General features: G+C 51.1%; 2 protein-coding genes across 2 annotated transcripts in view; both read left to right on the top strand.

Moving 5' to 3' along the window:
• Window positions 1-642, top strand: part of LOC147090531 (zona pellucida sperm-binding protein 3-like) — a 1816-nt gene extending 1174 nt beyond the window's left edge. The window contains exons 3-5 of the mRNA XM_085977052.1: window positions 3-106; window positions 197-374; window positions 468-642. Coding sequence (XP_085833178.1) covers window positions 3-106; window positions 197-374; window positions 468-642 — 457 coding nt within the window. The remainder of the gene's footprint in view (window positions 1-2; window positions 107-196; window positions 375-467) is intronic.
• Window positions 643-13755: 13113 nt separating this feature from the next.
• Window positions 13756-39865, top strand: LOC147090532 (zona pellucida sperm-binding protein 3-like). Its single transcript, XM_085977053.1, has 10 exons — window positions 13756-14197; window positions 14744-14859; window positions 14947-15050; window positions 15141-15318; window positions 31727-31741; window positions 39009-39114; window positions 39191-39282; window positions 39329-39481; window positions 39549-39682; window positions 39759-39865. The coding sequence occupies exons 1-10, from the start codon at window positions 13763-13765 to the stop codon at window positions 39863-39865; spliced, it is 1440 nt and encodes a 479-aa protein (XP_085833179.1). The 5' UTR covers window positions 13756-13762.
• Window positions 39866-71167: the final 31302 nt, after the last annotated feature.

Consider the following 71167-nt stretch of genomic DNA (forward strand, 5'->3'; position numbering starts at 1 on the left):
AGGAAGGGCAATGTGAGCAGTAACCCGATCAAGCCCACCTGGATCCCGTTCAGCTCCACCAAGTCTGGAGAGGGGCTTCTGTCATTCTCTCTGCGCCTAATGAATGGTATGTGATGGGTGGATGTGGAATGATTTCCTGTAGTCACCCACTGGGAGTTGTACCCAGTCTCCAACCCTTGTCCCTCTTGTACTTCAGATGGCTGGCTCACAGAGCGCACCTCGACTGTCTACTACCTGGGTGACCTCATTCACATTGAGGCCTCTGTTTCAATGACCAACCACATGCCCCTGAAGCTCTACATTGATCGCTGTGTCGCTACGTTGAGCCCAGACGAGGACTCCGCCCCGAGATACAGCATCATTGACTACAATGGGTAAGGAGCACTCTGCTTTCTCCAGCTGATCCTGTCTCAATGGCTTCTCTTGATTCACTCCATGTCGTTTTTAAAAAAAAATTATTTCTTCAGTTGCCTCCTGGACAGCAAAGCTGAGGACTCCTTCTCAACCTTCGTGTTGCCAAGAGACGAGCGTGAGCTGGACAAGCTCCACTTTGACTTGGATGCCTTCCGCTTCTTTGGCGATGATCGTGCCTTGGTAAGAGGAAGCCGACCACTGCAAAGTATTTACAGCCAATCTGCATAACTGGGTTGTGCTCCACACGAGTGTCCTCCATCTCCTCTTCATCTAACTCTCCAACATATCCTTCTATTCCTTTCTCCCACCTGTGTTTATCTAGCTTCCCCTTAAATGAATCTACACTATTCGCCTCAACCACTCCCTGTGGTAGCGAGTTCCACATTCTCACCACTCTCTGGGTAAAGAAGTTTCCCCTGAAATCCCTCTGCTGTATATCCTGTGTCCTCCTATGAATCACTAACATTAACCACTTTTCTCTGTTTCTAGCCAGCTTGCTATCCATTCTGCTACTTGTCCCCTGAATCCACCTGTTCATTGAGTTCCCAAGTTGGGAGGGAGTCACTATATAATGACTTGTGTTGACTGTGTCCCTCAGATTTTCATCTCCTGTCACCTGAAGGTTGCTGCAGTGGATCGGAGAGATTCCATGAGCAAAGCTTGTACTTTCCAGAAGATGCAGAATGTGTAAGTGCCCCCTCTCTCCCTCAGGGATGTGTTGTGTGGGGAAGTGATGCCCAACCTGATTGTGAAACTGATTCTCTTGTTTAGCTGGGCTCCATTGGAAGTATCCAACAATGACGTTTGTGCCTGTTGTCACTTGGGCAACTGCAGTGCCACAAGGGAGTTTGGATTTGATTCCAGAGCAAGGAGGGATCTTGTACCTGACGCTGGTAGGACATTGATTCTCTAGATGTTGGAGGTTGCCCTTTACCCTCTCTAACTGGAATGTTTGATATTGCAGTGAGTGATGCTGAATTGAAGTGGGAGGGTGAGGCCTCCCTTGGACCCCTGGTCATTCTGGACACTGATGTGACAGACCTGGCAGCTGAGTCCCTTAATGAGGTTGAGCAACGGATGGAGGAGAGGTCTCCAGGTGGTGAGTTGGCCGACTGCTAGTTTCCATTTCCCCCTCAGTATTTCTTTCACTCACTGTTGGTTTCTCATTGCTGTTTAGGTGCGGAGTCTGAGGTGGTCCTGATGGTGGCCCTGACTGTGACTGCTGTCTCTCTGATCTCTGCTTCTTTGATCGCCTTGTTCCTGTACAGGAAACACAAGCAAACCCTGCGCAACAACTTGTGATTAATAAAGTGGTGAAATTAGCAAATCTGTCATGGTTATTGCTTGCATTTGGTCATTGATCACGGCTGGGGATTTGCATTCTGAATATGGGAAGTTTTCCATATTTATTTACTTCCATTAATGATTCTTGACCCAGTGGCATGCCTACTGAGTGTATTTAATCTTTTCACCAGATATCAGGCTACTGGGGTATGTGCCCCATTTCACTAGTTTATTAACAGCAACTTGGAAGTGTTTGCCTGGAGCGAGTTATCTTGGCCTGCTGTTTGTCCCTTGTTAAGGAGGTTTGTGGGGCTCTTGTGGAGTGAGGTTAGTGGGACTGATTATTGAGCCCCATGAAATTGCAACGTTCCTGGAAATTTTAATGCTGGGATTAGTTTATTACTAAAGTGGAGGTTGTTTAGTCCTCTATAACTGACTGGGATAATGAGTCTAAATGGGGTAGATGTCCATATTCTAAAAATGATAGCGGCACTAGTGAGGGTGCAAAACATTTACTAGGATGATTCCAGAACTGAGATTCGACTTATTAGGAAAGATTGACCTGTTTGGGTTGCCTTCTCTAGGAAAGAGAAGGCTGAGGGTGTTTAAAATTATGACTGGGTTCGATAGAGATGTTTCCACTTGGGGGCAAGACCAGAACTCGGGGCCTGTAACTACAAGGTAGTAACTAACTAATGACTCCAATGGTGAATTCAGGAGAAACTTCTTTACCCAGAGAGTGGTGAGAATGTGGATCTCGCTATCACGGAGTGGTTGAGGCGAATGGTGTAGCTGCATTTAAGGGGGAGCTCTAAGCATGAGGGAGGAATAGAAGGATATGCTGTTTGGGTGAGATGAAGGGTGGGAGGAGGCTCGTGTGGAGCATGGACTAGTTGGACTGAATAGCCTGTTTCTGTGCTGTCGATGGCTTGTTAACCTGCAGGATTAGTGACCTGAGGAATTGCATCTCTGAAGGCCCCTTAAATGGCTTTCAGTCTTGGCCGTGGCTCAGTGGACAGCGCTCTAGCCTGAGTCGGAATGTCGTAGGTTCAAATCCCACTATAGAAAGCTTGAGTACAAAAGCCAGGCTGACACTCCCAGTGCTGCACTGTCGGAGGTGCCATCTTTCGGATGAGAAGTTAAACCGAGGCCACTTCTGCCCCCTCGGGTGGATGTAAAAGATCCTGTGGCACTTTTTGGAAGAAGAGCAGGGGAGTTCTTCCCTCTGACCAATTGTTATCCATCAGCCAACATCATAAGATGATCTGGCCATTATCGCATTGCTGTTTGTAGGCTCTTGATGGGCTGCCATGTTTCTGACAACAGTGACTACATTTCAGAAGTAATTCATTGGTTATGAAGTGCATTTTTTAATTTGTTCATGGGATGTGGGTGTCACTGCCAAGACCTGCATTTATTGCCCATGCCTAGTTAGGCTTGAAGGTGGTGGTGAGTTGCTTTCTAGTCCAGCTGCAGTTTGTGCAGTTGGGCAGGGAGTTGTAGGATTTTGACCCAGCGACTATATGAAGGGACGGCGATATATTTCCAAGTCAGGATGGTGTGTGACTTGGAGGGGAACTTGGAGGTGCTGGTGTTCCCATGCTCCTGCTGCCCTTGTCCTTCTAGCTGGTAGAGGTCATGGATTTGGGAGATGCTGCCAAAGAAGCCTTGGTGAGTTGCTGCAGTGCATCTTGTAGATGGTACACACTGCAGCCACAGTGTGCCGGTGGTGGAGGGAGTGAATGTTTAAGGTGTTGGTGGGACATCCTGAACATGGTATGGTGCTGTATAAATAAAAGATTGTTCTTTCTAAACATCTCTCTGACGTGAGTGTGGGACCTACAATAAAAAATAATTATGTCTAACCAACATACTAGGTCCCCAAGTGGGATTGAGTTGCCGTACTGGATCTGTAACATCAGGTGGGGCTAGAATCCACACAAACTTAACGAGCACACTTTTGTATCTCTCGTGGCCGTCCCTGGTCAGTGAATGCTGGCTGAAATCTGCAGTAGGTCTGTTGTCAATACTTAACCACTTACATTTATGTCGCCCCTTCAACGTACTAAAATGTTCCAGAAGCGCTTTCAATTAAAATTTGACACCAAGCCACATAAGGAGATATTAGGGCAGATAACCAAAAGCTTGGTCAAAGAGGGAGGTATTAAGGAGCATGGAGCGCTGGAGAGGGAGGGAATTCCAGAGCTTGGGGCCCAGGCAGCTGAAGACAAGGCCGCCAACGGTGGAGCGATTGAAATCTGGGATCCTCCAGAGGGCAGAATTGGAGAAGTGCAGATATCTCGGAGACGGGAGTATTGTAGGGTTGGAGGCCTCAGGATGTCCCAAAGCGCTTTACAGCCAATGAAGTACTTTTGAAATGGAGTCACTGTCGTAATGTGGGAAACGCAGCAGCCAATTTGCAAGCTTCCAAAAACAGCAATGTGAAAATGACCAGATAATCTGTATTTAGTGATGTTGATTGAGGGATAAATATTGTCCCCAGGACACTGGGGAGAACTCCTCCTGCTCTTCTTCCAATAGCAGCCGTAGGATCTTTTACATTCACCTAAGAGGGCAGATGGGACCTCGGTTTAACGTTTCACCCAAAAGATGGCACCTCTGACCGTGCAGCACTCCCTCAGCATTGCACTGGGAGTGTCAGCCTGGATTATGGGCTCAAGTCTCTGGAGTGGGACTTGAACCCTCGACCTTCTGACTCCGAGGCAAGTGTGCTACCGGCTGACACCTTTAAGATGATCTACTGTTGGGGCAGGTTTCCGGTTTATTGATAACATCTGCAATTATATGGTTCCTTACCACGTTAAAATGCCTCACAACAATTCAGGCAGTGAATTACATTTGAAGATCAGAGACTCTTCTGCCTGCGATGGGGGTAGAAACTTTTGAGCACGTGCGGTGGGAGCGGTTTTCTGTCGGACCGCCAATCAGATGAGTTTGTTGGCTCAGGTGTCTCTGAACCCCCGAGGTTCGCGGCGCAGCGGGAGGCCGTTCAGCCCATCAAATCAGTGCCAGCTCTCTCTCTCCGATGCAGCAATCCAAACCTGCCTCTCCGAGACTTCCAGTGCAGGGGTCGTAGTCATGTCCTCGACTCAGCGGCTGAGCGTTCCGGCTCACGATGGTCAGGCAGTTCCCACTTCAGCCCTGTCTTTTTTGTTGGCATTTCATCACAAAGACTACGCAAAAAGTGTCAGGCAGATTGCTGGGAGGACTGTGCCAAGGCCCCATTGCCATGGGAACAAGCTGGCTTGGTTAGGCAGTGTAGGCCACACCTGTCCAAAATGGTAAATCAGCCGTCACTGTCCAAAACTAATCCCACTGATCTACTCTCTTCCCATAGCCCTGTATAAATGCCAAACTAACCCCACTGCCCCGCTCTCTCTCTCCATAGCCCTGTATCAATCCCAAACTAATCCCACTGGCCCGCTCTACCCGAATAGCCCTGTATCAATCTCCAAACTAATCCCACTGCCCCGCTCTCTCCCCATAGCCCTGTATCAATCCCCAACTAACCTGACTGCCCCACATGGTCCCCAGAGCCCTGTATCAATCCCAAACTAATCCCACTGCCCCGCTCTCTCTCCACAGCCCTGTATCAATCCCAAACTAATTCCACTGCCCCACTCTCTCCCCAAAGCCCTGTATCAATCCCAAACTAATCCCACTGCCCTGCTCTCTCCCCATAGCCCTGGATCAATCCCAAACTAATCCCACTGCCCCGCTCTCTCCCCATAGCCCTGTATCAATCCAAAACTAATCCCACTTCCCCGCTCTCTCCCCATAGCCCTGTATCAATCCCAAACTAATCCCACTGCCCCGCTCTCTCCCCATAGCCCTGTATCAATCCCAAACTAATCTCACTGTCCCTCTCTCTCCTCATAGCCCTGTATCAATCCCAAACTAATCCCACGACCCCGCTCTCTCCCCATAGCCCTGTATCAATCCCAAACTAATCCCACTGCCCTGCTCTCTCCATAACCCTGTATCGATCCCAAACTCACCCTTGCCTCTGACTTAGAGGGTTGTGGATTTAAGTCCCACTCCAGAGACTCGAGCATAATAATCTAGGCTGACACCCCAGGGCAGGACTGAGGGAGTGCTGCACTGTCGGAGGTGTTGTCTTTCGGCCGCAATGCTAAACTGAGGCCCCGTCTTCCCTCAGACGGGCGTAAAAGATCCCATGGCCACTATTTCGTAGAAGAGCAGGGGAGTTTTCCCCAGGTGTCCTGGCAAATATTTATCCCTCAATCAACATCACTAAAAACAGATGATCTGGTCATTATCACGTTGCTGTTTGTGGGAGCTTGCTGTGCGCAAATTGCTGCTTTCTTTCCGACATTACAATAGTGACTGCGCTCCAAAAAGTACCTCATTGGCTGTAAAGCGCTTTGGGATGTCCTGAGGCTGTGAAAGGCGCGATATAAATGCAAGTCTTTCTTTCTTTTACAGGCGACTTTGGGCCGATGGTTCCCAAAGCTCTCCACCCAATGGGGGCACTCTGGTTTGGTTTTTGGTTGATGACATCACCCAGTGTCTTCCTAGTGATGGTTTTGGAGAAGGTCAACCCAATCTCTGCCTCTTTCTTTATCATAGGCAACGGCCTATTAAAAGTCAACCATGTGCTCCCTTTTTAAAGGGTCACAAACGATAAGGTCTGTAAATTAACATAAATTTGAAAGGAACCTTAACAAATCAAATTAAAATTTGGTTGCCGGGGGTGATGATGCACTCCATTCTCCGCGGCGTCCAACGGTCGCGGAAGGCCTCAAGCGTGCCAGTGGATACCGCGTACTCCATATCCAGGGCCACGCGGGCGCGAACGTGGCCGCGGAAGAGAGGCAGGCAATCGGGCAGCTCTTTCCCACCCTCTTTCCAGTTGCCTGTTGACACAGCCGAGGCGAAAACTCCCTTTCGTCTTTTGTGTCGCCGCGAGATCACCGGGACAAGCTCCGGTTCAACTTGGATGCGTTCCGCTTCTTTGAGGATGCCAGGGACCTGGTAAGAGTTGGCCAGATGTTGGAAGGTAAGACGGTGAGCGTTGACGCTGAGTAACTCCTGGATGTGTCTCCTGCAGATCTTCATCAGTTGCCACCTGAGAGTAGCTGCAGCAGATCAAAGGACGGATTCGGTCAACAAAGCCTGTTCCTTCCAGAAGCCAGCCAACCGGTGAGAGGAATCTTCCCCCGAATGGTGGACCTCTTTCTTTTTGGCGTATGGATGCATTCTGACCGATGGCTTGCTTCCTTGTTTAGATGGTCCCTGGTGAACGAGTTGGACCTGTCCCTGCTGGAAGGATCCAATGAGGTTTGTGCCTGTTGTGATGGGGGCAACTGCAGGGGCGAGAGATTCCGATCTGGAGGAAGACCACACTCCAGGTGCAGGAGGGAGGTCCCATCTGAGCTTGGAATGTTGTGGTGGTGTTGGGTGTTGAGGGTGAAGAAGGATGTTTTGTAACTGGATGGAACTAATTGTTGCAGAGTCTGAGCCTGTGAGGGAGAGTGAGGCCTCACTTGGACCTCTGATTGTTCTGGATGTAGATCTGGACCTAGTTCATTCGGTGGATAGTGAAGCTGTTGGGACTCGTGAGGATGTTCCGAGTTCTTATCGTGGTGAGTTTTGATTGCATGAAAACCCAATTCCAGTCCTGTGACTCCTGACTCCATATTGGCTTCCCGTTCTCGGCAGGTGATGTGTGTTCTGAGCTGCTTCTGGTCGTGGCTGTGACGTTGGCAGCTGGGGTCCTGATCTCCACCTCTCTGGTGGCCTTCCTACTGTCCAGGAAACACAACTGAATCCTCTCCCTCAATTGAGCTGCTTTGTTTGTCAAAAAATGCTTCAATAAAATTGAAATGTGACTTGGTTGAATTACAGTCTTTGGTGTTGAACTGGTTTTTAAATACACTGTCATGGTGGTTTGAACTAAGTTGTCTAAATGACACTAGACCAGTTTTGGAGGCCTATATTTAACTGACAGTTTCACCACACACTGAGTTTTCGGTAGTTGAAAGTACGCATTTGCACCTGGAATAAGATTGTGGCCTTAATAGGATGGCAACTGGAATCATACAGCACAGAAAGAGGCCATTCGGCCCATCATGCTTGTGCTAGCTCTTTGAAAGAGCTCTCCAATTAGTCCCACTCCCCCCGGCTCTTCCCCATATCCCTGCCATTTTCACCTCTTTGTATTTATCCAATTCCCATTTTTGAAAGACACTATTGAATCTGCTTCCACCGCCCTTTCAGGCAGCGTGTTCCAGATCACAACTTCTTTATATTAGAAGTCTCCTCACCTCATCTCTGGCTCTCTTGTCAATGACGTTATTTACTAACCCTTCTGTCAGTGGAAACCGTTTCTCCTTATTTACTTTAATCAAAACCCTTACCATTTTGAACCCCACCCTTGACCTCCTCTGCTCTAAGGAGAACAATCCCAGCTTCTCTGCAGTAATATTGTGACCTTTGTAAAGGGATGAAAGCGATGGGGAGTTTCTGCCATCTTTCTAGAGCGAGTAGATGGGGTTACAGACACCCAGCTAGGAGTCCGCTGTGAGAAGGTTCCAGTCCCACATCGGGGTCAAGAGACTAGACCAAAGCAGCATCTCCTTAATTGGCCATCTTGCTCCTTGTCCGCTGGCGGTAGGTGTGTCTTGGCCTCGTACTGTCACTCTGCTGGCTCTGTTCCACATTTAACATCCCTTAAAGGTTAGTTACAATTGCCTTTTTGAATATAGTGATGTAACCTACCACCCACCATCACACATGGGTGGGTAGTGGAATCAAACAGTGCTGAGGGGATTGGTAAAGGATCAATTATCTTTTCATTGCACTCTGGCCTCTGGTGCATTTCCCCCACCCGCCCAAAATCCTTCGCCCACGCCACCTCCCATCACCCCCTGTTGGTGGCCGTGCCTTCAGACATCTGGCACCTCAGCTCAGACATTCTCTCCCTAAAACCCTCAACCTCTCCTCCTAATACATTGCTTAAAACCTACATCAGTGTCCAGGCATTTACCTGTCCTAATGTCTCCTCCTTTGACTCTGTCAGGTTTTTGTCTGATTTACGTGAGTTGAATGCTTTGCTTAGTTGAACAGTGGGCGGTGTAACAAGGCACCACTTCAACAAGATGGTGAGGACAAAGGGGCAGGAATATAAGATGGCCATTAGCAGATCAAATTAAGAATTTAGGAGGACATTCTTTACACAGAATGTGGAACATGGAGTGGTTGAAGTAGATACATTTGGAGTTGAGATACGGATTGGCCATGATCGAATTGAATGGCGGAACAGGCTCGTGGGCCTGAATGGACTCCTCCTGTTCATTTGTAAGGGAGGCTGGTAGCATAGATGAGGGAGAATGAAATAGAGGGCTCTGTGGGGTGGGGTGGGGGTTTAGATACAAAGTAAAGCACCCTCTACACTGTCCCATCAAACACTCCCAGTGCAGGATACAGCATGAGTTGGATACAGGTTGCAGCACGAGTTAGATACAGGTTACAGCACGAGTTAGATGCAGAGTAAAGCTCCCTCGACACTGTCCCATCAAACACTCCCAGGGCAGCTACAGCACGGGTCAGATACAGAGTAAAGCTCCCTCGACACTGTCCCATCAAACACTCCCAGGGCAGCTACAGCACAGGTTAGATACAGAGTGTAAGATTCGCAAAACTTCCACATTTCCCCAAGATTATTATTAATAAAAGGGACCCTGCGTGGACATTTTAAAAAGGGTACCCAAAGATGGTGAAGAGAGACTTTTGTATTTTGAAAAGCAGACAGGACTTTGAATTATGCTTTAAGCCAAATCGCAGGCAGACCAAAACCAGTTAGGCCTATACTTAAGGCCATCAAGTTGTTTGCATAAATAATCGGAAACAGCTTAGGGAAGCCATCGAGGCTGGTCAGGCCGATTAAGATGTATTAATAACAAAACAACTCAGAAATTGGGCCAGTAGGTGCGATTACCGGCCATCTAAAAACAGTTAGTTTAGATTGCGACAATTATTTAAACTAGCCCGCCAAGATTGGGACAAAGAACTAACCTGATTTGGCGCGCAGATAAGGGTTATCGTGATGAGTATAGCTGAAGGCCCCGGGTAGCAATCTCTCTCTTGCTCTCTTGCTCTTGCCCTTGACTCTGCTCTCGTGGCTCCGGCCTCTTGGGCTGCCACTTGTACTCGTGCCCTGGCCTCATGGCGGGTTCTCTCCCCGGAGCAGATTTTCAGTTGCCAGTAACACCATACCAACTGTTAGGAAGGGGAGCGAGGCCCAAGTCCACAGCCATCCAGGACGCCCAGGCCGCAGAAAGGGGCGAGACGAAGTTGAGCAGGTAGCCCAGGACTCGTATAGTAGTCCGACGAGACGAGACGAGTGGAGACGAAGAAGATGATAATAACTCGATAAGGGCAGAGCAGGGCAGCGAAAAACGTATCGATAAGTAAACCAAGCGCCTAGTTATAAGCTGACGCTTGGGGAAGAAAGTCCTTGAGGACGGTGAAGACAAACATCTTGTTGAACAATGCGATAACGCAGGTGTCTACGCCACAACGAATATACAGGCGTTGGTGCATGGCTAGTAAAATCTAAACGGTAACGACTGGTGACTGTCCGGTAAATATAACGTTACCGTCGACGACCGCCCGAGGGAGAAGAGGACAACCCATCGAGACGAGACGAGACGACGACGGTCGTGGAGGGGAGAAGGTGTGTCGCAGTAGCTGACCCAGCACCGCACCCCTGAAGACCACGTGGCGACGGGGTACCTAGAAGGACCAGAAACCAGACTTCAAAATTCACACTCGTCAACAGTTGGCTTTTATCTTTGGATTGGCGAGCATGAATTCTGGCCCCTCATAGCTTAATCTAGTTAGGTATAAGGGGTGGGATAAGGATAAGGGGATTGTTAAGATAGCTGTTTTCCCTCGATGTACCGTGTGTTCCCCATTCCCTGTATAAGTATAGTTATTTCGTATTTGCCTGTAATTTTATACTAGTAACTTCTCGTAAGATTGTGTTAATTTCTGTTTCAATAAAAATCTTGGTTTTCTCACATCCAAACCACCTGTGTACTCGAGTCTTTTCTGTATCGCCGCCTGTACCTAAGTCCGGTGTCTAGAACCCAGGGGCGTGGGAGCGATTCAAACCACTCACAAACAGTCAGAGGCATAACTGACTGGGCGTACGCGCCACCCCACACCACCACCCCCTACAAGAGTAAAGCTCCCTCTACACAGTCCCATCAAACACTCCCAGGGCAGGTACAGCATGGGTTAGATACAGAGTAGAGCTCCCTTTACAATGTCCCATCAAACACTCCCAGGGCAGGTACAGCATAGGTTAGATACAGAGTAGAGCTCCCTTTACAATGTCCCATCAAACACTCCCAGGGCAGGTACAGCATAGGTTAGATACAGAGTAAAGCTCCCTCTACACTGTCCCATCAAACACTCCCAGGGCAGGTACAGCATGGGTTAGATACAGAGTAAAGCTACCTTTAAACTGTCGCATCAAACACTTCCTTGGCAGGTACAGCACGGGTTAGAAAAAGATTAAAGCTCCCTCTACACTGTCTTATCCAACACTCCCAGGGCAGATACAGCATAAGTTAGATACAGGTTACAGCCGGGTTAGATACAGAGTAAAGCTCCCTCTACACTGTCCCATCAAACACTCCCAGGGCAGATACAGCACGGGGTTAGATACAGAGTAAAGCTCCCTCTACACTGTCCCATCAAACACTCACAGGGCAGGTACAGCGCGTGTTAGATACAGAGTAAAGCTCCCTCTTCACTGTCCCATCAAACACTCACAGGGCAGGTACAGCGCGTGTTAGATACAGAGTAAAGCTCCCTCTTCACTGTCCCATCAAACACTCACAGGGCAGGTACAGCGCGTGTTAGATACAGAGTAAAGCTCCCTCTTCACTGTCCCATCAAACACTCACAGGGCAGGTACAGCGCGTGTTAGATACAGAGTAAAGCTCCCTCTGCTCTGCGCAAACAAGGTCCCAAATCCCAACCTCAGAGGATCACACCCTATTAACCACCTCCCTCAGATCTCATGTTCCCACAGCTCTGGCCATTTCTGGATCCTCCCCTTCCTTCACTCCACCATTGGCACCTTGGGATGTTCTTCTGCATTAAAGGTGCGATATGATGACAAGTTAGTGTTGTTCCAGTGTGACAGTCTCCATTTCCCATCACATCCTTGATCAGTCTGTATGAAACTAGACAATTGTACTTAGAGTGACTTTGCCTCTATTTTGGGGTTTTAATTGGATAGACTGTTTCTCCCTCGTGATGTCCTTTCTGTTATCAGCAGGGACGGGGGAGCTTGTCCTGTTTTACAGACTACGAGTTAGGGGCAATGGGTGAAGCTCAGTCCCATACTGATCATCTATAAGAGGTCCTCCCCACAAGAGACAGGACACCACTAACAAGAACAAAGTGTCTGTCCAAACTAATGTCCCACAGTACATATCAACTGATTAAGGTCCAACTTTTCGATCCGGTACAATGAGGCAATGATCCCGTCCGCATCCAGCCATTTGTAGAAGCTTCTGGAAAACCCATTGGACTCCGAGTGTGTGCGTGCCAGGCTCCCTGGAGAGGGAGCGGGCAATGCCCACTGGTACACTCGAGACCGCCCGTGACCAGTGGGCACCGCAGGGAATGGAGAGTCTTATTGACACGAGTCATAATATTATGGTTTACTTTTATGAGTTTCCTGTTGTTTTGTCGAAAGAACATTCTGTGTTTGAGTTCCTTTGTCAGTTGTGCCACCATAAAGAGGGAGGCCAGGTGTAAATTCGTTCCTCTGTTGATGACACCGGGACAACCCATGTCATTTTATGGCTCAATTTTTAAAAATCCACATTAGACATAGGAACATCGGAACAGGAGGAGGCCATTCAGCTCCTCGAGCCTGTCGCTCCATTCAATGAGATCATGGCTGATCTGGGACCTAACTCCTTATACCCGCCTTTGGCCCATATCCCTTAATACCTTTGGTTATCAAAAATCTATCAATCTCAGATTTAAAATTAACAATTGACCCAGCAACAACTGCCGTTAACGGAAGAGAGTTCCAAACCTCTCCCACCCTTTGTGTGTAGAAGTGTTTCCTAATTTCACTTCTGAAAGATCTGGCTCTAATTTTTAGGCCATGTCCCCTTGTCCTGAACTCCCAACCAGCGGAAATAGTTTGTCTCTGTGTACCCTATCGGTTCCCCTTAATATCTTGAAAACGTCAATCAAATCACACCTTAACATTGTAAATTCCGAGCTTTTCACCATTGGGAAAGTACGCTGATCTATCCTTTTTAGATCCAAAGTGGATGACTACTGTATTAATGGTGCCCATCAAAATGTGCCCTTGTGTGACTCTTTCAGGTGGGGGTGATTGACCAAATTTTAATCGGCCATCCTGGCAATAAATCCATCAGTTCTGTCTTTTTTTTCCTTTTTTTATTATTCTTTTTTTTCTTTTTTTTCAAGTTTTATTTAAAGTTTTATTACTTTACAGTTGATTAGTTTAATCAAAAGAGCACCCCTATTGGTCGAATGTTTTCTTAAGTTACAGTCAATTGCTTTAATCAAAAAGAGCAACCAAATTTTAAATTAATTTGTTCCTCTTTTGGTAGCACCAATCAAAAAAATAAACAAATAAGCTGTAACTAATAGAACTTTAAATAAATGTTAACAAATCAAATCAGAATTTGGTTACAGATGATTTGTTCCTCTTTTTAAAGAACCAAATAATTTTGACAAATAAAACTGTAAATAAACCGTTAAAACTTCAACCGAACCCTAAGAAATCAAATTAAAATTTGGTTTTCCAGCCCAATTATGCACTCCAGTCCCCGCGGCGCCCACCGGTCACGGAAGTGACAGTTGATTTGTTTAACCACCCAATCAAAAGAGAGTCACTCCGATTGGTTGAATTAAAATAGGCCCTCCTGGCAATAAATACATGAGTTCTGTCATTGGGTAGAAATTGTGGAGCTTGGGGTTAATTGACTCAGGTTGTGTGCATAAAAGGTGCTTGTTGATGGGTGCAGGGATAGTTGAGTTGTTTAGTATCATGGGGGATTTTGTAGTGAGGGGTTTGCTCCCAGTGCTGGTGTTAGTTGGAGCTGTTTGTTCCTCTGATATTTGGCAACAGTTTGGGGGCCAGAGGTTTCCATGGAGAAGAGTAAAAGCCACCCCTGGGCCTCAGAGAGTCCCTTCTCCTGGGTCTCCCTTTGGCTCCGGTTTCAGTGTGTCTGAGGGGCGCAGTGTGTCTCCACTGCAGACTGTGAGGGTGCAGTGTGGAGAGCACAACCTGCTGGTCAGGGTACAGATGGATTTATTTGGAACCAGGCACCTGATTAAAGCTGCTGACCTGACCCTGGGGACGGCAGGTTGTCGGCCAACTGGGATCTACTCTCAGAACCACACCGTCCTCTTTGATTATGGGCTCCATGAGTGTGGCAGCAGAGTGAGGGTAATGTGATTCCTCAACTCTTGCTCTAAGCTTGGAGTATGGATTAGACCCAATTCTTCATTCCTACTCTTGGTGAAATGTCATTGATGTTGAGATTCCTGTCTCTTGCTTTTAAATCCTCAGACTTGTGTTGAATTATGCATTGTCCTTTTGCTTTAACTGGTTTTCCTTAGTCTCTCCAACAATGTCATGTCAGCACTATTGGCCTTGATCCTTGACTTGGTTCTTCCAAACTTTTCCTTCCTTACATCCTGTCTTGTGGATTTTCTGGTCACTGGGAATTCAGTTTAATGGTTCAGTTATCTACAATATTCAGCTTTTTATCTCCCACTCCGTGTAGAATACAGGGGAGCCTCGATTAAATGAGGATTTAATCTTGTTCTTTTCATTGCTCCAAATTATCAACCTCTGGCTCCTTTATTGAATCTTTATTCTGTTTAATTGTCTTGTGCTTGCAATCCCCCTCCTTGCTTTAGCTGCTGAGGCTGCACAACTTCCAACCACCTGAGTAGAATGTTGTCCATTTCTGAACCTGATGTCTTTCAGATGTCTGGAGATTTCCTGGTCTATGCCACCCACCTGAACCACACCCCCAAGGCCCATGGATCTGTCATTGTGAGAACTAATGGAGCTGTCGTTCCCATTGAGTGCCACTATTTTAGGTAAGATTCTTTACACTGTCGTGAATAACGTCTACAGCTGGTGTAGTTCTCTGACCTTGTCCTAAAATGGCTCCATTGTCTTTCCAGGAAGGGCAATGTGAGCAGTGACCCGATCAAGCCCACCTGGATCCCGTTCAGCTCCACCAAGTCTGGAGAGGGGCTTCTGTCATTCTCTCTGCACCTAATGAACGGTATGTGATGGGTGGATGGGGAATGACTTCCTGTAGTCACCCACTGGCAGTTGTACCCAGTCTCCAACCCTTGTCCCTCTTGTACTTCAGATGACTGGCTCACAGAGCGCACCTCGACTGTCTACTACCTGGGTGACCTCATTCACATTGAGGCCTCTGTTTCAATGACCAACCACATGCCCCTGAAGCTCTACATTGATCGCTGTGTCGCTACGTTAAGCCCAGACACGGACTCCACCCCGAGATACAGCATCATTGACTACAATGGGTAAGGAGCACTCTGCTTTCTCCAGCTAGTCCTGTCTCAATGGCTTCTCTTGATTCACTCAATGTCCCTTTTTTAAAAAATTATTTCTTCAGTTGCCTCCTGGACAGCAAAGCTGAGGACTCCTTCTCAACCTTCGTGTTGCCAAGAGACGGGCGTGAGCTGGACAAGCTCCACTTTGACCTGGATGCGTTCCGCTTCTTTGGAGATGACCGTTCCTTGGTAAGAGGAAGCCGACCATTGCAAAGTATTTACAGCCAATCTGCATAACTGGCTTGTGCTCCACACGAGTGTCCTCCCACCCCTCTTCATCTAACTCTCCAACATATCCTTCTATTCCTTTCTCCCTCATGTGTTTATCTAGCTTCCCCTTAAATGCATCTACACTATTTGCCTCAACCACTCCCTGTGGTAGTGAGTTCCACATTCTCACCACTCTCTGGTAAAGAAGTTTCCCCTGAAATCCCTCTGCTGTATATCCTGTGATCCTATGAATCACTAACATTAACCACTTTTCTCTGTTTCTAGCCAGCTTGCTATCCATTCTGCTACTTGTCCCCTGAATCCACCTGTTCATTGAGTTCCCAAGTTGGGAGGGAGTCACTATATAATGACTTGTGTTGACTGTGTCCCTCAGATTTTCATCTCCTGTCACCTGAAGGTTGCTGCAGTGGATCGGAGAGATTCCATGAGCAAAGCTTGTACTTTCCAGAAGATGCAGAATGTGTAAGTGCCCCCTCTCTCCCTCAGGGATGTGTTGTGTGGGGAAGTGATGCCCAACCTGATTGTGAAACTGATTCTCTTGTTTAGCTGGGCCCCATTGGAAGTATCCAACAATGACATTTGTGCCTGTTGTCACTTGGGCAACTGCAGTGCCACAAGGGAGTTTGGATTTGATTCCAGAGGAAGGAGGGATCTTGTACCTGAAGCTGGTAGGACATTGATTCTCTAGATGTTGGAGGTTGCCCTTTACCCTCTCTAACTGGAATGTTTGATATTGCAGCGAGTGATGCTGAATTGAAGTGGGAGGGTGAGGCCTCCCTTGGACCCCTGGTCATTCTGGACACTGATGTGACCGACCTGGCAACCGAGTCCCTTAATGAGGTTGAGCAGCGGATGCAGGAGAGGTCTCCAGGTGGTGAGTTGGCCGACTGCTAGTTTCCATTTCCCCCTCAGTATTTCCTTCACTCACTGTTGGTTTCTCATTGCTGTTTAGGTGCGGAGTCTGAGGTGGTCCTGATGGTGGCCCTGACTGTGACTGCTGTCTCTCTGATCTCTGCTTCTTTGATCGCCTTGTTCCTGTACAGGAAACGCAAGCAAATCCTGCGCAACAACTTGTGATTAATAAAGTGGTGAAATTAGCAAATCTGTAATGGTTATTGCTTACATTTGGTCATTGATCAAGGCTGGGGATTTGCATTCTGAATATGGGAAGTTTTCCATATTTATTTACTTCCATTAATGATTCTTGACCCAGTGGCATGCCTGCTGAGTGTATTTAAGCTTTTCACCAGATATCAGGCTACTGGGGTATCTGCCCCATTTCACTAGTTTATTAACAGCAACTTGGAAGTGTTTGCCTGGAGCGAGTTATCTTGGCCTGCTGTTTGTCCCTTGTTAAGGAGGTTTGTGGGGCTCTTGTGGAGTGAGGTTAGTGGGACTGATTATTGAGCCCCATGAAATTGCCATGTTCCTGGAAATTTTAATGCTGGGATTAGTTTATTACTAGAAGTGGAGGTTGTTTAGTCCTCTATAACTGACTGGGATAATGAGTCTAAATGGGGTAGATGTCCATATTATAAAAATGATAGCCGCACTAGTGAGGGTGCAAAACATTTACTAGGATGATGCCAGAACTGAGATTATTATTAGGAAAGATTGACCTGTTTGGGTTGCCTTCTTTTGGAAAGAGAAGGCTGAGGGTGTTTAAAATTACGACTGGGTTCGATGGGTTAGATATCGAGATGTTTCCACTTGGGGGCAAGACCAGAACTAGGGGCCTGTAACTACAAGGTAGTAACTAACTAATGACTCCAATGGTGAATTCAGGAGAAACTTCTTTACCCAGAGAGTGGTGAGAATGTGGATCTCGCTAGCGCGGAGTGGTTGAGGCGAATGGTGTAGCTGCATTTAAGGGGGAGCTCGAAGCATGAGGGAGGAATAGAAGGATATGTTTGGGTGAGATGAAGGGTGGGAGGAGGCTCGTGTGGAGCATAGACTAGTTGGGATGAATAGCCTGTTTGTGTTGTCGATGGCTTGTTAACCTGCAGGTTAACATCACCTGAGGAATTGCATCTCTGAAGGCCCCTTAAATGGCTTTCGGTGTTGGCCGTGGCTCAGTGGGCAGCACTCTAGCCTGAGTCGGAAGGTCGTAGGTTCAAATCCCACTATAGAAACCTTGAGTACAAAAGCCAGGCTGACGCCCCCAGTGCTGCACTGTCGGAGGTGCCATCTTTCGGATGAGAAGTTAAACCGAGGCCACTTCTGGCCCCTCGGGTGGATGTAAAAGATCCTATGACAGTTTTGGAAGAAGAGCAGGGGAGTTTTTCCCTCTGACCAATTGTAGGGGGTTTCTCTTGCTCGGTCTGGTCTCCTGCCAGGCTTTGTGCAATAATTACCCTTGAGTGGTTCGACCCACTCCCCCTACGGTTCTAGACCTTGGACTTAGATGCAGAGAACTGTAGTGCAGAGAAAGGACTCAATAGACCAGGTTGAATAGCACGAAATGGATGCTTTTATTTTTAAACAGTTTGAAGCATTACAAAATACATGTCATAGGCACAGATTAAAGTAACTACAATCATGCACAAATTTATGAACTTGACTCTATGGAAATGGGGAGCACACGGCACATCGTAAAAGGGAAAACACATTACGATTTACCTTAACTCCCTCCCCTATACCTAAACTAAGTTTCGACCTGAGGAACTTGGGATCATGCTCACCACTCAAAATCGCGAAAAAGGGGGTTCGCAGCCTTTTGGCACCGCTTTCCGTCGTCACATGGATTTGGAAACTTCTGGCGCAGTCGATATTCTCTCTCTCTCTCTCTCTCTCTCTCTCTCTCTCTCTCTCTCTCTCTCTCTCTCTCTCTCGCGCGCTCGAGGCGGCGGGGTAGACACAGCCTCGATGAGCGCTCGTCAAGGTTGAAGATCAGCTACAAGCTGTTGAAGAACTGCATGCAAATGGGAGAATTCTGAAGGTCTCTGGCCGGATGGTATGCCGAGGACCTTTCTCGCTCCCGCCTGGCTCGGTGGCTTTCCAGAGGGTTTCTTCTCCTTCGGCCTGGGTCGTCGATGATCTCCCGACCCCAGTACCCGGGCCACCCTTGTCATCTTCCCGTCGTCACCGAGCCTTGTCTGGCTGAACACCGACCACGTTGTCTTTTCACCGAAATTGTCCGTCCGAAGCGTCTTTAAAAAGACGAAGCGTCTTCATCGATTCCGAAGCTACCGAGGTAGAAGAGGCGCCGATCTTGGATCGGTGTAACCGTCACCGTCCGTCCTTCGTTCGTCCGTTCGTTCCGTCGATGACTCCGATCGTTCCCCGATTCACTCCGTAACTTTTGATGGACTTTCAATCCATAGTTATACTCTTTTGGGACAGTCTTATCTCCCGCCAAATCATAGTCCTGTCTTTGTATTAATTTTGGCGGGCAGAAATCTCTGCAGGGGCGCTTTGTCTTGTAACGGGAGCCGGTGATAACTTAACTGGCCTTCCTGGCCGATAATGTCTTTTAATGTTTTTTACATTGTCATCGCGACTCGGTTCGCATATTGACCGGTCCGGAGATTTTCCTTGATGGCTGTTAAACGGTTTCTCCTTTGTACAATAAATGGGTATGAGTGTTTTTGCATTGTCCGCCCATATCTTGATGGGCCCCATCCTGTACTTAGAATCCATTGAATATGTATGCTGTTTCCCTGAGTTTCGGTTCCCAGATACTGGCTTTCGCGGGCTTACTGTCTTCAATCCACAAGCCTGTCTGGCTTGCAGTAACAGAAATCAAACGGTCCAGAAAACTGATCACGAGGCCCGGCGGCCATTTTGTATGCCCTTTAATCAAAGGTTTTTCTGTGCAAGCTTACTTTGGTCAATAAACTGTCTTATTTTATCCTGTTTTCTTGCGTGATTATTGCTGAAAATTTCGAATCTTACAGGCCCCCCTGTGATACTGATAGCTTGCTAGAGGTATCAATAATCCTTGGTGAGCAAATTTTCCCCGATTCCCCACGTCCAAACATTCCTGGCACTTAACTATCTATGACCCTCACGACACATGCAGTTTCCATTTCCGAAAAAAACGAAAATTACCTTTTGCCCACTTGGACAATCATAGGCAGCATATCTTAAACTATAACACATTCATCTGTCAGATGTGCAGGGGTTGATACCTCCTTGCACCACCTGCATACACCTTTTATTAATCAAAAAACTTAAGAATGACTATTAACATAACAATATTCATATCCTTAAAACCAAAAACAAAACACGCAAATGACCAAAATCTAAAAATGGAGGGACGCTTAACCTTCAATACTAGCAGCTTAGAGTGGGGTGTCTTCTTCCCCCATTCGCACATCGCGTTCTCTCCATTCTCCTGTGTTCTCGTGCCTCTGGAGGCGTTTGCCTCTTTTGCAATGCATGAAAAGCAAAAATATCACAATTAAAACCTGACACACTACTAGGATGTGGGACGCTATTCTAATCCAGGCTGGGACCTCTATGTTAGTGAACAAGTCCCACCATGGTGGGATGGTTATGTCTAATATGTCTTTTCCTATCTCTAAAGTCTTCTGCTCCAGTGTGTAAAAATGTTTCTGTGAAACTATAACAGCTTTTAAAATCTTGGTGAGGTGTTCGGGAAGAGGGGGAATGACATAACCAAAATGCGCGACGAATCGTTGCAAGTCTGTGAAATTCTCTTTGACAGTGAGGTGAACGGTGGAGGGTGCAGGAATGGGGACAATTCGTTGTTGTGCCACTTGAACCTCGGCCCTTGGTTTGAAACAGAAACTGCTATCACTGATCGAACACCACTCGTGTTGTCCGTAGCGGTAGTGAGGCGCTGCAGTGGTGACGCAGTATGTCCCACCCCCGATATATGCTACCTGCGGGGGCACATGGTCCTCTGCCATTGCCTCCATGGTGCAATTTATCGGCTTCGCGCTAGCGGTTCTGAACCTGCACTGTGGTTTCAAAAAGGCATTCAAGTGCTGGGGACACAAGATGATGTGTGCTCCCCGGCTCCGACATCTCGAGAGGTCGGTGCCTGTCATCGTACGCTCCCATCTGATGACGTAAGGCGGGACCACTGCGTAACGAATGTGTTCACCCCCCTGAATGACTCCAATGTTCTCCACCCTGTATACCGGGGCGGGCTTTGCTGCGGGACCCAACACCGGCATTCTTACCACTATTCCCATGATAGTATGATTCGAACGTCCGCAGTCCACTGGGACTGGGTACACTTCTGCAGCTAGTCTGAGCTGGCACGGGCTTAATGCATTCTCAAAAGGGTGGAGCGCTTGCAAGTGCTTGTTGCTGATCCAGGACGGGACCAAACCCTGTTTTAAATCCTCAAGATTACTGTGACCCTCGCCCAGTAACCACGCCCCGTATAGCACACAGGCCTCGTTTTGCGCAGCTTGATCGGACGCATTCCGATCCTCCTTAATGAGCGCATTTACTGTTCTCGCGTGTCTCTCCAGCTCAGCTATTATTTCCTTAAAGTGTAGTGTCATGGCCTGATCCTCATGTAACTCAGAACCCACTACCTTATTTTCATCTGTCAGTATGTTCCTTAACTGGGCTTTTAAACCGTTGATCTGTGTCTGCAGCTCCACGTTATCTAGAGCGTTGACGACAGATGTCCCGGTATTAAAAGCAGTGAATATGTCATTTACTGTACCCCTTCTTTGCCTCCCGACTCGATCCAAAACTTCTGGTGGTGTGGTGTATAATTTGTCTTTGTCGATGTCGGCAAAATCAAACTCGTAAAACTGTCTAAACATTCGGGTTAACAGGACCTGATATAATTGTTCCGTTTCTTTGGGACACCACTCCGGCAATCGTACCTCAGTGAGGTTTAAAATCACTGAGGCCACCGCGTAGTGTACCCCTTGGTACAGCACCTGACCGGTGGGTACCAATACTAAACCGTTCCCGGGTCCCTTGGTGGTGGTTGGGCACCCTTCTTTCTGGGCTAGTGCTCCGGAAGCGTGGGCAGGGGCTTGCGTGGGCGGGTGATGAGTTCAGTGGCGTTTACCGGAATAGGGGAGTATGGGGCTCCGCACGCTCGAGTGCTCACATCCCATCTCATCCCCTTTCCTTCATCCTGCCACTGCCTCTGGAAGAAGATGGATACGCCCTTGGGGCAAACGTGTCTTGAACCCCACATACAGACATATATTCCTTCATCTGGTTCCCACCATTTGTCCCAACACACACGTAATTGTCCGTGAGTCCCCGTAATAGTCCGATGGGTATTATTACCCAGTCGCTCCCACTCGACTGTAGAGTTCCTCATGTCTTTTCCCAGCTTTCGCAGCCACCACCATCGCCTTAGTGGTACGTTCCCATTACACACCAGACAGATCCTCTTTCCCACGGTAACGCTGACTCTGGGTGCAAGGATCCTCACCCGAGGGCTCGTTAACGAAGTCTCTTGGTAGGCAAAACCGAAATTGCTGGAGTATTCCGTAGAATTCGTTCCCAGCCAACCTGGCCATCTCCCCTGGTGGAAGTAGGTGGCGGTTTCCTCAGCCTCTCGCTCCCCTGTCCCATCCGTTGCGATGGGGGCCGTGTCCCCGGAACACCCGAAGATGATGACGTCCTTGGTGCGGCCTCGGTAGGCCCACCCGCACCCGATCGCCACGAACATGATGAGAATCTTTTTCATCATATCCCAGGTTTCTGTAACCAATAAAATGATGTAGCCGGGCTCCCAATAGGTGCTGGCCTAATTAAATGGACGCGCGGGTTCCTGGACCCCGCTCCTAAACAAGCACACGTACCGGGCAGACTACAAAATCGTACTCTTAACATATCTTAACACCGTATACTTTATATTCCTTAAACTATCACCATAATTACCTAACTTAACTTATGTACAGCGCCGCCCTCCGTGGGGCGGCCAACTGAATCCCTGTGAGGGCTGTCGCGCGCCACACCCTGCGGTGGGGCTGCACTGGCCTTCAGCTTTGATCCCCCGCAGCCTGTCGCTGTTGAACGGGAACCATGCCTTCCTGGGGCTGCTCTAAACTGAGGTTGGGAAAAATGGGGAGAATCTGGCCAAAACTTTCTGGGCTGGGGCGCTCGAGCCGACCTACGAGGGGCTGCTTTGTGTGGGGCTCCCGGGGCTGATGGACCGGGGGTCGGGACTGTCACCGTCACAGCCTGTGGTTCCTCCACAGCTGCCGGCTCCAGCTCCCCTCCCTCAGGCTCCGCCCCCTGGGGTCGGGATTTGTGGCTTCCGACTCCACCTCACCTGTCCCTACAGGTAGTGAGTCTCCGCCCCCATTCCCTACCTCCCCCAAGCTTGAGTCGAGGGCGGGATCGTCGTCCTCTGACTCTTCCCCCTCCGTGATTGGGTCTAAGGGGAGGTCGAGCTGTTCGGGCTCTTCCTCGTCCGAATCCCAATCCAGAGGGGAGACCTCCCACTCCGATGGGGTGGCCCCTCCCTTCAAGCAGGCTACTGTTCCAGCCTGTGTGGTCTGTGACTCTGTTACAGGCTGAGGATCTTTGTTCTCAGACCTGGTCCCTTTTGTTGGCCCTTGTGCACCCGGTTTAAACAGTTTACACTGGTTAATGTGAAACCATTTGGTACGTCGGGGCACCTTCACTGCATAAACCATGGGGCTGGCCTTGTCTACAATGCTGTAAGGTCCCATGTACAATGGTTCAAAACTCCCTACCCTGGCGTAGTTTTGGACCATGACCTGGTCTCCGACTACCCACTCTTGTTGCTTACGAGGTTCCAGTAACAGTCGGTTTCCCCGATGCTGTCTTCCCATGTTCCCAGCCGCCTGCCCATAAATCTGTTTCAGGCGCTCCAAAAGGGTTTGGACGAATTTGTCTCGTTTCACCTCTCGGAGCTGGCCCTCAGTGAGCACCGGGGCTAGTACATGGGTGGGTGTTCGCATGATCCTTCCAGTCATTAATTCGTGCGGGGAATACCCCGTACTTTTGGACTGGCTGGCTCGGATCCCCATGAGGACTAAAGGCAGGACCTCCGCCCATTTCTGGGGCGAGCCCATTGTCTCTTTCCTCAGCTTTTCCTTGAGGGTCCGATTCATGCGTTCAACAATCCCGGATGACTGGGGATTGTATGCTACGTGCCACTTCCCCTCAATGCCCAAGAGCATGAGGGCGTTCTGCATTACTTGACCGGTGAACTGACTCCCTTGGTCGGACTCTACAAAACGGGGGAGTCCCCACCGTGAGAACACTTCCCGAATCAAGATCTTAGCAGTGCCCAGTGCCGTAGCTGTTCTGCACGGGAAGGCTTCTACCCATTTGGTGAACACATCTACCAGGACAAGGCAGTACTTATATCCTCCCTGGGCGGCGGGCAGGGGCCCTATGTAGTCGACCTGAATCGACTGCCATGCTCCCTCTACCCTCCTGATGTGCCCCATGGGCATCTTCCTTTTGTGGGGGTCTGGGTTGTTTGCAGCGCACACAAGACAGCTTGTGCAGAAATCGCGGACATCGTCCCGAAGTCCCGGCCACCATCCCGCCTGCTCTACCCGCTGCCAGGTAACCTCAGGCCCGGGGTGTCCCGCCCCTGGACCCTCATGGGCCAGTTGCAGGAATTCCCTCCGGTGCTGCTGCGGCACAACCCACTGCTCCTCTCGGAACAGCATGCCTTCTTTGACTGAGAGGGCTGCCGTACTGTACGGACCCTCTACCTGCTTGCCTTCTGTGATGGCTTTTAGGACTGTTTTTAGGGCGGGATCCAGGGTTTGGATGGTCTTTAGGTCTGGGGGCGGTGTCACCCCTGTGTTCCCTGGAATTCCCTCCCTGCCTTGGATCGCCGCCACGGGTCCGGGTTCATAGGGGTCCCAGAGAATGCCATTGCGGGCACCCTCCCTGGCTAGCGCATCCGCCTGCTGGTTGCCCTGACTGCGGGGTTCTGTGGTGGAATGAGCCTTCACCTTATGGATGAACACCTCCCCTTCCTCTCCCACAGCTGCCAGGATCTTTTCTAGCAAGGGCTTAACTGTTAAAGGCCGCCCGTCCGCGGAGGTATATCCGCGTCGGGACCAGATGGCGAGGTACTCTGTACACGAATTGCATGTGAACATGCTGTCTGAGCAAATCGTGTATGGGGTTGGGAAAATCTCGGGGTGGGTAACCACGTACGCCACCGCGGACAGTTCAGCCTGCTGTGCGCTCATAGTGCTGGGGAGCTTAATTGCCAGGGCAATGTTTGCCGCAGGGTCATAAACTCCACACCCTGTGAGTCGTTCGCCAGCAGATACTGTGCTAGAACCGTCTACGTAGATTTCGCGGCCTGTGGGGTGTATCCCGGCCCGTAAACCTATGTTGACCTCCCATACCCCTTCTACGGAACACCGATGGGCTGTCCCGGGATATGCCATGTTGGCTGCGAGCCTTGGCGCGCAGAGGCCTTTAACTTTGAGATCCATCTGGGAAAGGAGGAGGGTCCAGCGCGCAATCTGAGTGCTGCTTACGGTCCCATCCTTAATCCTTCCATCCAGAAGCATCTTTGTGGGGGTGTGATGGGTGAGGAGCGTGATGGGAGAGGTTCCTGTGAAGATCACTGATCTGTTCACAGCCCAATGCGTGGCCAGGAGATGCCGTTCGCAATTGGAGAAACTCCTCTCTACATCCGTGAGCACCCTGGAGGAATAAACTACCGGTCTCAGCTTGCCGTGCCGCTCCTGGAGCAACACGGCGCTCAGGCTGTCCCCACTGGCGGCTACCTCAGAACTCCTCTCCCCCATCTATGGCCCCTAGGGCTGGCGCGGTCTGCAGATCTCTTTTCAACTTCTCGAATGCTGCCTGGCACCCCTCATCCCAAGACCACTCGACTCCCTTGTGTAAGAGTCGAAGTAGCGGGGCTGCTGTGGCAGCATAGTCCTCGATGAAATCTCTGCAGCACCCGGTCAAACCCAAAAAGGACCTTACACCCGTTACTGTGTTGGGAATCGGCAGATCTTGTATTGATTCCCTTCTGGCCTTATCTATGGCTCTTTCCCCAGCGCGGAGGGCCAGACCCAGGAATTTGACTTCCTGCTGGCCGATCTGGGCTTTCTTCGGGTTTACTTTGAAACCCTTCCTTTCTAACAGTTCCAACAGTTCGGCTAATAGTGGGCCGTGCTCCTCCCTTGTGTCCGTGAACAGGAGTAGGTCGTCCACATACTGTACTATCTGGTTGGGCTGGCTAAACTCTTTTAAACTCCCCGCCATGCATTGATGGAAAATGCTGGGGCTGTTGTGAAAACCCTGTGGCAAGCAGTTCCAAGTGTACTGTTGCCCTTTGAAAGTAAAGGCAAACTTGTACTGATCCTCCCGCCGCAGCGGAATGGACCAGAAACCGTTCGAGATGTCCAGCACCGTGAACGTGGTCGCCGATGCTGGAATACTCCCTATTAGGTCTGCAACTGCTGCTACCGTGGGCGCGCAGGCTGGGATGTTACTATTGAGGACTCTGTAGTCCACCGTGGCTCTCCACGAATTGTCCGGCTTCTTTACCGGCCATAATGGGGAGTTCACGTGAGTGGCTATTGTTCTCAATACGCCCTGCTGCACCAATGAAGATATTGCGGTCTCCATGTCGGGTTCTGCCTCCTTGGGGAAGTTATACTGCTTTTGGGGTCGGATCATGGGGTCCCCGTCTACGCTGACTTCAAACCCAGTGACTCTCCCACAGTCGTGCTTGTGGGTGGCAAACGCGGTCAGATTTTCCGACACACACGCCTGCAAGTCCGTTGGGACGTTCGCTACCATGAGCTCGAGATCGTAACCTCCTGACAGCTTCATGGTGCACAGGGCCCCCTTTTCTTCCTTCCCTGGGATTACGACTACCTTACCTAAACCGCTCTCGGCTCCCCAGAGACAGTGATTTCTCAGGTCCACGAGGATCCCGTGTTCCACCAAGAAATCAGCCCCGAGGATGCCTTTTCCACCCCCCTCACTCCACTTCAATAGGATACACGTCCATGTGGTGTGGAGTGCTCCCAGATGAATGGAGAGCGGGATGGAGTACGCGCCAGCCTGTTCTCTGCCTGTGAAACCCACTACTAAGTATGGAGCCTGGGCGGACAGAGGTGAGGCAAAAGGTTTATCTGTGTGGATCACGGTACACGAAGCTCCCGTATCCAACAGGTAACTACCCTTTTGTCTTTCCACCTCCATCTCCACCACAGGTCTTCTCCAGGCGTCATAGCGGAGCGGACACAGGTAGACGGGCTGCGCAGGCGTCAGTCATTTAGGTGTTTCGGTTGGGGTCTCGGGAGCGATAGGGCTGTTGGCGACCGCTACCTTCCCCTGCCAGGTCATCAGAGACCGCATAGTCTCCAAGACTGACTCGATCGTAGCGGGATCCACAACCGCACCACCCCCTGTTGTTGGGGCAGTGGCTACGGTTGGGTTCTGGACTGGTGCTGGGGCAGCGGTCTGGGCTTGGGCTTGGACTGGTGTTGGGACAACGATCTGGCCGTGGGCTAGGACTTGGGCTTGGGCTCGGGCTTGGGCTGCGGCGAACGCTCTCTCTCTCTTATCCTTCCATGGATTTCTACAGTCCTTGCGCCAATGACCCTCCTTCCCACACCCGTAACAACTGCTGTTGGCTTGGGGAGGGCGATTTCCCTCCTGATGCCATTCCTTTTTAGCAGAAGCTGCGGGCCTCACCTCATGCACCTTTCCTTTTACAACAGGCGTTTTCCTACCCTTGTTGTTCCTGTAACTGATCGTGAGCTGATCAAGTACTAGTTCCTCCGTGGAGCGGGCGTTAGTGGGGTCAAACCATGCTTTGGCCTGCTCCCTCACTATTGGCAAGCAACCTGCTACCAGGCACCGAAGCCAATGAGCCCTTTGTTCATCATTTAGCGCGTTCCGTTCCGGTCCTCCCGGGCAGCTGCGCCGATACACGGGCCACAACCTTCCGGCGAAAACCCGTGGGGGTTCTCCCTCTAGCTGCACTGTCTTTTCTAAACAGAGGAACGGAGTTCCGTCACCCTCTCCTATAATCTCCAGGATCTCGTCCCGTAACAACTCATAGTCCCTGTGCCCTCTCTTGCTCTCGTCAGGGAGACACTGGAGGAGCGAGCTGTCCAGGGAGAACAGCAGCATTTTAGACTGTTCAACCCCGTCGCAGTCATTGACTGCTGCGGTCTGCTCCACGTCCCTGAAATGCACGGAGGGATCTCCTGACTCGGAGAGTTTTGGGATGTGACTTATCATTGCCCTCAGCTGTTGTGCGCTGTGGGGCATTATGATCTGATTCACAAGGGGTCCATCATCGCCATTGTCTTCATTCGGACCGAGCCTCCGGTGTCTAGTTGGACACACCGGCGCCGGTCCCGACTCTACTATCTGGTGTTGCTCTACCTCAAGAATCTCTTCATCTACCGTCTCCGTCTCCTTCCCCGGAGTCCAAGACTCATCATAAGCAGGAGGCGCAGAGGGTTCGGGGGTTGGTTCCCGAACTATCTCTTGTGGAATCGGTCTTTTGGATTCCTTGGCTAGCAATAGCTGGCTCGCTGGTGGATTTATGAGACACACCAACCCGTTTGCCTTGGCTAGGGCCATTCTCAGGTCCTCTTGCTCCCGACGGCAAGTGCTGTGGTCGGTGCTCTCAGATCTATCCTCCATGGCCATCTTATATGCTGCCCTGGCTCCCAGAAGTTTTTCCTCTTGGGTCTCTATTTGCTTAGCTAGACGGAAACACCTGTCTCTCATTCTACCTTCACTGGCCTTGGCCTCAATGACCTGACATTTTAAATACTCTACCCGGGTTTCGTGGCAGCGAGTTGTGGAGTGGCGTTCCTGATTCAGCGCGTTAAGCGATTCAATCAGTTTCTGACCTCCCGCAACCTTTTCCTCTACGTCTGTAAGCAACCCTTTGATCTGGGCTGTTTGTGCTGCAACGACTTGGTCCAAAAGCTGGACTTGCTTCTTGTAGCACATCAGCCAGACCGCCTTTTCTACAGATTTCTTATGCTCTTTACCCTTTGTCCACTTGATGGCTGCGTCTAGCGGGCGCCTATCCCTTAATAGGTCCGATATCCATTGTTTTGTGAGGTTGACTTTTCCAAAAACATAATCTGCTATTCTTTCATCCATCACATTTCGTTTATTCAGACCTTGATCTAACACACTACTTTCCTGCTGCCAAGGTCCTGCCGCGGTCGCCATTTCTGTAGGGGGTTTCTCTTGCTCGTTCTGGTCTCCTGCCAGGCGTTGTGCAATAATTACCCTTGAGTGGTTTGACCCACTCCCCCTATGGTTCTAGACCTTGGACTTAGATGCAGAGAACTGTAGTGCAGAGAAAGGACTCAATAGACCAGGTTGAATAGCACGAAATGGATGCTTTTATTTTAAACAGTTTGAAGCATTACAAAATACATGTCATAGGCACAGATTAAAGTAACTACAATCATGCACAAATTTATGAACTTGACTCTATGGAAATGGGGAACACACGGCACATCGAAAAAGGGAAAACACATTACGATTACCCTTAACTCCCTCCCCTATACCTAAACTAAGTTTTGACCTGAGGAACTTGGGATCATGCTCACCACTCTCAAAATCGCGAAAAAGGGGGATCGCAGCCTTTTGGCACCGCTTTCCGTCGTCACGTGGATTTGGAAACTTCTGGCGCAGTCGATATTCTCTCTCTCTCTCTCTCTCGAGGCGGCGGGGTAGACACAGCCTCGATGAGCGCTCGTCAAGGTTGAAGATACCTAAGTCTGTTGTCGATTTTTGTTCATGGAGCAGAACAACAACCCAATGGGATGTTGAGATACGGAAGTGTCAGGCCCGGAATGTCCTTTCTCTCTGGCCTGGATCGTCGGTTTTCCTGAGGGTGTCTTCTCCTTCGGCCTGGGTCATCGATGATCTCCCGACCCCAGTACCCGGGCCACCCTCGTCGTCTTCTCGTCGTGGCCGAGCCTTGTCTGGCTGAACACCGACCACGTTGTCTTTTCACCGAAATTGTCCGTCCGAAGCGTCTTTAAAAAGACGAAGCGTCTTCATCGATTCCGAAGCTACCGAGGTAGAAGAGGCGCCGATCCTGGATCGGTGTAACCGTCACCGTCCGTCCTTCATTCGTCCGCTCGTTCCGTCGATGACTCCAATCGTTCTCCGATTCACTCCGTAACTTTTGATGGACTTTCAATCCATAGTTATACTCTTTTGGGACAGTCTTATCTCCCGCCAAATCATAGTCCTGTCTTTGTATTAATTTTGGCGGGCAGAAATCTCCGCAGGGGCGCTTTGTCTTGTAACGGGAGCCGGTGATAACTTAACTGGCCTTCCTGGCCGATAATGTCTTTTAATGTCTTTTACATTGTCATCGCGACTCGGTTCGCATATTGATCGGTCCGGAGATTTTCCTTGATGGCTGTTAAACGGTTTCTCCTTTGTACAATAAATGGGTATGAGTGTTTTTGCATTGTCCGCCCATATCTTGATGGGCCCCATCCTGTACTTAGAATCCATTGAATATGTATGCTGTTTCCCTGAGTTTCGGTTTCCCGATACTGGCTTTCGCGGGCTTACTGTCTTCAATCCACAAGCCTGTCTGGCTTGCAGTAACAGAAATCAAACGGTCCAGAAAACTGATCACGAGGCCCGGCGGCCATTTTGTATGCCCTTTTATCAAAGGTTTTTCTGTGCAAGCTTACTTTGGTCAATAAACTGTCTTATTTTATCCTGTTTTCTTGCGTGATTATTGCTGAAAATTTCGAATCTTACACAAGCAAACCCTGCGCAACAACTTGTGATTAATAAAGTGGTGAAATTAGCAAATCTGTAATGGTTATTGCTTGCATTTGGTCATTGATCAAGGCTGGGGATTTGCATTCTGAATACAGGAAGTTTTCCATATTTATTTACTTCCATTAATGATTCTTGACCCAGTGGCATGCCTACTGAGTGTATTTAATCTTTTCACCAGATATCAGGCTACTGGGGTATGTGCCCCATTTCACTAGTTTATTAACAGCAACTTGGAAGTGTTTGCCTGGAGCGAGTTATCTTGGCCTGCTGTTTGTCCCTTGTTAAGGAGGTTTGTGGGGCTCTTGTGGAGTGAGGTTAGTGGGACTGATTATTGAGCCCCATGAAATTGCAACGTTCTGGAAATTTTAATGCTGGGATTAGTTTATTACTAGAAGTGGAGGTTCTTTAGTCCTCTATAACTGACTGGGATAATAAGTCTACATGGGGTAGATATCCATATTCTAAAAATGATAGCGGCACTAGCGAGGGTGCAAAAAACATTTACTAGGATGATTCCAGAACTGAGATTATTCTTATTAGGAAAGATTGACCTGTTTGGGATGCCTTCTTTAGGAAAGAGAAGGCTGAGGGTGTTTAAAATTATGACTGGGTTCGATGGGTTAGATATCGAGATGTTTCCACTTGGGGGCAAGACCAGAACTAGGGGCCTGTAACTACAAGGTAGTAACTAACTAATGACTCCAATGGTGAATTCAGGAGAAACTTCTTTACCCAGAGAGTGGTGAGAATGTGGATCTCGCTATCACGGAGTGGTTGAGGCGAATGGTGTAGCTGCATTTAAGGGGGAGCTCTAAGCATGAGGGAGGAAGGATATGCTGTTTGGGTGGGAGGAGGCTCGTGTGGAGCATGGACTAGTTGGACTGAATAGCCTGTTTCTGTGCTGTCGATGGCTTGTTAACCTGCAGGATTAGTCACCTGAGGAACTGCATCTCTGAAGGCCCCTTCAATGGCTTTCGGTGTTGGCCGTGGCTCAGTGGGCAGCACTCTAGCCTGAGTCGGAAGGTCGTAGGTTCAAATCCCACTATAGAAACCTTGAGTACAAAAGCCAGGCTGACACTCCCAGTGCTGCACTGTCGGAGGTGCCATCTTTCGGATGAGAAGTTAAACCGAGGCCACTTCTGGCCCCTCGGGTGGATGTAAAAGATCCTATGGCACTTTTGGAAGAAGAGCAGGGGAGTTCTTCCCTCTGACCAATTGTTATCCATCAGCCAACATCATAAGATGATCTGGCCATTATCACATTGCTGTTTGTAGGCTCTTGATGGGCTGCCATGTTTCTGACAATAGTGACTACATTTCAAAAGTAATTCATTGGTTATGAAATGCATTTTTTAATTTGTTCATGGAGTGTGGGTGTCACTGGCAAGGCCTGCATTTATTGCCCATCCCTAGTTAGCCTTGAGAATGTGGTGGTGAGCTGCCTTCTAGTCCAGTTGGTCAGTGTGCTGTTGGAGAGTTCCAGGATTTTGACCCAGTGACGATGAAGGATCGACGATATACTTGCAAGTCGGGATGGTGTGTGACTTGGAGGTGGTGGTGTTCCCATATGCCTGCTGCCCTTGTCCTTCTAGGTGGTAGAGGTCGCGGGTTTGGGAGGTGCTGCCGAAGAAGCCTTGGCGAGATGCTGCAGTGCGCCAGTGCTGGAGGGAGTGAATGTTTAAGGTGTTGGTGTGACATCCTGAATCTGGGTATGGCGCTGTATAAATAAGATTGTTCTTTCTAAACATCTGACGTGAGTTTGGGACCTACAATAAAATATAATTATCCCTAACCAACATACTAGGTCCCCAATAGGGATTCAGTTGCCGTACTGGATCTCCAACAGCAGGTGGGGATAGAATCCATATCAACTTAACGAGCACAGTTTTGTATCTCTTGTGGCTGACCCTGGTCAGTGAATGCTGGCTGAAATCTGCAGTAGAACTGTTGTCAATACTTAACCACTTACATTTATGTAGCCCCTTCAACGTACTGAAATGTCCCAAGGTGCTTCACAGAAGCCCTATTGAATAAAATTTGACACCAAGCCACATACGGAGATATTAGGGCAGATGACCAAAAGCTTGTGCAAGAGGTAGGTTTTAAGGAGGAGGGAGTGCTGGAGAGGTTTAGGGAGGGAATTCCAGAGTTTGGGGCCCAGGCAGCTGAAGGCAAGGCTGCCAATGGTGGAGCGATTACATAGAAACATAGAAGATAGGAGTAGGCCGCTTGAGCCTGCTCTGCCATTCAATGCGATCATGGCTGATCATCCAAATTCAGTACCCGATCCCTGCTATCTCCCCATAACCCCTTGATCCCTTTAGCCTTAAGAAATGTATCCAACTCCTTCTTGAATATATCTAATGAATTGGCCTCTGCTGCCTTCTGTGGTAGAGAACTCCACAGGTTCACCACGCTGTGGGTGAAGAAATTCCTCCTTCAGCGACTGGTGCACAAGGTCACCCAGGTCTCGTTGCACTTCCCCTTCTCCCAATCTATTGCCATTCAGATAATCTGCCTTCCTGGTTTTGCCACCAAGTGGATAACCTCACATTTATCCACGTTATATTGCTTCTGCCCAATCACCCAACCTGTAAATCATCCTGTAGTTTCTCGGCATCCTCCTCACAGCACACACGCCCACCCAGCTTTGTGTCGTCTGCAAATTTAGAGATATTGCATCAATTCCCTTGTCTAGATCATTAATATATATATTGTGAATAGCTGGGGTCCAAGGACCGATCCCTGCGGTACCCCACTAGTCACTGCCTTCCACTCAGAAAAAGACCCGTTTATTCCAACTCTTTGCTTTCTATCTGCCAACCAGTTCTCTATCCAAGTCAGTACCTTGCCCCCAATCCCATGTGCCCTAACTTTGCATACAAATCTCTTATGTGGGACCTTAATCGAAAGCCTTCTGAAAGTCCAAATACACCACATCCACTGTGTTAAGTATGTGTATTGTATTGAACAATTAACACAAAGACTTAAACGTATAACTCAAACAAGTCTTTACTGGTTGGAGGTAGGGACTATACTGAATACAAGATTACTGCACAGTGCTTATATACCGATGTGTTCACCCCCGGTATTACGTCTACAGCAGCCTGAGAAAGTAGTACATCTCTTAAGGTGGAACAGGCTTAAGCTCTCTTAAGGTGGAACAGGTTACATACACAACACTCCTCCCTTCTTAGCTTTATAGTCATCCCCCCATTTAACATAACGTAATAACATATATACATATATAACTTCATGTTTAACGTAACATATCACAGATTCAGTCTCTGCGGAAAACAGTTCACAGATTCAATCTCTGTGGTGTAGTCGGTTCACGTTACTCATTCAATAGTCCTTTCATGGATTTAACAGCTTGAACTTCCGAACTGATTTGGCTCCGTTCGGAGGGACCACGTGTGTGATCTGGTAGAGGTGATAATGGTTCAGATGGGTCATCTTCTGTTTTTACTTTTCCTTTTCTGCTTCTTGGAGACTCTCTGGGCTCCATTGTCAGCTGCCACAGCTGCCAGCTGCATGCGCAGTTCCTCCTTCTCTTCCTCCTGTTTCCGTCGTAGAGCCAGCTTCTCCCGATGTTCCGTAGACTTTTGGTGCTCCTCCATGATTTCTGCACTTTGGGAGTCGAAGTTACAAGCTGGGCAGGACAGGGCATCGTAATATTCGGTGTCGTCCACCAGGTCATGGTAATATTCGGTGTCGTCCTGAGCTAGACCAGTGAGAGGGTCGTCTATTTCCTCCATACCCAGCTGGACGTTAGCCAGCTCTTGTTCCAAATCCAGACATCTTTCCTGAAGAGACTTCTTCATGTGTACCTCTGCATCCAGCTTTTTCTGGGCTTTCAGCAAATCGTTTACTAGTGACCTCATTTGTGATTTTAATACTTCAACTTCCTTTGGAGATTGATTGATCGGACTATGCAATCCCTCTACCCGAGCGGCTGTTTCAGCGGTCTGTTGTTCTACATTGACGTGAGTCAGCGTACTTTTGGCATCCAATGGCTGCTCTGTTGCAGTCGTTTCAGTCTGTGTCGTCACATCAGCCATCTCAATGACTTTTGAGAGCTCCGAACCCTTTTCCTTTGAAGATCGCAGCTCGTGTTCAAGTTTTTCCCATTTCAGAGTCTTGTCCCTCAGCATATGAAGGAGTTGGCTGACCGTTAACTCTTCTGACACCAGATTATGGCACGCACCTTCAGAACCTGAATCAGCTTTGATTCATTCGGCCTCCTCGCGCAGATGGTTGGTGTGCTCCTGCTCCATTTTCTCCATCAGTTGCTTCTGTTGCCTTTCCAGATTCTCCCACTCTGTAACAAAGAACTTTTTTATTTCATTCATCTCTTGCTCAAAACGGCGAATCATTTGTTCTAATTGCTGTTGTAGTTTGAAATGGAGTTGAGTTCGAGCCCAGTGTCCCTCAAAAATGTGCATATCAGTAGACTTGACAGACTCAGAATTCTCTGTTAAACTATGTTGTTGTTGCTCAGTGGAATTCTGTGCTGAAACTTTGTCTTTTGCACATGGGTTGGTCTTACCATCATCAGTTCTAGAGTCTGGGCTGATTATCTGCACCGAGTTCTCACTCTTTATGGCTTTTAGTGAATGCCAGTCCATATTTATGTTTCTAAACCACTCCCGGCCTAGTAGTGGTGGACCTCCCTCCGGTAGCACATATAAGTCCATTATTTGACTTCCTTCGCCCTTGTTGGCCACTGCAACCTTTATTGTCCCGATGGGGTACACTCTCTGCCCCGTGTAGGTTGTCAATATAATCTCCGTATCCTGTAGGGGAATATGTTGGAATAACCTTCTGTAATCTTTCTTATTCATGACCGACAATGCCGATCCAGTGTCCAATTCCATTTTTACTTGGACTCCTTCTATCTGAAGAGTAACCCAAATTGTCTGGAGGTCTGCACCCTTACCAACGTTGAGTACCCTTAAGCTAGCCAGTTCAATACTGCTTAAGCCAGCCAGTTCATTACTGCTAGCGTCTGAATCGGACTCCTGTTCGGCCACCTTGTGTACCTTTGCGTATTTCCCTTGCGGTGACTTCTTGTTGCTGGTCTTCTTCCCTGACCTGCATACTCTAGCTATGTGTCCAAGCTTACCACATGTTCTGCATTCTTGGTTTTTAAACCAACACTGGTTCTGATCATGCGTTGTCTTTCCACAACGATAACATTTAACAGAACTCACACCCAATTTGTGTGCACTGAGCTCCGGTGACCGTAGCTGCATTACTGCCGTGCCTCTCGCTGCGGCTTCGTGTGCTGCTGCCATAGTGACCGCCTTCTCAAGCGTCAGCTCATTCTCCTCGAGCAGTCGCTTTTGTGTATCCTGTTTAAATAAACCACACACAAATTTGTCTCGTAGTGCATCTGTCAGTCCCATTCCAAACTGGCACTATTTCGCTAATTTACGCAATTCCAGCAAATATTCAGCATTGCTTTCATGCTGTAGCTGCCTTCTGTCATAAAATTTAAATCGTTCCGCTAGCATCAGCGGCGTGGGGTTTAGATGATCTTTCAGGACAGTAACAATCTCATCGAACGTCTTACCCGCCGGTTCATCTGGTGATAACAGGTGTTTCAATTGCCCGTATGTCTTCGCACCCATTAAATTTAATAATGTTAGAGCTTTATCTTGGTCACGAATTTTATTGGCCTTACAATAATTTTTTACTCTTTCAACATATATGGCCCAATCTTCGAGGTCACTATCAAAGGTGCTAATATTCCCGTGTTTAGGCATTGTAGATTTGCAATTTCTCAGATTTTATTTTCTTTACTTGTTATCAAAGATGGCGGCTTCCCGCTCTTGCCGTCGTCCTCCGCCCACAAAATGGCGGTTTTCCCGCGCTTGGCGGTCTTCATCCGTCCCCCGACGCCGTCTCCCTTCAGCCCCCGAGTGCGGCCCTTATCTTCGCCGCGATCGCCCGAGTGCGGCCCTTATCAGCGGATGCAATCGATGGCCCGGCTGCGCCTCGCACTTGAAAGCGGCCCGGCCCTTATCAGTGCTTGCGATCGATGGCCCGGCTGCGCCTCGCACTCCAAAGCCCTTATCTCCCGATCGCGATCAATGGCCCGCGCTGTGCACCGCGGCTCTCGCGCCTTCAATTTCTGCAGCCGCTGCCCTTTCAGCACGAGTGCGGCCCTTATCGGTGGTTGCGATCGATGGCCCGGCTGCGCCCCTCACTTCAAAGCGGCCCGGCCCTTATCTGCCTATCGCTATCGCCCTGTACCTGTCTTCCCCAGCCCTATCTTCTACTCCGGTTCACAAGCTGATGGAGGCTTCAGGGTCCTAATGCCTGTTGCTTCCATTGGGGTGGTGAGAGGTGAGGTTTGAAACCTCTCTTCAACCGCCGTGGAATAACTGCCGCAGGGTAAGAACCTGACTCATCGCCAGTGTTAAGTATGTGTATTGTATTGAACAATTAACACAAAGACTTAAACGTATAACTCAAACAGGTCTTTACTGGTTGGAGGTAGGGACTATACTGAATACAAGATTACTGCACAGTGCTTATATACCGATGCGTTCACCGCCGGTATTACGTCTACAGCAGCCTGAGAAAGTAGTACATCTCTTAAGGTGGAACAGGCTTAAGCTCTCTTAAGGTGGAACAGGTTACATACACAACACACTGGTTCTCCCTTATCTATTTTACTAGTGACATCCTCAAAAAATTCCAGTAGATTAGTCGAGCACGATTTACCTTTTGTAAATCCATGTTGACTTTGTCCGATCCTGTCTCTGTTTTCCAAGTGCTCTGCTATTACATCTTTTATAATGGACTCTAGCACTTTCCCCACTACCGATGTCAGGCTCACCGAGACCTGTAATTCCCCGTTTTCTCTCTACCACCTTTTTTGAATAGTGGGGTAACATTAGCTACCCTTCAATCCATGGGTACTGTTCCAGAGTCCATCGAATGTTGGAAGATGATCAGCAATGCATCTACTATTTCTAGGGCCACTTCCTTAATTACGTTAGGATGTAGATTATCAGGCCCTGGGGATTTATCGGCCTTCAATCCCATCAATTTCCCTAACACCATTTCCCTACAAATACTGATTTCTTTCAGTTCCTCCCTTTCATCGGACACTATGTTCCCCGACATTTCTGGGAGGTTATTTGTGTCCCCCTTTGTGAAGACAGAACCAAAATATGTATTTAATTGGTCTGCTATTTCTTTGTTCCCCATTATAAATTCCCCAGTTGGGGATGCTCAAGAGGCCAAAATTGAAGGAGCGCAGAGCTTGCGGAGGGTTGTGGGGCTGGAGGAGGTTGGAGGGATTTCAAAACAACGATGAGAATTTTAAAAATCAAGGCGTTGCTTAACCGGGAATCAATGTAGGTCAGCGATGGGTGAATGGGACTTGGTGTGAGTTAGGATACGGGCAGCTGAGTTTTGGACGGCCTCAAGTAAATGGCGGGTAGTGCGTGGAAGGTCAGCATTGGAATAGTCGAGACTACAGGCGAATAGAGATGTGGCAGTCAGTCTCACCTGGGTTTAGTGAGTGTCTACACAAAGCCTCATACACAACATACAAAAAGTTGATGTGCATTCACACTGAAGTCTTCCAATAAATATGTATAATCACAGAAGTGCTTGTTTGAGTAAACCAGTTAACATTTTATACACAGCCAGCACACCTCGCCTCACCCCCTAAACAGCTGCCATCAAAGCCCAGTTGCTGTATTATTTTGTGGGTCTGTGCTCGGGTTAGCAGCCCTCCAGGATTGTCCCAGAGTCTCCAGGAATTAAAAGATTCATCTCTGGGAGCCTGGCACGTCCTGAGTTCATGATAGGTGCGGTATTCCCAGAAGGTTGTGGGTTCGAGTCCCACTCCAGTGACGAGAGCACATTAATGCAGGCTGACACTCTAGTGCCACTGCTGAGGGAGCGCCGCACTGTCGGAGGTGTCATCTTTCGGATGAGACGTTAAACCGAGGGCCCGTCTGCCCCCTCAGGTGGATGTAAAAGATCCCATGGCCACTATTTCGTAGAAGAGCAGGGAGTTATCCCCTGGTGTCCTAGCCAATATTTATCCCTCAATCAACATCACTAAAAACAGATTATCTGGTCATTATCACATTGCTGTTTGTGGGAGCATGCTGTGTGCAAATTGGCTGCCGTGTTTCCTACATTACAACAGTGACTGCGCTCCAAAAAGTACCTCATTGGCTGTAAAGCGTTTGGGATGTCCTGAGGCTGTGAAAGGCGCGATATAAATGCAAGTCTTTCTTTCTTTTACAGGCGACTTTGGGCCGATGGTTCCCAAAGCTCTCCACCCAATGGGGGCACTTTGGTTTGGTTTTTGGTTGATGACATCACCCAGTGTCTTCCTATTGGTGGTTTTGGAGAAGGTCAACCCAATCTCTGCCTCTTTCTTTATCATAGGCAACGGCCTATTAAAAGTCAACCACGTGCTCCCTTTTTAAAGGGTCGCAAACGATAAGGTCTGTAAATTAACATAAATTTGAAAGGAACCTTAACAAATCAAATTAAAATTTGGTTGCCGGGGGTGATGATGCACTCCATTCTCCGCGGCGCCCACCGGTCGCGGAAGGCCTCAAGCGTGCCAGTGGATACCGCGTACTCCATATCCAGGGCCACCTGGGCACGAACGTGGCCGCGGAAGAGAGGCAGGCAATCGGGCAGCTCTTTCCCACCCTCTTTCCAGTTGCCTGTTGACACAGCCGAGGCGAAAACTCCCTTTCGTCTTCTGTGTCGCCGCGAGATCACCGGGACAAGCTCTGGTTCAACCTGGATGCGTTCCGCTTCTTTGAGGATGCCAGGGACCTGGTAAGAGTTGGCCAGATGTTGGAAGGTAAGACGGTGAGCGTTGACGCTGAGTAACTCCTGGATGTGTCTCCTGCAGATCTTCATCAGTTGCCACCTGAGAGTAGCTGCAGCAGATCAAAGGCCGGATTCGGTCAACAAAGCCTGTTCCTTCCATGGTGGACCTCTTTCTTTTTGGCGTATGGATGCATTCTGACTGATGGCTTGCTTCCTTGTTTAGATGGTCCCTGGTGAACGAGTTGGGCCTGTCCCTGGTGGAAGGATCCAATGAGGTTTGTGCCTGTTGTGATGGGGGCAACTGCAGGGCCCAGAGATTGCGATCTGGAGGAAGACCACACTCCAGGTGCAGGAGGGAGGTCCCATCTGAGCTTGGAATGTTGTGTTGGGTGTTGAGGGTGAAGAAGGATGTTTTGTAACTGGATGGAACTAATTGTTGCAGAGTCTGAGCCTGTGTGGGAGAGAGAGGCCTCACTTGGACCTCTGATCGTTCTGGATGTAGATCTGGACCTGGTTCATTCGGTGGATAGTGAAGCTGTTGGGACTCGTGAGGATGTTCCGAGTTCTTATCGAGGTGAGTGTTGATTGTATGAAAACCCAATTCCAGTCCTGTGACTCCTGACTCCATATTGGCTTCTCGTTCTCGGCAGGTGATGTGTGTTCTGAGCTACTTCTGGTCGTGGCTGTGACGTTGGCAGCTGAGGTCCTGATCTCCGCCTCTCTGGTGGCCTTCCTACTGTCCAGGAAACACAACTGAATCCTCTCCCTCAATTGAGCTGCTTTATTTGTCAAAAAATGCTTCAATAAAATTGAAATGTGACTTGGTTGAGTTACAGTCTTTGGTGTTGAACTGGTTTTTAAATACACTGTCATGGTGGTTTGACCTAAGTTGTCTAAATGACACTAGACCAGTTTTGGAGGCCTATATTTAACTGACAATTTCACCACACACCGCTCAGTTTTGGGTAGTTGAAAGTAGGCATTTGCACCTGGAATAAGATTGTGGCCTTAATGGGATGGCAACTGGAATCATACAGCACAGAAAGAGGCCATTCGGCCCATCGTGCCTGTGCTGGCTCTTTGAAAGAGCTCTCCAATTAGTCCCACTCCCCCCAGCTCTTCCCCATATCCCTGCCATTTTCACCTCTTTGTATTTATCCAATTCCCATTTTTGAAAGACACTATTGAATCTGCTTCCACCGCCCTTTCAGGGAGCGTGTTCCAGATCACAACTTCTTCTTTATATTAGAAGTCTCCTCATCTCTGGCTCTCTTGTCAATGATGTTATTTACTAACCCTTCTGTCAGTGGAAACCGTTTCTCCTTATTTACTTTAATCAAAACCCTTACCATTTTGAACCCCTCCCTTGACCTTCTCTGCTCTAAGGAGAACAATCCCAGCTTCTCTGCAGTAATATTGTGACCTTTGTAAAGGGATGAAAGCGATGGGGAGTTTCTGCCATCTTTCTAGAGCGAGTAGATGGGGTTACAGACACCCAGCTAGGAGTCCGCTGTGAGAAGGTTCCAGTCCCACATCGGGGTCAAGAGACTAGACCAAAGCAGCATCTCCTTAATTGGCCATCTTGCTCCTTGTCCACTGGCGGTAGGTGTGTCTTGGCCTCGTACTGTCACTCTGCTGGCTCTGTTCCACATTTAACATCCCTTAAAGGTTAGTTACAATTGCCTTTTTGAATATAGTGATGTAACCTACCACCCACCATCACACATGGGTGGGTAGTGGAATCAAACAGTGCTGAGGGGATTGGTAAATGATCAATTATCTTTTTCATTGCACTCTGGCTTCTGGTGCATTTCCCCCACCCGCCCAAAATCCTTCGCCCACCCCACCTCCCATCACCCCCTGTTGGTGGCCGTGCCTTCAGACATCTGGCACCTCAGCTCAGACATTCTCTCCCTAAAACCCTCAACCTCTCCTCCTAATACATTGCTTCAAACCTACATCAGTGTCCAGGCATTTACCTGTCCTAATGTCTCCTCCTTTGACTGTCACGTTTTTGTCTGATTTACGTGAGTTGAATGCTTTGCTTAGTTGAACATTGGGCGGTGTAACAAGGCACCAATGCAACCAGATGGTGAGGATAAAGGGGCAGGAATATAAGATGGCCATTAACAGATCAAATGAAGAATTTAGGAGGACATTCTTTACACTGAATGTGGAACATGGAGTGGTTGAAGCAGATACATTTGGAGTTGAGATACAGATCGACCATGATCGAATTGAATGGCAGAACAGGCTCGAGGGCCTGAATGGACTCCTCCTGTTCATTTGTAAAGGAGGCTGGTAGCATAGATGAGGGAGAATGAAATAGAGGGCTCTGTGGGGTGGGGAGTTAGATAGAAAGCAAAGCACGCTCTACGCTGTCCCATCAAACACTCCCAGGGCAGCAAGAGTACGGGTTAGATACAGAGTAAAGCTCCATCTACACTGTCTCATCAATCACTCCCAGCGCAGGTACAGCATAAGTTAGATACTGTTGTGTCCCCTTGTGTTTTTATTACTATGTAATACAGACACTTTTAACTCCTTTTTAGTTTACAGCTTTTACTCAGTGCTTTCATGATGTTGCTGCCGCATGGTGCGGAGTGATACAAGATGTCCGACCTTGCACTGTGCACTGCCTGACACAGTGTGCCACATAGCAGTATAAATGCACTAACCAAAGTAGTTCCATATAACAATGTAACAAGTAGTTCCATTGAATAATGTGATAATATAACGATGTAACAGATACAGGTTACAGCATGAGTTAGATACAGAGTAAAGCTCCCTCTACACTGTCCCATCAAGCACTCCCAGTGCAGCTACAGCGCGGGTTAGATACAGAATAAAGCTCCCTTTACAATGTCACGTCAAAATCTCCCAGGGCAGGTACAGCACGGGTTAGATATAGAGTAACGCTCCCTCTACACTGTCACTTCAAACAGTCCCAGGACACGCACAGCATGGGTTAGATACAGAGTAAAGCTCCCTCTGCACTGTCCCATGAAACACTCCCAGGGCAGGTACAGCACGGTTAGATACAGAGTAAAGCTCCCTCTACACTGTCCCATCAAATACTCCCAGGACAGGTACAGCACGGGTCAGATACAGAGTAAAGCTCCCTTTAAACTGTCCCATCAAACACTCCCAGGGCAGGTACAGCATAGGTTAGATACAGAGTAAAGCTCCCTTTAGACTGTCGCATCAAACTCTCCCATGGCAGATACAGCATGAGTTAGATACAGAGTAAAGCTCCCTCTACACTACCCCATCAAACACTCCCAAGGCAGGTACAGCACGGGTTAGACACAGAGTAAAGCTCTCTTTACAATGTCCCATCAAACTACTCCCAGGGCAGGTACAGCACGGGTTAGATGGAGAGTAAAGCTCCCTCTACACTGTCGCATCAAACACTCCCAGGGCAGGTAGAGCACGGGTTAGATACACAGTAAAGCTCCCTGTGCTCTGCGCAAAAAAGGTCCCAAATCCCAACCTCAGAGGATCAGACCCTATTAACCACCTCCCTCAGATTTCATGTTCCCACAGCTCGGCCATTTGTGGATCCTCCCCTTCCTTCACTCCACCATTGGCACCTTGGGATGTTTTTCTGCATTAAAGGTGCGATATGATGACAAGTTGGTGTTGTTGTTCCAGTGTGACAGTCTCCATTTACCATCACACTCTTTATCAGACTGTATGAAACAGGACAATTGCAATTAGAGTGACTTTGCCTCTATTTGGGGGTTTTAATTGGATAGACTGTTTCCCCCTCGTGATGTCCTTTTAGTTATCAGCAGGGACGGGGGAGCTTGTCCAGTGGGTGAAGCTCAGGCCCACACTGATCATCTATAAGGGGTCCTCCCCACAAGGGACAGGACACCACTAACAAGAACAAAGAGCCTGTCCGAACTAATGTCCCACAGTACACATCAACTGATTAAGGTCCAACTTTCCGATCCGGTTCAATGAGGCAATGATCCCGTCCGGATCCAGCCACTTGTAGAAGCTTCTGGAAAACCCATTGGACTCCGAGTGTTTGCACGCCAGGCTCCCTGGAGAGGGAGCGGGCAATGCCCACCGGTACACTCGAGGCCTCCCGCAACCGATGGGCACCGCAGGGAGTGGAGAGTCTTATCGACACGAGTAACATAATTATGATTTACTTTTATGAGTTTCCTGTTGTTTTGTCGAAAGAACATTCTGTGTTTGAGTTCCTTTGTTAGTTGTGCCAACTTAAAGAGGGAGGCCAGGTATAAATTCGTTCCTCTGTTGATGACACCGGGACAACCCATGTCATTTTATGGCTCAATTAAAGAAATCCACATTAGACATAGGAACATGGGAACAGGAGGAGGCCATTCAGCCCCTCGAGCCTGTCGCCTCATTCAATGAGATCATGGCTGATCTGGGACCTAACTCCATATACCCGCCTTTGGCCCATATCCCTTAATACCTTTGGGTATCAAAAATCTATCAATCTCAGATTTAAAATTAACAATTGACCCAGCAACAACTGCCGTTAGCGGAAGAGAGTTCCAAACCTCTCCCACCCTTTGTGTGTAGAAGTGTTTCCTAACTTCACTTCTGAAAGATCTGGCTCTAATTTTTAGGCCATGTCCCCTTGTCCTGAACTCCCAACCAGCGGAATTAGTTTGTCTCTGTGTACCCTATCGGTTCCCCTTAATATCTGGAAAACTTCAATCAAATCACCCCTTAACTTTCTAAATTCCGAGCTTCTCACCATTGGGAAAGTACGCTGATCTATCCTTTTTAGATCCAAAGTGGATGACTACTGTATTAATGGTGCCCATCAAAATGTGCCCTTGTGCGACTCTTTCAGGTGGGGGTGATTGACCAAATTGTAATAGGCCCTCCTGGCAATAAATCCATCAGTTCTGTCTTTCTTTTCCTTTTTTTATTATTTTTTTTTCTTTTTTTTCAAGTTTTATTTCAAGTTTTATTAATTTACAGTTGATTAGTTTAATCAAAAGAGCACCCCTAATTGGTCGAATGTTTTCTTAAGTTACAGTCAATTGCTTTAATCAAAAAGAGCAGCCAAATTTTAAATTAATTTGTTAAGGTTCCTTTAAAGTTTTATTTATAAACTAATTGGTTAATCACCCACACAAAAAAGATTACTGTAGATTTGCTTAACCACCCAATCAAAAGGGTCACTCCGATTGGTTGAATTAAAATAGGCCCTCCTGGCAATAAATCCATGAGTTCTGTGATTCCTCTTTTGGTAAAACCATAAATTTAGACAGATAAAAACTGTAAATAAACCATTAAAACTGTAAATAAACCAATAAAACTGTAATAAACCAATAAAACTTCAAATAAACCTTAATAATCAAATTAAAATTTGGTTCTCCAGCCCAATCATGCACTCCAGTCCCCGCGGCGCCCACCGGTCACGAAAGTGATCTAGCGCGCCGGCGGACACCGCGTGCTCCAGCTCTAGGGCCACCCGGGCGCGAACATGGCCACGGAAGAGAGGGAGGCAATCCGGCCGGATGACCCCCTCGACCGCCCGCTGCCTGGACCAATTAATGGCCTTCTTCGCCAGGCCCAGGAGCAGACCCACGAGGAGGTCCTCCGACCTGCCCGCTCCCCTCCGCACCGGGTGGCCGTAGATCAAGAGCGTGGGACTGAAGTGCAACCAAAACTTGAGGAGCAGCCCCTTCAAATAATGAAAGAGGGGCTGCAACCTCTCACACTCGATATAAATATGAAACACGGACTCCTCCAGACCGCAGAACAAACATGCGGTCTGGGAGTCCGTGAACCTACTTAAATACCTATTGCACGGGACTGCCCTGTGCAACACCCTCCAGGCCAAGTCCCCAATAGAACAAGGGAGGACTCCCGCATAGAGAGCCCCCCATTGGGGACCTCCGCCTCCGTCGGAAGGTAAAACGGCACGCCACGGCGTGTCCGGACGGCAGGCGAAGATGGCAAAGTGGAAGGTGTGCAGGAGCAGCCCGTACAGGAAACCCCTCCGTGCGGAATGAAAAGGCACGGAGGGTATTTCCTCGAGACGGCTCAAGTTGTGAGGCGCCGGCTCCCGAGGGGGGGGGTCGGGGCTGGGCGCCGACAAGGAATTCCGTCCGAACGGGGGAAAGCTCAGACGGGATCGCCCCACACGCCTGAGCCGCCTCGATACACCTAGTGGTGCCGGGGCGTACTTTCGCCTTTATCGACTCGATGGCATCGGCCGCGAGCCGGACGTTTACCCAAGACATGCGCCTCGCCAACTCCTCCGGCGCCATCCAGCCCACTCCTCCGCCATCGAGCAGGTCCCCGACTCGAGTCACCTTGCCAGCCACAGCTCTGTGCTCCGCCAGCCACCCGAACCTGCGGACGTGGAGGTGCGGATTCCTGAACAGTGGCTCCCGAAGGACAGCCACCATTCCTGTCGGGAGAGAGCTGCGCCTGGAAGCGACCCGGTTCCAAACCCATAGCAGTTCCTGGTAGAAGACAGGCAGCCCCCGCAGGCTGGCACGCGTGCCACCCACTTCCACAAACAGGAGCTGCGTGTCATAATTGAGGCCACGCAGCTGGCGGAAAAAATACGTCGCCAGCGCGCACCATCTTGGAGGAATCTCAACGTACAGGTATCTCTGCAGCGTCTGAAGACGGAAAGTCGCAGCCTGGGTGCGAAGGCACACCAGCGCCTGACCGCCCTCCCTAAGCGGGAGACTCAGAACCGCGGCAGAGACCCAGTGCATCCTGTTGTTCCAGAAGAAGTCGACGAGCTTCTTCTGTATCTTGGCGACAAACGCAGGGGGAGGGATCAGAGTAACCAACCGGTACCACAACATGGCGGCCACCAGTTGGTTTATGACCAACGCCCGACCCCTGTAGGACAACACTCGGAGCAATCCCGTCCAGCGACCTAAGCGAGTGGCGACTTTGGCCTCCAACTCGTGCCAGTTCGCCGGCCAGGCGTCCTCGGCCGGGCTGAGGTAGACTCCCAAGTAGAGGAGGTGCGTAGTGCTCCAGGCGAAGGGCCTGAACTCCTCCGGCAGGGAGTCCACCTGCCACTGACCCACCAGGAGTCCAGAACATTTCCCCCAGTTGATCCTGGCGGAGGATGCGTCCGAGTAAATCTGCTGGCATTCCCGCATCCTCCGCAAGTCAACGGGATCCGTGACCATGAGGAGCACGTCATCGGCGTAAGCCGAGAGGACCACCTCCACGCCCGGCCCTTGCAGAGCCAGTCCCGTCAACCTCTTCCGCAAGAGGCGCAGGAAAGGCTCCACGCAAATGGCATATAACTGGCCGGACATGGGGCATCCCTGACGCACCCCCCTCCCGAAGCGAAGGGGCGCCGTCAAGGACCCGTTAACTTTAATCAGACACTCCGCGGCAGCGTACAGAAGTCGGATCCGGGCGACAAAATGCGTCCCGAACCCGAATGCGCGCAGAGTCCCGAAAAGATACTCGTGATCCACCCTGTCGAACGCCTTCTCCTGATCTAGGGAAAGGAAGGCGACCGACAGACCAGCCCTCTGGGAATGGTGGAGCAGGTCCCGGACCAGATGGATGTTATCATGAATAGACCGGCCCGGGACCGTGTAGGACTGGTCGGGGTGGATCATGTGGGCCAGCACGGCGCCAAGGCGAGCAGACATGGCCCTGGCAAAAATTTTATAATCCGTGCTGAGGAGGGAGACCGGGCGCCAGTTCTTAAGAAGCCGGAGATCGCCCCTCTTAGGCAGCAGGACAATCACTGCCCTGCGCCACGAGAGGGGCATCTCCCCGGTCGCCAAACTTTCCCCCAGGACCCGCGCATAGTCGCCCCCCAGGACGTCCCAGAACGCCCTGTGGAACTCCACGGTCAGCCCGTCCAGCCCCGGGGACTTCCCCCTAGAGAGCTGGCGGAGGGCGCCGGTCAGCTCCTCCAGACACAGAGGAGCATCCAATTTTTCGGCGCCCTCCAGGCCGACCTTCGGCAGGTCCTCCCACAAAACTCTGCGCGCGTCCTCGCTGGACGGATCCGGAGAGAACAGAGCCCCGTAATAGGCGCGGGTCTCCGCGCGGATTCCCTCCGGATCCGAGACCGGAGATCCGTCGTCGGCCAGCAGCTCCAGGAGCTGCTTACGGACCCCCCGTCTTTTTTCCAGCGAGTAGAAGAAGGGGGAGCCGCGGTCCAGGTCCCGCAGGAACTGAATCCGCGACCTCACGAACGCGCCTCGGGACCCGACGAGCTGCAGGTCCTTCAGCGCGCCCTTCTTCTCTTCGTACACCAACCGCAGGGCCGGGTCCTCGACGACTTGACCGAGACGGGACTCCAGGTCGAGCACCTCCTTCTCCAACCGCCCGACCCTGGCTTCCCGCCTCTTGGTCGACCCCCTCGCATACTCCTGACAGAAGAGACGGACGTGAGCCTTGCCCACGTCCCACCATAGCCTCAAGGAGGGGAAGCCCCCCTGCTTCCTTCTCCAGCCGGCCCAGAACCGACGAAACGAATCCTGGAACCGCGCGTCCTCCAGCAGCAGGTTGTTAAAATGCCAGTACGCGGACCCCCCCCCCCGCGCGCAGCGGAACGAGCTCCGCCCACACCAGGTGGTGGTCCGCGCACGGCACCGGCCGCATGGAAGCCGCCGGAACGCAGGAAACGTATGCCCTGGAAATGTAAAGGCGGTCGATTCTGGACGCACCTCTCCCAGGCCTCACACAAGTGAAAGCGCTGGAGTCGGGATGGAGATTTCGCCAGACGTCCACCAAGTCGAGGGACCCGACCAGGTCCCTCAACTTCTCCATCGCCGCCGGGCATCGCAGGTGGCCGGTGCGGTCCCTTGCCTCGAGGGTGCAATTAAAATCCCCCCCGAGGACGACGCACTCGCCCGCGTCGATGGAGCCCAGAAGAGTGGACACTTCTTCAAAGAAGCGCGCTTGCTGCGCACCGGCCCCAGGGGCGTACACGTTCACTAAATGGAGCGGCACGCCCCCCAGGCGAACAGTGACCTGGAGCAAGCGGCCCGGCACGAGCTCCTTGACCCCCAAGATCTCCGGCTGAAAATGCGGGGCCAGCAAAATAGCCACCCCACTGGAAACATTGGAGAGGTGACTCATGCTGACCCCTCCTTGCCACTCCAGGAGCCACGTGGCCTCGTCTCCCGGAACGGTGTGGGTTTCTTGCAGGAAGCACACCGCATACTTCCCGTCCCGAAGGACCGAAAAGTTATTAAATCTGCGGCTAGCTTCCCTGCTGCCGTTGATGTTGAGGCTGGCTATGGTTATCTTCATTTCAGAAGCATAATCCAACCCCTACTTAACTCTAACGGGGGAAGGGAGGGCGGCCGCTAGTCGACCGCCACTCCCTTTGCAGCCCAGTGAGGAAGGACCGGAACTGACGCAGCTCGAGCGGGTCCACGCCCGCGTCCGCGACCATGGTCTTGAAGGCGACGCGGGCCGACCCGACGAGCAGCGCCAGCCCCGACCATCTATCGAGGGCCAGCCGGGTCCTTTGACGATCCTGGCACGTGGCCACAAAGTCCCGGAGATCCTCAATGGGAATGAGGGGGGTCCCGGCGAGGGGCGCGAGGTCCTCCATCTCCTCATCAGCGATGGAGTCGCATTCCTCCTCCGCCCCCAACACCGAGTCCCCCTCCTCCTCCGGGGGGTCGCCACCGGCGGCCGACCCGTCCGCCACGCGGAGCGCAGCGAGCGGCTCGGCCGCGACGGCCGGCCCCGCCTCCGCCCGGATCCCACCCCCAGGATCGGTAGCGGAGGATTCCTCCCTGGGCTCCTCTAGGGGCGCCGGGCCAGAAGACGGCGGCGGTTCAGAGCCCCCCTCCGCCCCAGGCGCCAGAACGACCGGAGAGATCGGAGAGTAGGTAAAAACGAACTCCTCCATGTCGCCCGGCGCCGGAGACAGAGACAGAGACAGAGGGCCCCCCTCTTCCGCGCCACCGGTCACCGACCCAGCGGATGGGGTAATTTCGGTCAACCCCTGGACGAGGTCGAGCAGCACCTGGGAGACGACCGGGTCACTTTGGGCGAGCTCATCATCCGAGGACTCGCCCGACCCGGACCCCAGGCCGCCCGACCCGTCGAGGGGTAACGGTACCGATAAGGGGTCTACTGCCGCGGGTTGCTCCGCGACCCCCCCCACGGGCAGGGTCTCGTCCCCATCCCCGGGAGGCACGAGCTGGGCAGACACCTCTGCCTCAGCCCCCCTAGGGACAGGCGACCCCTGCCGTTCGCCCGTGATGGTATTAGCGGTGGGGTGGGGCGCAGTACCCGCGGCGGGCGACGACTCCCCCTGCCCGGAGGGACCTTCCTCCTCCCGGTCCTCCTCCTCATCCAGGGGGTCGCGCCTTCTTTTAAGGGCTGAGGGGCAGAGGGAGACCTCCATTTCCGCAGAGGCCACCCCTGCTCCCTCCGGCGGAGCGAGTTCTTCGGGTCCCCCGGGCCCGAGCCCGGCCGCAGATTCTGGCGCTACCGCCTCGGCGGTCACGGCCACAGGCTCGGACACGAGGGCCCCCCCCCCCCCCGCACTCCGCGACTAGCGCGGCGACGCTCTCTGGCGTCAGGGGCTCCATATTGTGGGGCACGCCCTCCCCGGGGGGACCCGCCCTCCGGTATTTGCTTTTCCCCCGCGCCTTCCTCCCGACCGGACAACCCTCCCCCCCCCCGCCGGAGGCCAGGATGGCATCGACCTCCGACGACGACCGCACCCCAGTGGTATTTGTTTGAGGGGGGGCACGGCTAGACCCGGGGGGAGGAGCGGCGGCGGCGCCAGCTACGGCCACGCCAGACGATCTGGCGGCCTTGGAGGCGGGGCAGTTCTTACGGATATGCCCCACCTCCCTGCAGGCGTGGCACCGCACGCCGTCCGTCGTGTAGAAGACGCGGTACGGGGTGCCCTCGTGGAGGACTGTAAAGGCCCCGTCCGTCTCCCCCTCCCGCGCCAGCTGGATAAATGCCTGGCGCCGGAAGGAGAAGACATGGCGAAGGCTGGGTTCCCGGAATCCGAGCGGGATTGGCGTAATCGCCGACCTCACCTCCCCAAGTTGGTGCAAGTGGGGGAGGAGGAGCTCACCGGAGATGAAGGGCGGGATGTTTGACAACACGACCCTCTGCGCGGTGGCCTCAAGAGGGTCCACCGGCAGGAAGGTCCCGCCCACGGTGAGCCCCTGGGCGATGGCCAGGGCCACCGCCCGCTCGGACTCCAGGAAGAACACAGCCTTCCCATACATCCTCGAGGCGGCGAGGATGGCTGAAGGGCCGACAACCCCAGCCATCGCCTTCACACAATCCTCGATTGTCATGTTGGGGTGAGTGTAGCTCTTCACCCCGAGCTTCTTCGTAACGAGTCGGAACGGCGACAGGGCAGCGGAAGGAGCGGGAGCAGCCGCGGCTTTGGCCGTCACCGCCGCATACGTTCTCACTGGCCCCGTCACCGCCGAAGACGTCGAAGCCATACTGGGGTGGTTTGTTTTTTTTGGGAGCTACACACACCCCAAGTCACAGGCCCTGTGATATAAAGTGGCCTCGGGAGTAATTTTAATGTCTGCCACCGAGCAGAGGGAGCTTAAAGCCAATGGCCCGCCTCTCCCCTTGATGGAATGATTGGGAGAGTGGCCTCCTCCTCTCTGCTCAAAGTGGCTATTAGTGGGTTGAATGGAGGTGCCCTCTGAGAGAGACAAAGGAGAGGGATAAAGAGAGAGAGAGAGAGAGAGAGAGGGGGGGGGGCCACAAAGGCAGGGTCCGCACTCTAGGTGGTTGTTGGTGGGTGGGTGTCAGCAGGGGTGCACTCCCCGATGGTGACAAAGTCTATGCAGATGGTCTTCGGGCAGGGGGAGAAGATGTCTTCGCCTGGGTAGGCTGGAAGAAGCCCAGGCTCAGCCCCACACCAGGTCTTCTTGGTGTAGGTAAGCAAGTAAGAGGCTTCACCTGGGCAGCTCCAGCCGACCCAGGCCAGGCTTCCCGACCCGTCTTCTTTCCTCCCCCCGCCTAGAATACACAGTCTCTTGGGGAATGCACAAGAACACACCCACCTGCAGATGTTGGGAGTAACGAAGCAGCTCCTCCCCTCCTTCCAGGTAGAAGTTGGCTGGTGTTCCTCTCCCCTCTCTCCTCTCCTGAGATGGAGGCCTCTCCTCTCCTCCTCTCCCTCCAGGCACCTCTGTTGTAGATGGTCTGGCTGTTGGTGGTGCTTCTCCTTCTTGCCTGTTCAGGAGGCCACCACGCTCTTCTTTCCTCCTGCAGCTCAGGGCAAGCCAGAGACAACCTGCAGCTCAGAGCAAGCCAGAAACAACCTGCAGCACTCAGAGCAAGCCAGAGAATGAGGCAACGAGTGCTCCAACAGTTCTGTGATTCCTCTTTTGGTAAAACCATAAATTTAGACAGATAAAAACTGTAAATAAACCATTAAAACTGTAAATAAACCAATAAAACTGTAATAAACCAATAAAACTTCAAATAAACCTTAATAATCAAATTAAAATTTGGTTCTCCAGCCCAATCATGCACTCCAGTCCCCGCGGCGCCCACCGGTCACGAAAGTGATCTAGCGCGCCGGCGGACACCGCGTGCTCCAGCTCTAGGGCCACCCGGGCGCGAACATGGCCACGGAAGAGAGGGAGGCAATCCGGCCGGATGACCCCCTCGACCGCCCGCTGCCTGGACCAATTAATGGCCTTCTTCGCCAGGCCCAGGAGCAGACCCACGAGGAGGTCCTCCGACCTGCCCGCTCCCCTCCGCACCGGGTGGCCGTAGATCAAGAGCGTGGGACTGAAGTGCAACCAAAGCTTGAGGAGCAGCCCCTTCAAATAATGAAAGAGGGGCTGCAACCTCTCACACTCGATATAAATATGAAACACGGACTCCTCCAGACCGCAGAACAAACATGCGGTCTGGGAGTCCGTGAACCTACTTAAATACCTATTGCACGGGACTGCCCTGTGCAACACCCTCCAGGCCAAGTCCCCAATAGAACAAGGGAGGACTCCCGCATAGAGAGCCCCCCATTGGGGACCTCCGCCTCCGTCGGAAGGTAAAACGGCACGCCACGGCGTGTCCGGACGGCAGGCGAAGATGGCAAAGTGGAAGGTGTGCAGGAGCAGCCCGTACAGGAAACCCCTCCGTGCGGAATGAAAAGGCACGGAGGGTATTTCCTCGAGACGGCTCAAGTTGTGAGGCGCCGGCTCCCGAGGGGGGGGTCGGGGCTGGGCGCCGACAAGGAATTCCGTCCGAACGGGGGAAAGCTCAGACGGGATCGCCCCACACGCCTGAGCCGCCTCGATACACCTAGTGGTGCCGGGGCGTACTTTCGCCTTTATCGACTCGATGGCATCGGCCGCGAGCCGGACGTTTACCCAAGACATGCGCCTCGCCAACTCCTCCGGCGCCATCCAGCCCACTCCTCCGCCATCGAGCAGGTCCCCGACTCGAGTCACCTTGCCAGCCACAGCTCTGTGCTCCGCCAGCCACCCGAACCTGCGGACGTGGAGGTGCGGATTCCTGAACAGTGGCTCCCGAAGGACAGCCACCATTCCTGTCGGGAGAGAGCTGCGCCTGGAAGCGACCCGGTTCCAAACCCATAGCAGTTCCTGGTAGAAGACAGGCAGCCCCCGCAGGCTGGCACGCGTGCCACCCACTTCCACAAACAGGAGCTGCGTGTCATAATTGAGGCCACGCAGCTGGCGGAAAAAATACGTCGCCAGCGCGCACCATCTTGGAGGAATCTCAACGTACAGGTATCTCTGCAGCGTCTGAAGACGGAAAGTCGCAGCCTGGGTGCGAAGGCACACCAGCGCCTGACCGCCCTCCCTAAGCGGGAGACTCAGAACCGCGGCAGAGACCCAGTGCATCCTGTTGTTCCAGAAGAAGTCGACGAGCTTCTTCTGTATCTTGGCGACAAACGCAGGGGGAGGGATCAGAGTAACCAACCGGTACCACAACATGGCGGCCACCAGTTGGTTTATGACCAACGCCCGACCCCTGTAGGACAACACTCGGAGCAATCCCGTCCAGCGACCTAAGCGAGTGGCGACTTTGGCCTCCAACTCGTGCCAGTTCGCCGGCCAGGCGTCCTCGGCCGGGCTGAGGTAGACTCCCAAGTAGAGGAGGTGCGTAGTGCTCCAGGCGAAGGGCCTGAACTCCTCCGGCAGGGAGTCCACCTGCCACTGACCCACCAGGAGTCCAGAACATTTCCCCCAGTTGATCCTGGCGGAGGATGCGTCCGAGTAAATCTGCTGGCATTCCCGCATCCTCCGCAAGTCAACGGGATCCGTGACCATGAGGAGCACGTCATCGGCGTAAGCCGAGAGGACCACCTCCACGCCCGGCCCTTGCAGAGCCAGTCCCGTCAACCTCTTCCGCAAGAGGCGCAGGAAAGGCTCCACGCAAATGGCATATAACTGGCCGGACATGGGGCATCCCTGACGCACCCCCCTCCCGAAGCGAAGGGGCGCCGTCAAGGACCCGTTAACTTTAATCAGACACTCCGCGGCAGCGTACAGAAGTCGGATCCGGGCGACAAAATGCGTCCCGAACCCGAATGCGCGCAGAGTCCCGAAAAGATACTCGTGATCCACCCTGTCGAACGCCTTCTCCTGATCTAGGGAAAGGAAGGCGACCGACAGACCAGCCCTCTGGGAATGGTGGAGCAGGTCCCGGACCAGATGGATGTTATCATGAATAGACCGGCCCGGGACCGTGTAGGACTGGTCGGGGTGGATCATGTGGGCCAGCACGGCGCCAAGGCGAGCAGACATGGCCCTGGCAAAAATTTTATAATCCGTGCTGAGGAGGGAGACCGGGCGCCAGTTCTTAAGAAGCCGGAGATCGCCCCTCTTAGGCAGCAGGACAATCACTGCCCTGCGCCACGAGAGGGGCATCTCCCCGGTCGCCAAACTTTCCCCCAGGACCCGCGCATAGTCGCCCCCCAGGACGTCCCAGAACGCCCTGTGGAACTCCACGGTCAGCCCGTCCAGCCCCGGGGACTTCCCCCTAGAGAGCTGGCGGAGGGCGCCGGTCAGCTCCTCCAGACACAGAGGAGCATCCAATTTTTCGGCGCCCTCCAGGCCGACCTTCGGCAGGTCCTCCCACAAAACTCTGCGCGCGTCCTCGCTGGACGGATCCGGAGAGAACAGAGCCCCGTAATAGGCGCGGGTCTCCGCGCGGATTCCCTCCGGATCCGAGACCGGAGATCCGTCGTCGGCCAGCAGCTCCAGGAGCTGCTTACGGACCCCCCGTCTTTTTTCCAGCGAGTAGAAGAAGGGGGAGCCGCGGTCCAGGTCCCGCAGGAACTGAATCCGCGACCTCACGAACGCGCCTCGGGACCCGACGAGCTGCAGGTCCTTCAGCGCGCCCTTCTTCTCTTCGTACACCAACCGCAGGGCCGGGTCCTCGACGACTTGACCGAGACGGGACTCCAGGTCGAGCACCTCCTTCTCCAACCGCCCGACCCTGGCTTCCCGCCTCTTGGTCGACCCCCTCGCATACTCCTGACAGAAGAGACGGACGTGAGCCTTGCCCACGTCCCACCATAGCCTCAAGGAGGGGAAGCCCCCCTGCTTCCTTCTCCAGCCGGCCCAGAACCGACGAAACGAATCCTGGAACCGCGCGTCCTCCAGCAGCAGGTTGTTAAAATGCCAGTACGCGGACCCCCCCCCCCGCGCGCAGCGGAACGAGCTCCGCCCACACCAGGTGGTGGTCCGCGCACGGCACCGGCCGCATGGAAGCCGCCGGAACGCAGGAAACGTATGCCCTGGAAATGTAAAGGCGGTCGATTCTGGACGCACCTCTCCCAGGCCTCACACAAGTGAAAGCGCTGGAGTCGGGATGGAGATTTCGCCAGACGTCCACCAAGTCGAGGGACCCGACCAGGTCCCTCAACTTCTCCATCGCCGCCGGGCATCGCAGGTGGCCGGTGCGGTCCCTTGCCTCGAGGGTGCAATTAAAATCCCCCCCGAGGACGACGCACTCGCCCGCGTCGATGGAGCCCAGAAGAGTGGACACTTCTTCAAAGAAGCGCGCTTGCTGCGCACCGGCCCCAGGGGCGTACACGTTCACTAAATGGAGCGGCACGCCCCCCAGGCGAACAGTGACCTGGAGCAAGCGGCCCGGCACGAGCTCCTTGACCCCCAAGATCTCCGGCTGAAAATGCGGGGCCAGCAAAATAGCCACCCCACTGGAAACATTGGAGAGGTGACTCATGCTGACCCCTCCTTGCCACTCCAGGAGCCACGTGGCCTCGTCTCCCGGAACGGTGTGGGTTTCTTGCAGGAAGCACACCGCATACTTCCCGTCCCGAAGGACCGAAAAGTTATTAAATCTGCGGCTAGCTTCCCTGCTGCCGTTGATGTTGAGGCTGGCTATGGTTATCTTCATTTCAGAAGCATAATCCAACCCCTACTTAACTCTAACGGGGGAAGGGAGGGCGGCCGCTAGTCGACCGCCACTCCCTTTGCAGCCCAGTGAGGAAGGACCGGAACTGACGCAGCTCGAGCGGGTCCACGCCCGCGTCCGCGACCATGGTCTTGAAGGCGACGCGGGCCGACCCGACGAGCAGCGCCAGCCCCGACCATCTATCGAGGGCCAGCCGGGTCCTTTGACGATCCTGGCACGTGGCCACAAAGTCCCGGAGATCCTCAATGGGAATGAGGGGGGTCCCGGCGAGGGGCGCGAGGTCCTCCATCTCCTCATCAGCGATGGAGTCGCATTCCTCCTCCGCCCCCAACACCGAGTCCCCCTCCTCCTCCGGGGGGTCGCCACCGGCGGCCGACCCGTCCGCCACGCGGAGCGCAGCGAGCGGCTCGGCCGCGACGGCCGGCCCCGCCTCCGCCCGGATCCCACCCCCAGGATCGGTAGCGGAGGATTCCTCCCTGGGCTCCTCTAGGGGCGCCGGGCCAGAAGACGGCGGCGGTTCAGAGCCCCCCTCCGCCCCAGGCGCCAGAACGACCGGAGAGATCGGAGAGTAGGTAAAAACGAACTCCTCCATGTCGCCCGGCGCCGGAGACAGAGACAGAGACAGAGGGCCCCCCTCTTCCGCGCCACCGGTCACCGACCCAGCGGATGGGGTAATTTCGGTCAACCCCTGGACGAGGTCGAGCAGCACCTGGGAGACGACCGGGTCACTTTGGGCGAGCTCATCATCCGAGGACTCGCCCGACCCGGACCCCAGGCCGCCCGACCCGTCGAGGGGTAACGGTACCGATAAGGGGTCTACTGCCGCGGGTTGCTCCGCGACCCCCCCCACGGGCAGGGTCTCGTCCCCATCCCCGGGAGGCACGAGCTGGGCAGACACCTCTGCCTCAGCCCCCCTAGGGACAGGCGACCCCTGCCGTTCGCCCGTGATGGTATTAGCGGTGGGGTGGGGCGCAGTACCCGCGGCGGGCGACGACTCCCCCTGCCCGGAGGGACCTTCCTCCTCCCGGTCCTCCTCCTCATCCAGGGGGTCGCGCCTTCTTTTAAGGGCTGAGGGGCAGAGGGAGACCTCCATTTCCGCAGAGGCCACCCCTGCTCCCCCCGGCGGAGCGAGTTCTTCGGGTCCCCCGGGCCCGAGCCCGGCCGCAGATTCTGGCGCTACCGCCTCGGCGGTCACGGCCACAGGCTCGGACACGAGGGCCCCCCCCCCCCCCGCACTCCGCGACTAGCGCGGCGACGCTCTCTGGCGTCAGGGGCTCCATATTGTGGGGCACGCCCTCCCCGGGGGGACCCGCCCTCCGGTATTTGCTTTTCCCCCGCGCCTTCCTCCCGACCGGACAACCCTCCCCCCCCCCGCCGGAGGCCAGGATGGCATCGACCTCCGACGACGACCGCACCCCAGTGGTATTTGTTTGAGGGGGGGCACGGCTAGACCCGGGGGGAGGAGCGGCGGCGGCGCCAGCTACGGCCACGCCAGACGATCTGGCGGCCTTGGAGGCGGGGCAGTTCTTACGGATATGCCCCACCTCCCTGCAGGCGTGGCACCGCACGCCGTCCGTCGTGTAGAAGACGCGGTACGGGGTGCCCTCGTGGAGGACTGTAAAGGCCCCGTCCGTCTCCCCCTCCCGCGCCAGCTGGATAAATGCCTGGCGCCGGAAGGAGAAGACATGGCGAAGGCTGGGTTCCCGGAATCCGAGCGGGATTGGCGTAATCGCCGACCTCACCTCCCCAAGTTGGTGCAAGTGGGGGAGGAGGAGCTCACCGGAGATGAAGGGCGGGATGTTTGACAACACGACCCTCTGCGCGGTGGCCTCAAGAGGGTCCACCGGCAGGAAGGTCCCGCCCACGGTGAGCCCCTGGGCGATGGCCAGGGCCACCGCCCGCTCGGACTCCAGGAAGAACACAGCCTTCCCATACATCCTCGAGGCGGCGAGGATGGCTGAAGGGCCGACAACCCCAGCCATCGCCTTCACACAATCCTCGATTGTCATGTTGGGGTGAGTGTAGCTCTTCACCCCGAGCTTCTTCGTAACGAGTCGGAACGGCGACAGGGCAGCGGAAGGAGCGGGAGCAGCCGCGGCTTTGGCCGTCACCGCCGCATACGTTCTCACTGGCCCCGTCACCGCCGAAGACGTCGAAGCCATACTGGGGTGGTTTGTTTTTTTTGGGAGCTACACACACCCCAAGTCACAGGCCCTGTGATATAAAGTGGCCTCGGGAGTAATTTTAATGTCTGCCACCGAGCAGAGGGAGCTTAAAGCCAATGGCCCGCCTCTCCCCTTGATGGAATGATTGGGAGAGTGGCCTCCTCCTCTCTGCTCAAAGTGGCTATTAGTGGGTTGAATGGAGGTGCCCTCTGAGAGAGACAAAGGAGAGGGATAAAGAGAGGGATAAAGAGAGAGAGAGAGAGAGAGAGAGGGGGGGGGGCCACAAAGGCAGGGTCCGCACTCTAGGTGGTTGTTGGTGGGTGGGTGTCAGCAGGGGTGCACTCCCCGATGGTGACAAAGTCTATGCAGATGGTCTTCGGGCAGGGGGAGAAGATGTCTTCGCCTGGGTAGGCTGGAAGAAGCCCAGGCTCAGCCCCACACCAGGTCTTCTTGGTGTAGGTAAGCAAGTAAGAGGCTTCACCTGGGCAGCTCCAGCCGACCCAGGCCAGGCTTCCCGACCCGTCTTCTTTCCTCCCCCCGCCTAGAATACACAGTCTCTTGGGGAATGCACAAGAACACACCCACCTGCAGATGTTGGGAGTAACGAAGCAGCTCCTCCCCTCCTTCCAGGTAGAAGTTGGCTGGTGTTCCTCTCCCCTCTCTCCTCTCCTGAGATGGAGGCCTCTCCTCTCCTCCTCTCCCTCCAGGCACCTCTGTTGTAGATGGTCTGGCTGTTGGTGGTGCTTCTCCTTCTTGCCTGTTCAGGAGGCCACCACGCTCTTCTTTCCTCCTGCAGCTCAGGGCAAGCCAGAGACAACCTGCAGCTCAGAGCAAGCCAGAAACAACCTGCAGCACTCAGAGCAAGCCAGAGAATGAGGCAACGAGTGCTCCAACAGTTCTGTGATTGGGTAGAAATTGTGGAGATTGGTGTTAATTGGCTCAATGTGACTGCAGGTTGTGTGTATAAAAGGTGCTTGTTGATGGGTGCAGGGATAGTTGAGTTGTTTAGTATCATGGGGGATTTTGTAGTGAGGGGTTTGCTCCCAGTGCTGGTGTTAGTTGGAGCTGTTTGTTCCTCTGATATTTGGCAACAGTTTGGGGGCCAGAAGTTTCCATGGAGAAGAGTAAAAGCCACCCCTGGGCCTCAGAGAGTCCCTTCTCCTGGGTCTCCCTTTGGCTCCGGTTTCAGTGTGTCTGAGGGGCGCAGTGTGTCTCCACTGCAGACTGTGAGGGTGCAGTGTGGAGAGCACAACCTGCTGGTCAGGGTACAGATGGATTTATTTGGAACCAGGCACCTGATTAAAGCTGCTGACCTGACCCTGGGGATGGCAGGTTGTCGGCCAACTGGGATCTACTCTCAGAACCACACCGTCCTCTTTGACTATGGGCTCCATGAGTGTGGCAGCAGAGTGAAGGTAATGTGATTCCTCAACTCTTGCTCTAAGCTTGGTGTCTGGAATAGACCCAACTTGTTTTTCCTACCCTGATTCCTGTCTCCTGCTTTTAAAACCTCCAGACTTGTGTTGAATTATGTATTGTCCTTTGCTTTAACTGGTTTTCCTGAGTGTCTCCAACTTTGATCTCGGCCTTATTGGCCTTGATCCTTCACTTAGTTCTTAACTTTTCCTTCCTTACATCCTGTCTTGTGGATTTTCAGGTCACTGGGGGTTTAGTTATCTACAATATTGAGGTTTTTTTCTTCCACTCCTTTGTATCAGAATACAGGGGAGTCTGGCTTAAATGAGGCTTTAATCTTGTTCTATTCATTGCTCTAAATTATCAAGCTGTGGCTCCTTTTATTGAAGTGAAGCTGTCCTTTCATTGAATCTTTATTCTGTTTAATTGTCTTGTGCTTGCAATCCCCCTCCTTGCTTTAGCTGCTGAGGCTGCACAACTTCCAACCACCTGAGTAGAATGTTGTCCATTTCTGAACCTGATGTCTTTCAGATGTCTGGAGATTTCCTGGTCTACGCCACCCACCTGAACCACACCCCCAAGGCCCATGGATCTGTCATTGTGAGAACTAATGGAGCTGTCGTTCCCATTGAGTGCCACTATTTTAGGTAAGATTCTTTACACTGTCGCAAATAACGTCTACAGCTGGTGTAGTTCTCTGACCTTGTCCTAAAATGGCTCCGTTGTCTTTCCAGGAAGGGCAATGTGAGCAGTAACCCGATCAAGCCCACCTGGATCCCGTTCAGCTCCACCAAGTCTGCAGAGGGGCTTCTGTCATTCTCTCTGCGCCTAATGAACGGTATGTGATGGGTGGATGTGGAATGATTTCCTGTAGTCACCCATTGGCAGTTGTACCCAGTCTCCAACCCTTGTCCCTCTTGTACTTCAGATGACTGGCTCACAGAGCGCACCTCGACTGTCTACTACCTGGGTGACCTCATTCACATTGAGGCCTCTGTTTCAATGACCAACCACATGCCCCTGAAGCTCTACATTGATCGCTGTGTCGCTACGTTGAGCCCAGACGAGGACTCCGCCCCGAGATACAGCATCATTGACTACAATGGGTAAGGAGCACTCTGCTTTCTCCAGCTGATCCTGTCTCAATGGCTTCTCCTCTTGATTCACTCCATGTCCCTTTCTTAAAATTATTTCTTCAGTTGCCTCCTGGACAGCAAAGCTGAGGACTCCTTCTCAACCTTCGTGTTGCCAAGAGACGAGCGTGAGCTGGACAAGCTCCACTTTGACTTGGATGCCTTCCGCTTCTTTGGCGATGATCGTTCCTTGGTAAGAGGAAGCCGACCGCTGCAAAGTATTTACAGCCAATCTGCATAACTGGGTTGTGCTCCACATGAGTGTCCTCCCACTCCTCTTCATCTAACTCTCCAACATATCCTTCTATTCCTTTCTCCCACCTGTGTTTATCTAGCTTCCCCTTAAATGAATCTACACTATTCGCCTCAACCACTCCCTGTGGTAGCGAGTTCCACATTCTCACCACTCTCTGGGTAAAGAAGTTTCCCCTGAAATCCCTCTGCTGTATATCCTGTGATCCTATGAATCACTAACATTAACCACTTTTCTCTGTTTCTAGCCAGCTTGCTATCCATTCTGCTACTTGTCCCCTGAATCCACCTGTTCATTGAGTTCCCAAGTTGGGAGGGAGTCACTATATAATGACTTGTGTTGACTGTGTCCCTCAGATTTTCATCTCCTGTCACCTGAAGGTTGCTGCAGTGGATCGGAGAGATTCCATGAGCAAAGCTTGTACTTTCCAGAAGATGCAGAATGTGTAAGTGCCCCCTCTCTCCCTCAGGGATGTGTTGTGTGGGGAAGTGATGCCCAACCTGATTGTGAAACTGATTCTCTTGTTTAGCTGGACCCCATTGGAAGTATCCAACAATGACGTTTGTGCCTGTTGTCACTTGGGCAACTGCAGTGCCACAAGGGAGTTTGGATTTGATTCCAGAGCAAGGAGGGATCTTGTACCTGACGCTGGTAGGACATTGATTCTCTAGATGTTGGAGGTTGCCCTTTACCCTCTCTAACTGGAATGTTTGATATTGCAGGGAGTGATGCTGAATTGAAGTGGGAGGGTGAGGCCTCCCTTGGACCCCTGGTCATTCTGGACACTGATGTGACAGACCTGGCAACCGAGTCCCTTAATGAGGTTGAGCAACGGATGGCGGAGAGGTCTCCAGGTGGTGAGTTGGCCGACTGCTAGTTTCCATTTACCCCCTCAGTATTTCCTTCACTCACTGTTGGTTTCTCATTGCTGTTTAGGTGCGGAGTCTGAGGTGGTCCTGATGGTGGCCCTGACTGTGACTGCTGTCTCTCTGATCTCTGCTTCTTTGATCGCCTTGTTCCTGTACAGGAAACACAAGCAAACCCTGCGCAACAACTTGTGATTAATAAAGTGGTGAAATTAGCAAATCTGTCATGGTTATTGCTTGCATTTGGTCATTGATCAAGGCTGGGGATTTGCTTTCTGAATATGGGAAGTTTTCCATATTTATTTACTTCCATTAATGATTCTTGACCCAGTGGCATGCCTACTGAGTGTATTTAATCTTTTCACCAGATATCAGGCTACTGGGATATCTGCCCCATTTCACTAGTTTATTAACAGCAACTTGGAAGTGTTTGCCTGGAGCTAGTTATCTTGGCCTGCTGTTTGTCCCTTGTTAAGGAGCTTTGTGGGGCTCTTGTGGAGTGAGGTTAGTGGGACTGATTATTGAACCCCATGAAATTGCAACGTTCCTGGAAATTTTAATGCTGGGATTAGTTTATTACGAGAAGTGGAGGTTCTTTAGTCCTCTATAACTGACTGGGATAATAAGTCTACATGGGGTAGATGTCCATATTCTAAAAATGATAGCGGCACTAGCGAGGGTGCAAAAAACATTTACTAGGATGATTCCAGAACTGAGATTATTCTTATTAGGAAAGATTGACCTGTTTGGGATGCCTTCTTTAGGAAAGAGAAGGCTGAGGGTGTTTAAAATTGTGACTAGGTTAGATATAGATGTTTCCACTTGTGGGCAAGACCAGAACTCGGGGCCTGTAACTACAAGGTAGTAACTAACTAATGACTCCAATGGTGAATTCAGGAGAAACTTCTTTGCCCAGAGAGTGGTGAGAATGTGGATCTCGCTATCACGGAGTGGTTGAGTCGAATGGTGTAGCTGCATTTAAGGGGGAGCTCTAAGCATAAGGGAGGAAGGATATGCTGTTTGGGTGAGATGAAGGGTGGGAGGAGGCTCGTGTGGAGCATAAACACTGGCGTGGACTAGTTGGGCTGAATAGCCTGTTTCTGTGCTGTCGATGGCTTGTTAACCTGCAGGATTAGTCAGCTGAGAAATTGCATCTCTGAAGGCCCCTTAAATGACTTTCGGTGTTGGCTGTGGCTCAGTGGACAGCACTCTAGCCTGAGTCGGAAGGTCGTAGGTTCAAATCCCACTATAGAAACCTGGAGTACAAAATCCAGGCTGACACTCCCATTGCTGCACTGTCGGAGGTGCCATCTTTCGGATGAGTAGTTAAACTGAGGCCACTTTTGCCCCCTCGGGTGCATGTAAAAGATCCTATGGCACTGTTGGAAGAAGAGCAGGGGAGTTCTTCCTCTGACCAATTGTTATCCATCAGCCAACGCCATAAGATGATCTGGCCATTATCACATTGCTGTTTGTAGGCTCTTGATGGGCTGCCATGTTTCTGACAACAGTGACTACATTTCAAAAGTAATTCATTGGTTATGAAATGCATTTTTCAATTTGTTCATGGGATGTGGGTGTCACTGGCAAGGCCTGCATTTATTGCCCTGCCCTAGTTAGCCTTGAGAATGTGGTGGTGAGCTGCCTTCTAGTCCAGTTGGTCAGTGTGCTGTTGAGGAGTTCCAGGATTTTTGACCCAGTGACGATGAAGGATTGACAAATTAGCAAGTCAGGGTGGTGTGTGACTTGGAGGGTAACTTGGAGGTGGTGGTGTTCGCATATGCCTGCTGCCCTTGTCCTTCTAGGTGGTAGAGGTCATGGGTTTGGGAGGTGATGCTGAAGAAGCCTGGGCGAGTTGCTGCAGTGCATCTTGTAGATGGTATACACTGCAGCCACGGTGCGCCGGTGGTGGAGGGAGTGAATGTTTAAGGTATTGGTGGGACGTCCTGAATCTGGGTATGGTGCTGTATAAATAAAAGACTGTTCTTTCTAAACATCTGACGTGAGTGTGGGACCTACAATAAAAAATAATTATGCCTAACCAACATACTAGGTCCCCAAATGGGGATTCAGTTGCCGTACTGGATCTCCAACAGCAGGTGGGGATAGAATCCACACCAACTTAACGAGCACACTTTTGTATCTCTCGTGGCCGACCCTGGTCAGTGAATGCTGGCTGAAATCTGCAGTAGAACTGTTGTCAATACTTAACCACTTACATTCATGTAGCCCCTTCAACGTACTGAGATGTTCCAAGGTGCTTCACAGAAGCCCTATTGAATAAAATTTGACACCAAGCCACATAAGGAGATATTAGGGCAGATGACCAAAAGCTTGGTGAAAGAGGTAGGTTTTAAGGAGCATAGAGCACTGGAGAGGTTTAGGGAGGGAATTCCAGAGTTTGGGGGCCCAGGCAGCTGAAGGCAAGGCCAACAATGGGGGAGCGATTACATAGAAACATAGAAAATAGGAGCAGGAGTAGGCCATTCGGCCCCTCGAGCCTGCTCCACCATTCAATGCGATTATGGCTGATCATCCAAGTTCAGTACCCGGTCCCTGCTTTTTTCCCCCCACACCCCTTGATCCCTTTAGCCTTAAATATATCCAACACCTCCTTGAATATATTTAATGAATTGGCCTCTACTGCCTTCTGTGGTAGAGAATTCTACAGGTTCGCCACTCTCTGGGTGAAGAAATTCCTCCTCATTTCTGTCCTAAAATGCCTACCCGTTATCCTTAGACTGCGACCGCTGGTTTTGGATGCCCCGACCATCGGGAACATCCTCCCTGCATCTACTCTGTCCAGTCCTGCCAGAATTTGATAAGTGTCAATGAGATCCCCTCTCGTTCTTCTAAACTCCAGCGAGTACAAGCCCAATCGACCCAATCTCCTCTCATACGTCATTCCTGCCATCCCGGGTATCAGCCTGGTGAATCTTCGCTGAACTCCTTCCAAGGCAAGAATAACCTTCCTCAGATAAGGCGACCAGAACTGCACACAATACTGAAGATGTGGTCTCACCAAGGCCCTGTACAACTGCAGCAAGACATCCTTGTTCCTGTACTCAAACCCTCTCGCTATGAAGGCCAACATACCATTTGCCGCCTTAACCGCCTGCTGCACCTGTATGCTTACCTTCAGCGACTGGTGCACAAGGTCACCCAGGTCTCGTTGCACTTCCCCTTCTCCCAATCTATTGCCATTCAGATAATAATCTGCCTTCCTGTTTTTGCCACCAAAGTGGATAACCTCACATTTATCCACGTTATTTTGCATCTGCCGTGCTTCTGCCCAATCACCCAACCTGTCCAAATCATCCTGTAGTTTCTCGGCATCCTCCTCACAGCACACACGCCCACCCAGCTTTGTGTCGTCTGCAAATTTGGAGATATATCTCGTTCCCTTGTCTAGATCGTTAATATATATTGTGAATAGCTGGGGTCCAAGGACCGATCCCTGCGGTACCCCACTAGTCACTGCCTGCCACTCGGAAAAAGACCCGTTTATTCCAACTCTGCTTTCTATCTGCCAACCAGTTCTCCATCCAAGTCAACACCTTGCCCCCAATCCCATGTGCCTTAAATTTACACGCTAATCTCTTAGGTGGGACCTTATCGAAAGCCTTTTGAAAATCCAGATACACCAAATCCACTGATTCTCCCTTATCTATTTTACTAGTTACATCCTCAAAAAATTCCAGTAGATTAGTCAAGCACGATTTACCTTTTGTAAATCCATGTTGACTTTGTCCAATCCGGTCTCTGTTTTCCAAGTGCTCTGCTATTACATCTTTTATAATGGACTCTAGCATTTTCCCCACTACCGATGTCTGTATTTCCCCGTTTTCTCTCTACCACCTTTTTTGAATAGTGGGGTAACATTAACTACCCTCCAATCCGTGGGTACTGTTCCAGATTCCATCGAATGTTGGAAGATGATCAGCAATGCATCTACTATTTCTAGGGCCACTTCCTTAAGTACCCTAGGATGTAGATTATCAGGCCCTGGTGATTTATCGGCCTTCGATCCCATCAATTTCCCGACAAATACTGATTTCTTTCAGCTCCTCCCTTTCATCGAACCCTATGTTCCCCGACATTTCTGGGCGGTTATTTGTGTCCCCCTTTATGAAGACAGAACCAAAATATGTATTTAATTGGTCTGCCATTTCTTTGTTCCCCATTATAAATTCCCCAGTTGGGGATGCTCAAGAGGCCAAAATTGGAGGCGCGCAGAGCTTGCGGAGGGTTGTGGGGCTGGAGGAGGTTGGAGGAATTTCAAAACAAGGATGAGAATTTTTAAAATCAAGGCGTTGCTTAACCGGGAATCAATGTAGGTCAGCGAGGGGTGAATGGGACTTGGTGCGAGTTAGGATACGGGCAGCAGAGTTTTGGACGGCCTCAAGATAATGGAGGGTAGAGCGTGGAAGGTCAGCATTGGAATAGTCGAGACTACAGGCGAATAGAGACGTGGCAGTCAGTCTCACCTGGGTTTAGTGAGTGTCTACACAAGGCCTCATACACAACATACAAAAAGTTGATGTGCATTCACACTGAAGTCTCCCAATAAATATGTATAATCACAGAAGTGCTTGTTTGAGTAAACCAGTTAACATTTTATACACAGCCAGCACCCCCCGCCTCACCCCCTAAACAGCTGCCATCAAAGCCCAGTTGCTGTATTATTTTGTGGGTCTGTGCTCGGGTTAGCAGCCCTCCAGGATTGTCCCAGAGTCTCCAGGAATTAAAAGATTCATCTCTGGGATCCTGGCACGTCCTGAGTTCGTGATAGGTGCGGTATTCCCAGAAGGTTGTGGGTTCGAGTCCCACTCCAGTGACAAGAGCACATTAATGCAGGCTGACACTCTAGTGCCACTGCTGAGGGAGCGCCGCACTGTCGGAGGTGTCATCTTTCGGATGAGACGTTAAACCAAGGGCCCGTCTGCCCTCTCGGGTGGATGTAAAAGATCCCATGGCCACTATTTCGTAGAAGAGCAGGGAGTTATCCCCTGGTGTCCTAGCAAATATTTATCCCTCCATCAACATCACTAAAAACAGATTATCTGGTCATTATCACATTGCTGTTTGTGGGAGCTTGCTGTGTGCAAATTGGCTGTGGCGTTTCCTACATTACAACAGTGACTACACTTTGAAAATTACCTCATTGGCTGTAAAGCGCTTTGGGATGTCCTGAGGCTGTGAAAGGCGCTATATAAATACAAGTCTTTATTTCTTTCTTTTACAGGCGACTTTGGGCCGATGGTTCCCAAAGCTCTCCACCCAATGGGGGCACTTTGGTTTGGTTTTTGGTTGATGACATCACCCAGTGTCTTCCTATTGATGGTTTTGGAGAAGGTCAACCCAATCTCTGCCTCTTTCTTTATCATAGGCAAAGGCCTATTAAAAGTCAACCACGTGCTCCCTTTTTAAAGGGTCGCAAACGATAAGGTCTGTAAATTAACATAAATTTGAAAGGAACCTTAACAAATCAAATTAAAATTTGGTTGCCGGGGGTGATGATGCACTCCATTCTCCGCGGCGCCCACCGGTCGCGGAAGGCCTCAAGCGTGCCAGTGGATACCGCGTACTCCATATCCAGGGCCACCCGGGCGCGAACGTGGCCCTGGTGGAGGGATCCAATGAGGTTTGTGCCTGTTGTGATGGGGGCAACTGCAGGGCCGAGATATTGCAATCTGGAGGAAGACCACACTCCAGGGGCAGGAGGGAGGTCCCATCTGAGCTTGGTATGTTGTGGTGGTGTTAGGTGTTGAGGGTGAAGATGGATGTTTTGTAACTGGATGGAACTAATTGTTGCAGTGTCTGAGACTGTGTGGGAGAGTGAGGCCTCCCTTGGACCTCTGATCGTTCTGGATGTAGATCTGGATCTAGTTCATTTGGTGGAAAGTGAAGCTGTTGGGTCTTGTGAGGAGGTTCTGAGTTTTTCTCCAGGTGAGTGTTGATTGTATGAAAACCCAATTCCAGTCCTGTGACTCTTGACTCCATATTGGCTTCTGGTTCTCCGCAGGTGATGTGTGTTCTGAGCTGCTTCTGGTCACGGCTGTGACGTTGGCAGCTGGGGTCCTGATCTCCACCTCTCTGGTGGCCTTCCTACTGTCCAGGAAACACAACTGAATCCTCTCCCTCAATTGAGCTGCTTTATTTGTCAAATGGTTCAATAAAATTGAAATGTGACTTGGTTGAGTTACAGTCTTTGGTGTTGAACTGGATTTTAAATACACTGTCATGGTGGTTTGAACTAAGTTGTCTGAATGACACTAGACCAGTTTTGGAGGCCTATGTTTAACTGACAATTTCACCACACACTGCTGAGTTTTGGGTAGTTGAAAGTAGGCATTTGCACCTGGAATAATATTGTGGCCTTAATAGGATGGCAACTAGAATCATACAGAAGAGAAGGAGGCCATTCGGCCCATCATGCCTGTGCTAGCTCTTTGAAAGAGCTCTCCAATTAGTCCCACTCCCCCCGGCTCTTCCCCATATCCCTGCCATTTTCACCGCTTTGTATTTATCCAATTCCCATTTTTGAAAGAGACTATTGAATCTGCTTCCACCGCCCTTTCAGGCAGCGTGTTCCAGATCACAACAACTTCTTTATATTAGAAGTCTCCATCTCACCTCCTGGCTCTCTTGTCAATGACGTTATTTACTAACCCTTCCGTCAGTTGAAACTGTTTCTCCTTATTTAATTTTATCAAAACCCTTAGCATTTTGAACCCCTCCCTTGACCTTCTCTGCTCTAAGGAGAACAATCCCAGCTTCTCTGCAGTAATATCGTGACTTTTGTAAAGGGATGAAAGCGATGGGGAGCTTCTGCCATCTTTCTAGAGCGAGTAGATGGGGTTACAGACACCCAGCGAGGAGTCCGCTGTGAGAAGGTTCCAGTCCCACGCCAGAGTCAAGGGACTGGACCAAAGCAGCATCTCCTTAATTGGCCATCTTGCTCCATGTCCACTGGCGGTAGGTGTGTCTTGGCCTGGTACTGTCACACTGCTGGCTCTGTTCCACATTTAACATCCCTTAAAGGTTAGTTACAATTGCCTTTTTGAATACAGTGATGTAACCTACCACCCACCATCACACATGGGTGGGTAGTGGAATCAAACAGTGCTGAGGGGATTGGTAAAAGATCAATTAACTTTTTCATTGCACTCTGGCTTCTGGTGCATTTCCCCCACCCGCCCAAAATCCTTCGCCCACGCCACCTCCCATCACCCCCTGTTGGTGGCCGTGCCTTCAGACATCTGGCACCTCAGCTCAGACATTCTCTCCCTAAAACCCTCAACCTCTCCTCCTAATACATTGCTTAAAACCTACATCTTTGTCCAAGCATTTACCTGTCCTAATGTCTCCTCTTTTGACTCTGTCATGTTTTTGTCTGATTTACGTGAGTTGAATGCTTTGCTTAGTTGAACATTGGGCGGTGTAACAAGGCACCACTGCAGCAAGATGGTGAGGATAAAGGGGCAGGAATATAAGATGGCCATTAACAGATCAAATTAAGAATTTAGGAGGACATTCTTTACACAGAATGTGGAAATGGAGTGGTTGAAGTAGATACATTTGGAGTTGAGATACAGATTGGCCATGATCGAATTGAATGGCGGAACAGGCTCGTGGGCCTGAATGGACTCCTCCTGTTCATTTCTAAGGGAGGCTGGTAGCATAGATGAGGGAGAATAAAATAGAGGGCTCTGTGGGGTGGGGTGGGGGTTTAGATACAAAGTAAAGCACCCTCTACACTGTCCCATCAAACACTCCCAGTGCAGGATACAGCATGAGTTGGATACAGGTTGCAGCACGAGTTAGATACAGGTTACAGCACGAGTTAGATGCAGAGTAAAGCTCCCTCGACACTGTCCCATCAAACACTCCCAGGGCAGCTACAGCACAGGTTAGATACAGAGTGTAAGATTCGCAAAACTTCCACATTTCCCCAAGATTATTATTAATAAAAGGGACCCTGCGTGGACATTTTAAAAAGGGTACCCAAAGATGGTGTCCGCACCTCTTGGCCAAAAGCCTGCAAGATTTAAAAAGCTTGGTCTCTGTGGCACAAGCAGCTTTTGGGAAATCGAAACCAAAGCTGCAGTTTCTGTGAAGAGAGACTTTTGTATTTTGAAAAGCAGACAGGACTTTGAATTATGCTTTAAGCCAAATCGCAGGCAGACCAAAACCAGTTAGGCCTATACTTAAGGCCATCAAGTTGTTTGCATAAATAATCGGAAACAGCTTAGGGAAGCCATCGAGGCTGGTCAGGCCGATTAAGATGTATTAATAACAAAACAACTCAGAAATCGGGCCAGTAGGTACGATTACCGGCCATCTAAAAACAGTTAGTTTAGATTGCTACAATTATTTAAACTAGCCCGCCAAGATTGGGACAAAGAACTAACCTGATTTGGCGCGCAGATAAGGGTTATCGTGAGGAGTATAACTGAAGGCCCCGGGTAGCAATCTCTCTCTTGCTCTTGCCCTTGACTCTGCTCTCGTGGCTCCGGCCTCTTGGGCTGCCACTTGTACTCGTGCCCTGGCCTCATGGCGGGTTCTCTCCCCGGAGCAGATTTTCAGTAGCCAGTAACACCATACCAACTGTTAGGAAGGGGAGCGAGGCCCAAGTCCACAGCCATCCAGGACGCCCAGGCCGCAGAAAGGGGCGAGACGAAGTTGAGCAGGTAGCCCAGGACTCGTATAGTAGTCCGACGAGACGAGACGAGTGGAGACGAAGAAGATGATAATAACTCGATAAGGGCAGAGCAGGGCAGCGAAAAACGTATCGATAAGTAAACCAAGCGCCTAGTTATAAGCTGACGCTTGGGGAAGAAAGTCCTTGAGGACGGTGAAGACAAACATCTTGTTGAACAATGCGATAACGCAGGTGTCTACGCCACAACGAATATACAGGCGTTGGTGCATGGCTAGTAAAATCTAAACGGTAACGACTGGTGACTGTCCGGTAAATATAACGTTACCGTCGACGACCGCCCGAGGGAGAAGAGGACAACCCATCGAGACGAGACGACGACGGTCGTGGAGGGGAGAAGGTGTGTCGCAGTTGCTGACCCAGCACCGCACCCCTGAAGACCACGTGGCGACGGGGTACCTAGAAGGACCAGAAACCAGACTTCAAAATTCACACTCGTCAACAGTTGGCTTTTATCTTTGGATTGGCGAGCATCAATTCTGGCCCCTCATAGCTTAATCTAGTTAGGTATAAGGGGTGGGATAAGGATAAGGGGATTGTTAAGATAGCTGTTTTCCCTCGATGTGCCGTGTGTTCCCCATTCCCTGTATAAGTATAGTTATTTCGTATTTGCCTGTAATTTTATACAAGTAACTTCTCATAAGATTGTGTTAATTTCTGTTTCAATAAAAATCTTGGTTTTCTCACATCCAAACCACCTGTGTACTCGAGTCTTTTCTGTATCGCCGCCTGTACCGAAGTCCGGTGTCTAGAACCCAGGGGCGTGGGAGCAATTCAAACCACTCACAAACAGTCAGAGGCATAACTGACTGGGCGTACGCGCCACCCCACACCACCACCCCCTACAAGAGTAAAGCTCCCTCTACACAGTCCCATCAAACACTCCCAGGGCAGGTACAGCATAGGTTAGATACAGAGTAGGGCTCCCTTTACAATGTCCCATCAAACACTCCCAGGGCAGGTACAGCATGGGTTAGATACAGAGTAAAGCTACCTTTAAACTGTCGCATCAAACACTTCCTTGGCAGGTACAGCACGGGTTAGAAAAAGATTAAAGCTCCCTCTACACTGTCTTATCCAACACTCCCAGGGCAGATACAGCATGAGTTAGATACAGGTTACTGCTGGATTAGATACAG

The sequence above is a fragment of the Somniosus microcephalus genome, unplaced genomic scaffold (assembly GCF_052327205.1).
Source record: "Somniosus microcephalus isolate GS21.2 unplaced genomic scaffold, FLI_Smic_1.0 unresolved_chr4, whole genome shotgun sequence".
Classification (NCBI taxonomy): domain Eukaryota; kingdom Metazoa; phylum Chordata; class Chondrichthyes; order Squaliformes; family Somniosidae; genus Somniosus; species Somniosus microcephalus.

Excerpts from the sequence above, each read along its gene's own strand:
- LOC147090532 (XM_085977053.1), top strand. The coding sequence starts at position 13,763 with ATGGGTGCAGGGATAGTTGAGTTGTTTAGTATCATGGGGGATTTTGTA. Across the intron at positions 14,860-14,946 it reads ATTGAGTGCCACTATTTTAG|GAAGGGCAATGTGAGCAGTG; the intron begins GTAAGATTCTTT and ends TTGTCTTTCCAG. Across the intron at positions 39,283-39,328 it reads TTCCATGGTGGACCTCTTTC|TAGATGGTCCCTGGTGAACG; the intron begins TTTTTGGCGTAT and ends TGCTTCCTTGTT.